Here is a 53,971-nt window from a genome sequence, read left to right on the forward strand (position 1 = left end):
TCTCATTAACATGAGTCCTGTATTGAGATGTATCTCAATCTCATCAACATGAGTCCTACATTGAGATGTATCTCAATCTCCTTAACATGAGTCCAATATTGAGATCTACCTCACTCTCATCAACATGAGTCCAGTATTGAGATGTATCTCAGTCTCATCAACATGAGTCCTGTATTGAGATGTATCTCAATCTCATCAACATGAGTCCTGCATTGAGATGTATCTCAATCTCATCAACATGAATCCTGCATTGAGATGTATCTCAGTCTCATCAACATGAGTCCATTATTGAGATGTACCTCAGTCTCATCAACATGAGTCCTGTATTGAGATGTATCTCAGTCTCATCAACATGAGTCCTGCATTGAGATGTATCTCAGTCTCATCAACATGAGTCCTGTATTGAGATGTATCTCAGTCTCATCAACATGAGTCCTGTATTGAGATGTATCTCAATCTCATCAACATGAGTCCTATATTGAGATGTATCTCAATCTCATCAACATGAGTCCTATATTGAGATGTATCTCAAACTCATCAAATGAGTCCTGTATTGAGATGTATCTCAGTCTCATCAACATGAGTCCTATATTGAGATGTATCTCTATCTCATCAACATGAGTCCTATATTGAGATGTATCTCAATCTCATCAACATGAGTCCTGTATTGAGATGTATCTCAGTCTCATCAACATGAGTCCTGTATTGAGATGTATCTCAGTCTCATCAACATGAGTCCTGTATTGAGATGCATCTCAATCTCATCAACATGAGACCTGTATTGAGATGTATCTGTCTCATCAACATGAGTCCTGCATTGAGATGTATCTCAGTCTCATCAACATGAGTCCTGTATTGAGATGTATCTCAGTCTCATCAACATGAGTCCTACATTGAGATGTATCTCAGTCTCATCAACATGAGTCCGATATTGAGATGTATCTCAATCTCATCAACATGAGTCCTATATTGAGATGTATCTCAATCTCATCAACATGAGTCCTGCATTGAGATGTATCTCAATCTCATCAACATGAGTCCTGTATTGAGATGTATCTCAATCTCATCAACATGAGTCCTGTATTGAGATGTATCTCAATCTCATCAACATGAGTCCTGTATTGAGATGTATCTCAGTCTCATCAACATGAGTCCTATATTGAGATGTATCTCAGTCTCATCAACATGAGTCCTGTATTGAGATGTATCTCAGTCTCATCAACATGAGTCCTGTATTGAGATGCATCTCAATCTCATCAACATGAGACCTGTATTGAGATGTATCTCAGTCTCATCAACATGAGTCCTGCATTGAGATGTATCTCAGTCTCATCAACATGAGTCCTGTATTGAGATGTATCTCAGTCTCATCAACATGAGTCCTACATTGAGATGTATCTCAGTCTCATCAACATGAGTCCTATATTGAGATGTATCTCAATCTCATCAACATGAGTCCTATATTGAGATGTATCTCAATCTCATCAACATGAGTCCTGTATTGAGATGTATCTCAGTCTCATCAACATGAGTCCTACATTGAGATGTATCTCAATCTCATTAACATGAGTCCTATATTGAGATGTATCTCAATCTCATCAACATGAGTCCTATATTGAGATGTATCTCAGTCTCATGAACATGAGTCATGTATTGGGATGTATCTCAGTCTCATCAATATGAGTCCTATATTGAGATGTATCTCAATCTCATCAACATGAGTCCTATATTGAGATGTATCTCAATCTCATTAACATGAGTCCTGTGTTGAGATGTATCTCAATCTCATCAACATGAGTCCTATATTGAGATGTATCTCAATCTCATCAACATGAGTCCTATATTGAGATGTATCTCAAACTCATCAAATGAGTCCTGTATTGAGATGTATCTCAGTCTCATCAACATGAGTCCTGTATTGAGATGTATCTCTATCTCATCAACATGAGTCCTATATTGAGATGTATCTCAATCTCATCAACATGAGTCCTGTATTGAGATGTATCTCAGTCTCATCAACAAGAGTCCTGTATTGAGATGTATCTCAGTCTCATCAACATGAGTCCTGTATTGAGATGCATCTCAATCTCATCAACATGAGACCTGTATTGAGATGTATCTGTCTCATCAACATGAGTCCTGCATTGAGATGTATCTCAGTCTCATCAACATGAGTCCTGTATTGAGATGTATCTCAGTCTCATCAACATGAGTCCTACATTGAGATGTATCTCAGTCTCATCAACATGAGTCCGATATTGAGATGTATCTCAATCTCATCAACATGAGTCCTATATTGAGATGTATCTCAATCTCATCAACATGAGTCCTGTATTGAGATGTATCTCAATCTCATCAACATGAGTCCTGTATTGAGATGTATCTCAATCTCATCAACATGAGTCCTGTATTGAGATGTATCTCAATCTCATCAACATGAGTCCTGTATTGAGATGTATCTCAGTCTCATCAACATGAGTCCTATATTGAGATGTATCTCAGTCTCATCAACATGAGTCCTGTATTGAGATGTATCTCAGTCTCATCAACATGAGTCCTGTATTGAGATGCATCTCAATCTCATCAACATGAGACCTGTATTGAGATGTATCTCAGTCTCATCAACATGAGTCCTGCATTGAGATGTATCTCAGTCTCATCAACATGAGTCCTGTATTGAGATGTATCTCAGTCTCATCAACATGAGTCCTACATTGAGATGTATCTCAGTCTCATCAACATGAGTCCTATATTGAGATGTATCTCAATCTCATCAACATGAGTCCTATATTGAGATGTATCTCAATCTCATCAACATGAGTCCTGTATTGAGATGTATCTCAGTCTCATCAACATGAGTCCTACATTGAGATGTATCTCAATCTCATTAACATGAGTCCTATATTGAGATGTATCTCAATCTCATCAACATGAGTCCTATATTGAGATGTATCTCAATCTCATCAACATGAGTCCCACATTGAGATGTATCTCAGTCTCATGAACATGAGTCCTGTATTGAGATGTATCTCAGTCTCATCAACATGAGTCAGGTATTGAGATGTATCTCAGTCTCATCAATATGAGTCCTATATTGAGATGTATCTCAATCTCATCAACATGAGTCCTATATTGAGATGTATCTCAATCTCATTAACATGAGTCCTGTGTTGAGATGTATCTCAATCTCATCAACATGAGTCCTATATTGAGATGTATCTCAGTCTCATCAATATGAGTCCTATATTGAGATGTATCTCAATCTCATTAACATGAGTCCTGTATTGAGATGTATCTCAATCTCATCAACATGAGTCCTACATTGAGATGTATCTCAATCTCCTTAACATGAGTCCAATATTGAGATCTACCTCACTCTCATCAACATGAGTCCAGTATTGAGATGTATCTCAGTCTCATCAACATGAGTCCTGTATTGAGATGTATCTCAATCTCATCAACATGAGTCCTGCATTGAGATGTATCTCAATCTCATCAACATGAATCCTGCATTGAGATGTATCTCAGTCTCATCAACATGAGTCCATTATTGAGATGTACCTCAGTCTCATCAACATGAGTCCTGTATTGAGATGTATCTCAGTCTCATCAACATGAGTCCTGCATTGAGATGTATCTCAGTCTCATCAACATGAGTCCTGTATTGAGATGTATCTCAGTCTCATCAACATGAGTCCTGTATTGAGATGTATCTCAATCTCATCAACATGAGTCCTATATTGAGATGTATCTCAATCTCATCAACATGAGTCCTATATTGAGATGTATCTCAAACTCATCAAATGAGTCCTGTATTGAGATGTATCTCAGTCTCATCAACATGAGTCCTATATTGAGATGTATCTCTATCTCATCAACATGAGTCCTATATTGAGATGTATCTCAATCTCATCAACATGAGTCCTGTATTGAGATGTATCTCAGTCTCATCAACATGAGTCCTGTATTGAGATGTATCTCAGTCTCATCAACATGAGTCCTGTATTGAGATGCATCTCAATCTCATCAACATGAGACCTGTATTGAGATGTATCTGTCTCATCAACATGAGTCCTGCATTGAGATGTATCTCAGTCTCATCAACATGAGTCCTGTATTGAGATGTATCTCAGTCTCATCAACATGAGTCCTACATTGAGATGTATCTCAGTCTCATCAACATGAGTCCGATATTGAGATGTATCTCAATCTCATCAACATGAGTCCTATATTGAGATGTATCTCAATCTCATCAACATGAGTCCTGCATTGAGATGTATCTCAATCTCATCAACATGAGTCCTGTATTGAGATGTATCTCAATCTCATCAACATGAGTCCTGTATTGAGATGTATCTCAATCTCATCAACATGAGTCCTGTATTGAGATGTATCTCAGTCTCATCAACATGAGTCCTATATTGAGATGTATCTCAGTCTCATCAACATGAGTCCTGTATTGAGATGTATCTCAGTCTCATCAACATGAGTCCTGCATTGAGATGTATCTCAGTCTCATCAACATGAGTCCTGTATTGAGATGTATCTCAGTCTCATCAACATGAGTCCTACATTGAGATGTATCTCAGTCTCATCAACATGAGTCCTATATTGAGATGTATCTCAATCTCATCAACATGAGTCCTATATTGAGATGTATCTCAATCTCATCAACATGAGTCCTGTATTGAGATGTATCTCAGTCTCATCAACATGAGTCCTACATTGAGATGTATCTCAATCTCATTAACATGAGTCCTATATTGAGATGTATCTCAATCTCATCAACATGAGTCCTATATTGAGATGTATCTCAGTCTCATGAACATGAGTCATGTATTGGGATGTATCTCAGTCTCATCAATATGAGTCCTATATTGAGATGTATCTCAATCTCATCAACATGAGTCCTATATTGAGATGTATCTCAATCTCATTAACATGAGTCCTGTGTTGAGATGTATCTCAATCTCATCAACATGAGTCCTATATTGAGATGTATCTCAATCTCATCAACATGAGTCCTATATTGAGATGTATCTCAAACTCATCAAATGAGTCCTGTATTGAGATGTATCTCAGTCTCATCAACATGAGTCCTGTATTGAGATGTATCTCTATCTCATCAACATGAGTCCTATATTGAGATGTATCTCAATCTCATCAACATGAGTCCTGTATTGAGATGTATCTCAGTCTCATCAACAAGAGTCCTGTATTGAGATGTATCTCAGTCTCATCAACATGAGTCCTGTATTGAGATGCATCTCAATCTCATCAACATGAGACCTGTATTGAGATGTATCTGTCTCATCAACATGAGTCCTGCATTGAGATGTATCTCAGTCTCATCAACATGAGTCCTGTATTGAGATGTATCTCAGTCTCATCAACATGAGTCCTACATTGAGATGTATCTCAGTCTCATCAACATGAGTCCGATATTGAGATGTATCTCAATCTCATCAACATGAGTCCTATATTGAGATGTATCTCAATCTCATCAACATGAGTCCTGTATTGAGATGTATCTCAATCTCATCAACATGAGTCCTGTATTGAGATGTATCTCAATCTCATCAACATGAGTCCTGTATTGAGATGTATCTCAATCTCATCAACATGAGTCCTGTATTGAGATGTATCTCAGTCTCATCAACATGAGTCCTATATTGAGATGTATCTCAGTCTCATCAACATGAGTCCTGTATTGAGATGTATCTCAGTCTCATCAACATGAGTCCTGTATTGAGATGCATCTCAATCTCATCAACATGAGACCTGTATTGAGATGTATCTCAGTCTCATCAACATGAGTCCTGCATTGAGATGTATCTCAGTCTCATCAACATGAGTCCTGTATTGAGATGTATCTCAGTCTCATCAACATGAGTCCTACATTGAGATGTATCTCAGTCTCATCAACATGAGTCCTATATTGAGATGTATCTCAATCTCATCAACATGAGTCCTATATTGAGATGTATCTCAATCTCATCAACATGAGTCCTGTATTGAGATGTATCTCAGTCTCATCAACATGAGTCCTACATTGAGATGTATCTCAATCTCATTAACATGAGTCCTATATTGAGATGTATCTCAATCTCATCAACATGAGTCCTATATTGAGATGTATCTCAATCTCATCAACATGAGTCCTATATTGAGATGTATCTCAGTCTCATGAACATGAGTCCTGTATTGAGATGTATCTCAGTCTCATCAACATGAGTCAGGTATTGAGATGTATCTCAGTCTCATCAATATGAGTCCTATATTGAGATGTATCTCAATCTCATCAACATGAGTCCTATATTGAGATGTATCTCAATCTCATTAACATGAGTCCTGTGTTGAGATGTATCTCAATCTCATCAGCATGAGTCCTATATTGAGATGTATCTCAATCTCATCAACATGAGTCCTATATTGAGATGTATCTCAAACTCATCAAATGAGTCCTGTATTGAGATGTATCTCAGTCTCATCAACATGAGTCCTGTATTGAGATGTATCTCTATCTCATCAACATGAGTCCTATATTGAGATGTATCTCAATCTCATCAACATGAGTCCTGTATTGAGATGTATCTCAGTCTCATCAACATGAGTCCTATATTGAGATGTATCTCTCTCTCATCAACATGAGTCCTATATTGAGATGTATCTCAATCTCATCAACATGAGTCCTATATTGAGATGTAGCTCAATCTCATCAACATGAGTCCTATATTGAGATGTATCTCAATCTCATCAACATGAGTCCGATATTGAGATGTGTCTCAATCTCATCAACATGAGTCCTATATTGAGATGTATCTCAATCTCATCAACATGAGTCCGATATTGAGATGTATCTCAGTCTCATGAACATGAGTCCTGTATTGAGATGTATCTCAGTCTCATGAACATGAGTCCTATATTGAGATGTATCTCAGTCTCATCAACATGAGTCCTGTATTGAGATGTATCTCAGTCTCATCAACATGAGTCCCATAAATTTGGTGGGTTTTTTTTGCCTCATTTTCAGTGGAGCGGTCAAATTCATTGTCATGGAAGTGGCCTCAGCTCCTGATAAGGTGGACTAAAATTTCAGGTGAGTAAGGGTGAACAAAAGAGATTTATTAATCTGAGTCTTGAAGAGTTAAGGTTGCTGGAAAAACTGAACAAGGTTTGTGTATAACTTCATTTTCTCTCCGCAACAAAAACAGACATTTGGATCCAAGGAGAGAAAGTTGTTTTCATTGGCCACAACAGTGAGATCATGAAGACATTTTGTAATGCCTTGTCAGCATCGTTTCAAATGTCAAACATCTAGTCATCACCAATACTAGTGCGGGCCCGTACGTGCAACAAAAATGATAATAATAAAAAAACAACAAGTGTGACGTCAATTCTCTCTTCATAGCACCGTGTCCTGTCATTAGTTGGCAAATAAATGGCCGTAACTTGGGAACCACTTGGCCGATTAATATCAATCCTTGAAAAGGCACTTCCACAGGGCCCCAGCAATATACCTGGCAAGTTTCAATTAGATCGGACCAGTGGTTGTCGAGAAACAGCGGTCGCAGACAAACACACAGACCCACAGACCCGTACGTGCGTGCCTGTTCATGTGTGGCCGTACATGCAAAAATAAGAAAATAAAAAAAAATTCAAACAGCTGTTTCCCTTGGGAAAATTTAAACCTTGGGATTAATTCATAACTTGAACAATTAATTCAAACATTGGAAAAAAACAGCTTTCAAACCCTTGGGAAGCAGCTGTTTCCCATGGGAAAATTCAAACCTTGGGATCAATTAATAATTTGAACAACTATTTCAAACGTTGGGAAAAAAACAGCTTCAAACCTTGGGAAACACTTGGGAAGCAGCTGAAATGGATGAAGAACGATATCAAACCTTGAAAAGGCACATACTCAGGTCCCCAGCGTCAATTGTAACGTCATATCAAACAAAGAAGAAGAAGAATTGTGACGCCTCCTCTCTCTCGCCCCCTCTCGCCCCTATCTTACCTCCCTCTCTCCCCCTCCTCTCTCGCCCCTCTCTCTCGCCCCCACTCTCACACCCCCTCTCGCCCCTCCTCGCCACTCCTCTCTCCCCCTCTCTTGAATTGTGATGCCATCCCTCTCTCTACCCCCTCTCTCTCCCCTCCTCTCTCCCCCTTCTCTCTGCAAATGTATTCACAAATGTCTACCAAGCACAACAATTAATTCAAACCTTGGGAAAAAACAGCTTTCAAACCCTTGGGAAACAGCTGTTTCCCTTGGGAAAAATTCAAACCTTGGGATTAATTAATAATTTGAACAATTAATTCAAACCTTGGGAAACACTTGAGAAACAGCTGAAACGGATGAAGAACGATATCAAACCTTGAAAAGGCACACAGTCAGGTCCCCAGTGTCAATTGTGACATCATATCAAACGAAGAAGAAAAGAATTGTGACGTCAATCGTGCAAAAAAATTTTTTGACGTCATTCGTGATGTCATAGCACCGTGTCCTGTCATTGGTTGGCAAATAAATGGCCGTGACTTGGGAACCGCTTGTCCGATTAACATAAAACCTTGAAAAGGCGCATCCTCGGGTCCCCAGCAATAATCCTGGCAAGCTTCAATTACATCGGACCAGTGGTTGTCGGGAAACGGCGGTCGCACACACACACACACACACACACACACACACACACACACACACACACACACACACACACACACACACACACACACACACACACACACACACACACACACACACACATACACACATTACTGGAATTATAGATAGATAACACAGAAACTCTACTGTCAGTTGGTTCTATAGTGTAGTGGTCATCACATCTGATTTACACGCAGAAGGTCCTGGGTTCGATCCCCAGTGGAACCATCTCTTTCGTTTCTTTTCTTTTCTTTTCAATACAATGGCATATGGACGTCGATTGGTAGGGGACATGTCCTCCCCCCCCCCAACTTTTTATCAAGGGGGGGATAACATATCGATTGTCCCACCCACTTTTTTCATTGAACGTAAGATCTCTGTGTGCATGTTTGTCTGTGTGCATGTTTGTCTGTGGGCATGTTTGTCTGTGTGCATGTTTGTCTGTGGCATGTTTGTCTGCGACCGCTGTTTCTCGACAACCACTGGTCCGATCTACTTGAAACTTCCCAGGTATATTGCTGGGACCCGAGGATGTGCGTTTTCAAGGTTTGAAATTAATCGGACAAGTGGTTCCCAAGTTATGGTCTCCGGACTCGCAATCCGTTCGTGTCTGCTTTGGCTTTGGGAGTTGGACCCACCCTCTGGTTGTCGTTAATGCCGCGTGGGCTTCCTGGAAACCGATAAGCCACGCCCCTCGCTCAGTTGCGTTCATTGATGACTCGAATTCAATAAATTATAACAACAGACAAACGTCGAAATGCTGATATTTGAGCTGTGTCGTCATTTTAAACGACAAACACGACGAACCTACATTGATTTGTAAACGGAGGTAGTTTGATCGAGAGGAAGTAACGGGGTGAGAATACCTTCGAGGAATTAAATTTCTGATTTGAGTTGTGATTTTAACAGCTTTTGAGGTTGTTGGAAGATAAAGAAAGAAAAGTAATTCAAATGTTTCTTTGAGGAGATTGCACGAGGAAGTCCGCAACGAGGGAAACTCACGCGAGCTCGGTGATACACTGAATGGAGGGAAGGTGAGAAAGCGGGAAAAGGAAAGAAAACACAACGTTGGGATCGAAAGGAAGTGTCTCCTCCGACGTCCGCGTTTAGGACACATAAGACGTGCAGTCGAGTTACTCGTCCGAGTGGTGAGCAGTCACGACCTTCTTGTCGAAGCTGTTAAAACGCTCCCACCGTTCTGAGATTGAACCTTTCCCCCATTTTTCTGTGAAGATTCGGGAATGATCTACTCCCTCTGAGTTTCTTTTGGAGCGAGATCAGAACACCTTCCTTAAGAACCATGAGGAATCAAAAAGGGATTTTATCCCTCATCCTTCCCGTGGCCTTACCCTTCCCCCATGGAAATAACATCCTGAAGATGGAGTCTCAGCAACATGAGTCCTGCATTGAGATGGATCTCAGTCTCATCAACATGAGTCCTGTATTGAGATGTATCTCAGTCTCATCAACATGAGTCCTGCATTGAGATGGATCTCAATCTCATCAACATGAGTCCTGTATTGAGATGTATCTCAGTCTCATCAACATGAGTCCTGTATTGAGATGTATCTCAGTCTCATCAAAATGAGTCCTATATTGAGATGTATCTCAATCTCATCAACATGAGTCCTGTATTGAGATGTATCTCAGTCTCATCAACATGAGTCCTGTATTGAGATGTATCTCAGTCTCATCAACATGAGTCCTACATTGAGATGTATCTCAGTCTCATCAACATGAGTCCCACATTGAGATGTATCTCAGTCTCATCAACATGAGTCCCACATTGAGATGTATCTCAGTCTCATCAACATGAGTCCTATATTGAGATGTATCTCAATCTCATCAACATGAGTCCTGTATTGAGATGTATCTGAGTCTCATCAACATGAGTCCTACATTGAGATGTATCTCAATCTCATTAACATGAGTCCTATATTGAGATGTATCTCAATCTCATCAACATGAGTCCTGTATTGAGATGTATCTCAATTTCATCAACATGAGTCCTGTATTGAGATGTATCTCAATCTCATCAACATGAGTCCTGTATTGAGATGTATCTCAATCTCATCAACATTAGTCCTGCATTGAGATGTATCTCAATCTCATCAACATTAGTCCTGTATTGAGATGTATCTCAATCTCATCAACATGAGTCCTGTATTGAGATGTATCTCAATCTCATCAACATGAGTCCTGTATTGAGATGTATCTCAGTCTCATCAACATGAGTCCTGTATTGAGATGTATCTCAGTCTCATCAACATGAGTCCTGTATTGAGATGTATCTCAGTCTCATCAACATGAGTCCTGTATTGAGATGTATCTCAGTCTCATCAACATGAGTCCTGTATTGAGATGTATCTCAATCTCATCAACATGAGTCCTGCATTGAGATGTATCTCAGTCTCATCAACATGAGTCCTGTATTGAGATGTATCTCAGTCTCATGAACATGAGTCCTATATTGAGATGAATCTCAATCTCATCAACATGAGTCCTGTATTGAGATGTATCTCAGTCTCATCAACATGAGTCCTATATTGAGATGTATCTCAATCTCATCAACATGAGTCATGTATTGAGATGTATCTCAGTCTCATCAACATGAGTCCTGTATTGAGATGTATCTCAGTCTCATCAACATGAGTCCTGTATTGAGATGTATCTCAATCTCATCAACATGAGTCCTATGTTGAGATGTATCTCAATCTCATCAACATGAGTCCGACATTGAGATGTATCTCAATCTCATCAACATGAGTCCTATATTGAGATGTATCTCAATGTCATCAACATGAGTCCGATATTGAGATGTATCTCAGTCTCATCAACATGAGTCCTGTATTGAGATGTATCTCAGTCTCATCAACATGAGTCCTGTATTGAGATGTATCTCAATCTCATCAACATGAGTCCTGTATTGAGATGTATCTCAATCTCATCAACATGAGTCATGTATTGAGATGTATCTCAGTCTCATCAATATGAGTCCTATATTGAGATGTATCTCAATCTCATCAACATGAGTCCTATATTGAGATGTATCTCAATCTCATTAACATGAGTCCTGTATTGAGATGTATCTCAATCTCATCAACATGAGTCCTACATTGAGATGTATCTCAATCTCATTAACATGAGTCCAATATTGAGATCTACCTCACTCTCATCAACATGAGTCCAGTATTGAGATGTATCTCAGTCTCATCAAAATGAGTCCTATATTGAGATGTATCTCAATCTCATCAACATGAGTCCTGTATTGAGATGTATCTCAGTCTCATCAACATGAGTCCTGTATTGAGATGTATCTCAGTCTCATCAACATGAGTCCTACATTGAGATGTATCTCAGTCTCATCAACATGAGTCCCACATTGAGATGTATCTCAGTCTCATCAACATGAGTCCCACATTGAGATGTATCTCAGTCTCATCAACATGAGTCCTATATTGAGATGTATCTCAATCTCATCAACATGAGTCCTGTATTGAGATGTATCTGAGTCTCATCAACATGAGTCCTACATTGAGATGTATCTCAATCTCATTAACATGAGTCCTATGTTGAGATGTATCTCAATCTCATCAACATGAGTCCTGTATTGAGATGTATCTCAATTTCATCAACATGAGTCCTGTATTGAGATGTATCTCAATCTCATCAACATGAGTCCTGTATTGAGATGTATCTCAATCTCATTAACATTAGTCCTGCATTGAGATGTATCTCAATCTCATCAACATTAGTCCTGTATTGAGATGTATCTCAATCTCATCAACATGAGTCCTGTATTGAGATGTATCTCAATCTCATCAACATGAGTCCTGTATTGAGATGTATCTCAATCTCATCAACATGAGTCCTGTATTGAGATGTATCTCAGTCTCATCAACATGAGTCCTGTATTGAGATGTATCTCAGTCTCATCAACATGAGTCCTGTATTGAGATGTATCTCAGTCTCATCAACATGAGTCCTGTATTGAGATGTATCTCAATCTCATCAACATGAGTCCTGCATTGAGATGTATCTCAGTCTCATCAACATGAGTCCTGTATTGAGATGTATCTCAGTCTCATGAACATGAGTCCTATATTGAGATGAATCTCAATCTCATCAACATGAGTCCTGTATTGAGATGTATCTCAGTCTCATCAACATGAGTCCTATATTGAGATGTATCTCAATCTCATCAACATGAGTCATGTATTGAGATGTATCTCAGTCTCATCAACATGAGTCCTGTATTGAGATGTATCTCAGTCTCATCAACATGAGTCCTGTATTGAGATGTATCTCAATCTCATCAACATGAGTCCTATGTTGAGATGTATCTCAATCTCATCAACATGAGTCCTACATTGAGATGTATCTCAATCTCATCAACATGAGTCCTATATTGAGATGTATCTCAATGTCATCAACATGAGTCCTATATTGAGATGTATCTCAGTCTCATCAACATGAGTCCTGTATTGAGATGTATCTCAGTCTCATCAACATGAGTCCTGTATTGAGATGTATCTCAATCTCATCAACATGAGTCCTGTATTGAGATGTATCTCAATCTCATCAACATGAGTCCTGTATTGAGATGTATCTCAATCTCATCAACATGAGTCCTGTATTGAGATGTATCTCAGTCTCATCAACATGAGTCCTGTATTGAGATGTATCTCAATCTCATCAACATGAGTCCTGTATTGAGATGTATCTCAATCTCATCAACATGAGTCCTGTATTGAGATGTACCTCACTCTCATCAATATCAGTCCAGTATTGAGATGTATCTCAGTCTCATCAACATGAGTCCAATATTGAGATGTACCTCACTCTCATCAACATCAGTCCAGTATTGAGATGTATCTCAATCTCATCAACATGAGTCCTGCATTGAGATGTATCTCAATCTCATCAACATGAGTCCAGTATTGAGATGTATCTCAGTCTCATCAACATGAGTCCAGTATTGAGATGTACCTCAGTCTCATCAACATGAGTCCTGTATTGAGATGTATCTCAGTCTCATCAACATGAGTCCTGTATTGAGATGTATCTCAGTCTCATCAAAATGAGTCCTGTATTGAGATGTATCTCAGTCTCATCAACATGTGTCCTGTATTGAGATGTATCTCAGTCTCATCAACATGAGTCCTGTATTGAGATGTATCTCAATCTCATCAACATGAGTCCTGTATTGAGATGTATCTCAATCTCATCAACATGAGTCCTATATTGAGATGTATCTCAATCTCATCAACATGAGTCCTATATTGAGATGTATCTCAATCTCATCAACATGAGTCCTGTATTGAGATGTATCTCAATCTCATCAACATGAGTCCTGTATTGAGATGTATCTGAGTCTCATCAACATGAGTCCTGTATTGAGATGTACCTGAGTCTCATCAACATGAGTCCTGTATTGAGATGTATCTCAGTCTCATCAACATGAGTTCTGTATTGAGATGGATCTCAGTCTCATCAACATGATTCCCATAAATTTGGTGGGTTTTTTGTTGCCTCATTTTCAGTGGAGCGGTCAAATTCATTGTCATGGAAGTGGCCTCAGCTCCTGATAAGGTGGACTAAAATTTCAGGTGAGTAAGGGTGAAGAAAAGAGATTTATTAATCTGAGTCTTGAAGAGTTAAGGTTGCTGGAAAAACTGAACAAGGTTTGCGTATAACTTCATTTTCTCTCCGCAACAAAAACAGACATTTGGATCCAAGGAGAGAAAGTTGTTTTCATTGGCCACAACAGTGAGATCATGAAGACATTTTGTAATGCCTTGTCAGCATCGTTTCAAATGTCAAACATCAAGTCATCACCAATACTAGTGCGGGCCCGTACGTGCAAAAAAAATGATAATAATAAAAAAACAACAAGTGTGACGTCAATTCTCTCTTCATAGCACCGTGTCCTGTCATTAGTTGGCAAATAAATGGCCGTAACTTGGGAACCACTTGGCCGATTAATATCAATCCTTGAAAAGGCACTTCCACAGGGCCCCAGCAATATACGTGGCAAGTTTCAATTAGATCGGACCAGTGGTTGTCGAGAAACAGCGGTCGCAGACAAACACACAGACCCACAGACCCGTACGTGCGTGCCCTTTCATGTGTGGCCGTACATGCAAAAATAAGAAAATAAAAAAAAATTCAAACAGCTGTTTCCCTTGGGAAAATTTAACCCTTGGGATTAATTCATAACTTGAACAATTAATTCAAACATTGGAAAAAAACAGCTTTCAAACCCTTGGGAAGCAGCTGTTTCCCATGGGAAAATTCAAACCTTGGGATCAATTAATAATTTGAACAACTAATTCAAACGTTGGGAAAAAAACAGCTTCAAACCTTGGGAAACACTTGGGAAGCAGCTGAAATGGATGAAGAACGATATCAAACCTTGAAAAGGCACATACTCAGGTCCCCAGCGTCAATTGTAACGTCATATCAAACAAAGAAGAAGAAGAATTGTGACGCCTCCTCTCTCTCGCCGCCCCTCTCGCTCCCTATCTTACCTCCCTCTCTCCCCCCTCCTCTCTCGCCCCTCTCTCTCGCCCCCACTCTCACCCCCCCTCTCGCCCCTCCTCGCCACTCCTCTCTCCCCCTCTCTTGAATTGTGATGCCCTCCCTCTCTTGCCCCCCTCTCTCTCCCCTCCTCTCTCTCCCCTTCTCTCTGCAAATGTATTCACAAATGTCGACCAAGCACAACAATTAATTCAAACCTTGGGAAAAAACAGCTTTCAAACCCTTGGGAAACAGCTGTTTCCCTTGGGAAAAATTCAAACCTTGGGATTAATTAATAATTTGAACAATTAATTCAAACCTTGGGAAACACTTGAGAAACAGCTGAAACGGATGAAGAACGATATCAAACCTTGAAAAGGCACACAGTCAGGTCCCCAGTGTCAATTGTGACATCATATCAAACGAAGAAGAAAAGAATTGTGACGTCAATCGTGCAAAAAAATTTTTTGACGTCATTCGTGATGTCATAGCACCGTGTCCTGTCATTGGTTGGCAAATAAATGGCCGTGACTTGGGAACCGCTTGTCCGATTAACATAAAACCTTGAAAAGGCACATCCTCGGGTCCCCAGCAATAATCCTGGCAAGTTTCAATTACATCGGACCAGTGGTTGTCGGGAAACGGCGGTCGCACACACACACACACACACACACACACACACACACACACACACACACACACACACACACACACACACACACACACACACACACACACACACACACACACACACACACACACACACACAAACACACAGACACACACACACACACACACACATACACACACATTACTGGAATTATAGATAGATAACACAGAAACTCTACTGTCAGTTGGTTCTATAGTGTAGTGGTTATCACATCTGCTTTACACGCAGAAGGTCCTGGGTTCGATCCCCAGTGGAACCATCTCTTTCGTTTCTTTTCTTTTCTTTTCAATACAATGGCATATGGACGTCGATTGGTGGGGGACATGTCCTCCCCCCCCCCAACTTTTTATCAAGGTCGGGATAACATATCGATTGGCCCACCCACTTTTTCATTGAACGTAAGATCTCTGTGTGCATGTTTGTCTGTGTGCATGTTTGTCTGTGGGCATGTTTGTCTGTGTGCATGTTTGTCTGTGGCATGTTTGTCTGCGACCGCTGTTTCTCGACAACCACTGGTCCGATCTACTTGAAACTTCCCAGGTATATTGCTGGGACCCGAGGATGTGCGTTTTCAAGGTTTGAAATTAATCGGACAAGTGGTTCCCAAGTTATGGTCTCCGGACTCGCAATCCGTTCGTGTCTGCTTTGGCTTTGGGAGTTGGACCCACCCTCTGGTTGTCGTTAATGCCGCGTGGGCTTCCTGGAAACCGATAAGCCACGCCCCTCGCTCAGTTGCGTTCATTGATGACTCGAATTCAATAAATTATAACAACAGACAAACGTCGAAATGCTGATATTTGAGCTGTGTCGTCATTTTAAACGACAAACACGACGAACCTACATTGATTTGTAAACGGAGGTAGTTTGATCGAGAGGAAGTAACGGGGTGAGAATACCTTCGAGGAATTAAATTTCTGATTTGAGTTGTGATTTTAACAGCTTTTGAGGTTGTTGGAAGATAAAGAAAGAAAAGTAATTCAAATGTTTCTTTGAGGAGATTGCACGAGGAAGTCCGCAACGAGGGAAACTCACGCGAGCTCGGTGATACACTGAATGGAGGGAAGGTGAGAAAGCGGGAAAAGGAAAGAAAACACAACGTTGGGATCGAAAGGAAGTGTCTCCTCCGACGTCCGCGTTTAGGACACATAAGACGTGCAGTCGAGTTACTCGTCCGAGTGGTGAGCAGTCACGACCTTCTTGTCGAAGCTGTTAAAACGCTCCCACCGTTCTGAGATTGAACCTTTCCCCCATTTTTCTGTGAAGATTCGGGAATGATCTACTCCCTCTGAGTTTCTTTTGGAGCGAGATCAGAACACCTTCCTTAAGAACCATGAGGAATCAAAAAGGGATTTTATCCCTCATCCTTCCCGTGGCCTTACCCTTCCCCCATGGAAATAACATCCTGAAGATGGAGTCTCAGCAACATGAGTCCTGCATTGAGATGGATCTCAGTCTCATCAACATGAGTCCTGTATTGAGATGTATCTCAGTCTCATCAACATGAGTCCTGCATTGAGATGGATCTCAATCTCATCAACATGAGTCCTGTATTGAGATGTATCTCAGTCTCATCAACATGAGTCCTGTATTGAGATGTATCTCAGTCTCATCAAAATGAGTCCTATATTGAGATGTATCTCAATCTCATCAACATGAGTCCTGTATTGAGATGTATCTCAGTCTCATCAACATGAGTCCTGTATTGAGATGTATCTCAGTCTCATCAACATGAGTCCTACATTGAGATGTATCTCAGTCTCATCAACATGAGTCCCACATTGAGATGTATCTCAGTCTCATCAACATGAGTCCCACATTGAGATGTATCTCAGTCTCATCAACATGAGTCCTATATTGAGATGTATCTCAATCTCATCAACATGAGTCCTGTATTGAGATGTATCTGAGTCTCATCAACATGAGTCCTACATTGAGATGTATCTCAATCTCATTAACATGAGTCCTATATTGAGATGTATCTCAATCTCATCAACATGAGTCCTGTATTGAGATGTATCTCAATTTCATCAACATGAGTCCTGTATTGAGATGTATCTCAATCTCATCAACATGAGTCCTGTATTGAGATGTATCTCAATCTCATCAACATTAGTCCTGCATTGAGATGTATCTCAATCTCATCAACATTAGTCCTGTATTGAGATGTATCTCAATCTCATCAACATGAGTCCTGTATTGAGATGTATCTCAATCTCATCAACATGAGTCCTGTATTGAGATGTATCTCAGTCTCATCAACATGAGTCCTGTATTGAGATGTATCTCAGTCTCATCAACATGAGTCCTGTATTGAGATGTATCTCAGTCTCATCAACATGAGTCCTGTATTGAGATGTATCTCAGTCTCATCAACATGAGTCCTGTATTGAGATGTATCTCAATCTCATCAACATGAGTCCTGCATTGAGATGTATCTCAGTCTCATCAACATGAGTCCTGTATTGAGATGTATCTCAGTCTCATGAACATGAGTCCTATATTGAGATGAATCTCAATCTCATCAACATGAGTCCTGTATTGAGATGTATCTCAGTCTCATCAACATGAGTCCTATATTGAGATGTATCTCAATCTCATCAACATGAGTCATGTATTGAGATGTATCTCAGTCTCATCAACATGAGTCCTGTATTGAGATGTATCTCAGTCTCATCAACATGAGTCCTGTATTGAGATGTATCTCAATCTCATCAACATGAGTCCTATGTTGAGATGTATCTCAATCTCATCAACATGAGTCCGACATTGAGATGTATCTCAATCTCATCAACATGAGTCCTATATTGAGATGTATCTCAATGTCATCAACATGAGTCCGATATTGAGATGTATCTCAGTCTCATCAACATGAGTCCTGTATTGAGATGTATCTCAGTCTCATCAACATGAGTCCTGTATTGAGATGTATCTCAATCTCATCAACATGAGTCCTGTATTGAGATGTATCTCAATCTCATCAACATGAGTCATGTATTGAGATGTATCTCAGTCTCATCAACATGAGTCCTATATTGAGATGTATCTCAATCTCATCAACATGAGTCCTATATTGAGATGTATCTCAGTCTCATGAACATGAGTCCTGTATTGAGATGTATCTCAGTCTCATCAACATGAGTCAGGTATTGAGATGTATCTCAGTCTCATCAATATGAGTCCTATATTGAGATGTATCTCAATCTCATCAACATGAGTCCTATATTGAGATGTATCTCAATCTCATTAACATGAGTCCTGTGTTGAGATGTATCTCAATCTCATCAGCATGAGTCCTATATTGAGATGTATCTCAATCTCATCAACATGAGTCCTATATTGAGATGTATCTCAAACTCATCAAATGAGTCCTGTATTGAGATGTATCTCAGTCTCATCAACATGAGTCCTGTATTGAGATGTATCTCTATCTCATCAACATGAGTCCTATATTGAGATGTATCTCAATCTCATCAACATGAGTCCTGTATTGAGATGTATCTCAGTCTCATCAACATGAGTCCTATATTGAGATGTATCTCTCTCTCATCAACATGAGTCCTATATTGAGATGTATCTCAATCTCATCAACATGAGTCCTATATTGAGATGTAGCTCAATCTCATCAACATGAGTCCTATATTGAGATGTATCTCAATCTCATCAACATGAGTCCGATATTGAGATGTGTCTCAATCTCATCAACATGAGTCCTATATTGAGATGTATCTCAATCTCATCAACATGAGTCCGATATTGAGATGTATCTCAGTCTCATGAACATGAGTCCTGTATTGAGATGTATCTCAGTCTCATGAACATGAGTCCTATATTGAGATGTATCTCAGTCTCATCAACATGAGTCCTGTATTGAGATGTATCTCAGTCTCATCAACATGAGTCCCATAAATTTGGTGGGTTTTTTTGCCTCATTTTCAGTGGAGCGGTCAAATTCATTGTCATGGAAGTGGCCTCAGCTCCTGATAAGGTGGACTAAAATTTCAGGTGAGTAAGGGTGAACAAAAGAGATTTATTAATCTGAGTCTTGAAGAGTTAAGGTTGCTGGAAAAACTGAACAAGGTTTGTGTATAACTTCATTTTCTCTCCGCAACAAAAACAGACATTTGGATCCAAGGAGAGAAAGTTGTTTTCATTGGCCACAACAGTGAGATCATGAAGACATTTTGTAATGCCTTGTCAGCATCGTTTCAAATGTCAAACATCTAGTCATCACCAATACTAGTGCGGGCCCGTACGTGCAACAAAAATGATAATAATAAAAAAACAACAAGTGTGACGTCAATTCTCTCTTCATAGCACCGTGTCCTGTCATTAGTTGGCAAATAAATGGCCGTAACTTGGGAACCACTTGGCCGATTAATATCAATCCTTGAAAAGGCACTTCCACAGGGCCCCAGCAATATACCTGGCAAGTTTCAATTAGATCGGACCAGTGGTTGTCGAGAAACAGCGGTCGCAGACAAACACACAGACCCACAGACCCGTACGTGCGTGCCTGTTCATGTGTGGCCGTACATGCAAAAATAAGAAAATAAAAAAAATTCAAACAGCTGTTTCCCTTGGGAAAATTTAAACCTTGGGATTAATTCATAACTTGAACAATTAATTCAAACATTGGAAAAAAACAGCTTTCAAACCCTTGGGAAGCAGCTGTTTCCCATGGGAAAATTCAAACCTTGGGATCAATTAATAATTTGAACAACTATTTCAAACGTTGGGAAAAAAACAGCTTCAAACCTTGGGAAACACTTGGGAAGCAGCTGAAATGGATGAAGAACGATATCAAACCTTGAAAAGGCACATACTCAGGTCCCCAGCGTCAATTGTAACGTCATATCAAACAAAGAAGAAGAAGAATTGTGACGCCTCCTCTCTCTCGCCCCCCCTCTCGCCCCCTATCTTACCTCCCTCTCTCCCCCCTCCTCTCTCGCCCCTCTCTCTCGCCCCCACTCTCACACCCCCTCTCGCCCCTCCTCGCCACTCCTCTCTCCCCCTCTCTTGAATTGTGATGCCCTCCCTCTCTTGCCCCCCTCTCTCTCCCCTCCTCTCTCCCCCTTCTCTCTGCAAATGTATTCACAAATGTCTACCAAGCACAACAATTAATTCAAACCTTGGGAAAAAACAGCTTTCAAACCCTTGGGAAACAGCTGTTTCCCTTGGGAAAAATTCAAACCTTGGGATTAATTAATAATTTGAACAATTAATTCAAACCTTGGGAAACACTTGAGAAACAGCTGAAACGGATGAAGAACGATATCAAACCTTGAAAAGGCACACAGTCAGGTCCCCAGTGTCAATTGTGACATCATATCAAACGAAGAAGAAAAGAATTGTGACGTCAATCGTGCAAAAAATTTTTTTGACGTCATTCGTGATGTCATAGCACCGTGTCCTGTCATTGGTTGGCAAATAAATGGCCGTGACTTGGGAACCGCTTGTCCGATTAACATAAAACCTTGAAAAGGCGCATCCTCGGGTCCCCAGCAATAATCCTGGCAAGCTTCAATTACATCGGACCAGTGGTTGTCGGGAAACGGCGGTCGCACACACACACACACACACACACACACACACACACACACACACACACACACACACACACACACACACACACACACACACACACATACACACATTACTGGAATTATAGATAGATAACACAGAAACTCTACTGTCAGTTGGTTCTATAGTGTAGTGGTCATCACATCTGATTTACACGCAGAAGGTCCTGGGTTCGATCCCCAGTGGAACCATCTCTTTCGTTTCTTTTCTTTTCTTTTCAATACAATGGCATATGGACGTCGATTGGTAGGGGACATGTCCTCCCCCCCCCCAACTTTTTATCAAGGGGGGGATAACATATCGATTGTCCCACCCACTTTTTTCATTGAACGTAAGATCTCTGTGTGCATGTTTGTCTGTGTGCATGTTTGTCTGTGGGCATGTTTGTCTGTGTGCATGTTTGTCTGTGGCATGTTTGTCTGCGACCGCTGTTTCTCGACAACCACTGGTCCGATCTACTTGAAACTTCCCAGGTATATTGCTGGGACCCGAGGATGTGCGTTTTCAAGGTTTGAAATTAATCGGACAAGTGGTTCCCAAGTTATGGTCTCCGGACTCGCAATCCGTTCGTGTCTGCTTTGGCTTTGGGAGTTGGACCCACCCTCTGGTTGTCGTTAATGCCGCGTGGGCTTCCTGGAAACCGATAAGCCACGCCCCTCGCTCAGTTGCGTTCATTGATGACTCGAATTCAATAAATTATAACAACAGACAAACGTCGAAATGCTGATATTTGAGCTGTGTCGTCATTTTAAACGACAAACACGACGAACCTACATTGATTTGTAAACGGAGGTAGTTTGATCGAGAGGAAGTAACGGGGTGAGAATACCTTCGAGGAATTAAATTTCTGATTTGAGTTGTGATTTTAACAGCTTTTGAGGTTGTTGGAAGATAAAGAAAGAAAAGTAATTCAAATGTTTCTTTGAGGAGATTGCACGAGGAAGTCCGCAACGAGGGAAACTCACGCGAGCTCGGTGATACACTGAATGGAGGGAAGGTGAGAAAGCGGGAAAAGGAAAGAAAACACAACGTTGGGATCGAAAGGAAGTGTCTCCTCCGACGTCCGCGTTTAGGACACATAAGACGTGCAGTCGAGTTACTCGTCCGAGTGGTGAGCAGTCACGACCTTCTTGTCGAAGCTGTTAAAACGCTCCCACCGTTCTGAGATTGAACCTTTCCCCCATTTTTCTGTGAAGATTCGGGAATGATCTACTCCCTCTGAGTTTCTTTTGGAGCGAGATCAGAACACCTTCCTTAAGAACCATGAGGAATCAAAAAGGGATTTTATCCCTCATCCTTCCCGTGGCCTTACCCTTCCCCCATGGAAATAACATCCTGAAGATGGAGTCTCAGCAACATGAGTCCTGCATTGAGATGGATCTCAGTCTCATCAACATGAGTCCTGTATTGAGATGTATCTCAGTCTCATCAACATGAGTCCTGCATTGAGATGGATCTCAATCTCATCAACATGAGTCCTGTATTGAGATGTATCTCAGTCTCATCAACATGAGTCCTGTATTGAGATGTATCTCAGTCTCATCAAAATGAGTCCTATATTGAGATGTATCTCAATCTCATCAACATGAGTCCTGTATTGAGATGTATCTCAGTCTCATCAACATGAGTCCTGTATTGAGATGTATCTCAGTCTCATCAACATGAGTCCTACATTGAGATGTATCTCAGTCTCATCAACATGAGTCCCACATTGAGATGTATCTCAGTCTCATCAACATGAGTCCCACATTGAGATGTATCTCAGTCTCATCAACATGAGTCCTATATTGAGATGTATCTCAATCTCATCAACATGAGTCCTGTATTGAGATGTATCTGAGTCTCATCAACATGAGTCCTACATTGAGATGTATCTCAATCTCATTAACATGAGTCCTATATTGAGATGTATCTCAATCTCATCAACATGAGTCCTGTATTGAGATGTATCTCAATTTCATCAACATGAGTCCTGTATTGAGATGTATCTCAATCTCATCAACATGAGTCCTGTATTGAGATGTATCTCAATCTCATCAACATTAGTCCTGCATTGAGATGTATCTCAATCTCATCAACATTAGTCCTGTATTGAGATGTATCTCAATCTCATCAACATGAGTCCTGTATTGAGATGTATCTCAATCTCATCAACATGAGTCCTGTATTGAGATGTATCTCAGTCTCATCAACATGAGTCCTGTATTGAGATGTATCTCAGTCTCATCAACATGAGTCCTGTATTGAGATGTATCTCAGTCTCATCAACATGAGTCCTGTATTGAGATGTATCTCAGTCTCATCAACATGAGTCCTGTATTGAGATGTATCTCAATCTCATCAACATGAGTCCTGCATTGAGATGTATCTCAGTCTCATCAACATGAGTCCTGTATTGAGATGTATCTCAGTCTCATGAACATGAGTCCTATATTGAGATGAATCTCAATCTCATCAACATGAGTCCTGTATTGAGATGTATCTCAGTCTCATCAACATGAGTCCTATATTGAGATGTATCTCAATCTCATCAACATGAGTCATGTATTGAGATGTATCTCAGTCTCATCAACATGAGTCCTGTATTGAGATGTATCTCAGTCTCATCAACATGAGTCCTGTATTGAGATGTATCTCAATCTCATCAACATGAGTCCTATGTTGAGATGTATCTCAATCTCATTAACATGAGTCCTGTATTGAGATGTATCTCAATCTCATCAACATGAGTCCTACATTGAGATGTATCTCAGTCTCATCAACATGAGTCCTGTATTGAGATGTATCTCAGTCTCATCAACATGAGTCCTGTATTGAGATGTATCTCAATCTCATCAACATGAGTCCTGTATTGAGATGTATCTCAATCTCATCAACATGAGTCATGTATTGAGATGTATCTCAGTCTCATCAATATGAGTCCTATATTGAGATGTATCTCAATCTCATCAACATGAGTCCTATATTGAGATGTATCTCAATCTCATTAACATGAGTCCTGTATTGAGATGTATCTCAATCTCATCAACATGAGTCCTACATTGAGATGTATCTCAATCTCATTAACATGAGTCCAATATTGAGATCTACCTCACTCTCATCAACATGAGTCCAGTATTGAGATGTATCTCAGTCTCATCAAAATGAGTCCTATATTGAGATGTATCTCAATCTCATCAACATGAGTCCTGTATTGAGATGTATCTCAGTCTCATCAACATGAGTCCTGTATTGAGATGTATCTCAGTCTCATCAACATGAGTCCTACATTGAGATGTATCTCAGTCTCATCAACATGAGTCCCACATTGAGATGTATCTCAGTCTCATCAACATGAGTCCCACATTGAGATGTATCTCAGTCTCATCAACATGAGTCCTATATTGAGATGTATCTCAATCTCATCAACATGAGTCCTGTATTGAGATGTATCTGAGTCTCATCAACATGAGTCCTACATTGAGATGTATCTCAATCTCATTAACATGAGTCCTATGTTGAGATGTATCTCAATCTCATCAACATGAGTCCTGTATTGAGATGTATCTCAATTTCATCAACATGAGTCCTGTATTGAGATGTATCTCAATCTCATCAACATGAGTCCTGTATTGAGATGTATCTCAATCTCATTAACATTAGTCCTGCATTGAGATGTATCTCAATCTCATCAACATTAGTCCTGTATTGAGATGTATCTCAATCTCATCAACATGAGTCCTGTATTGAGATGTATCTCAATCTCATCAACATGAGTCCTGTATTGAGATGTATCTCAATCTCATCAACATGAGTCCTGTATTGAGATGTATCTCAGTCTCATCAACATGAGTCCTGTATTGAGATGTATCTCAGTCTCATCAACATGAGTCCTGTATTGAGATGTATCTCAGTCTCATCAACATGAGTCCTGTATTGAGATGTATCTCAATCTCATCAACATGAGTCCTGCATTGAGATGTATCTCAGTCTCATCAACATGAGTCCTGTATTGAGATGTATCTCAGTCTCATGAACATGAGTCCTATATTGAGATGAATCTCAATCTCATCAACATGAGTCCTGTATTGAGATGTATCTCAGTCTCATCAACATGAGTCCTATATTGAGATGTATCTCAATCTCATCAACATGAGTCATGTATTGAGATGTATCTCAGTCTCATCAACATGAGTCCTGTATTGAGATGTATCTCAGTCTCATCAACATGAGTCCTGTATTGAGATGTATCTCAATCTCATCAACATGAGTCCTATGTTGAGATGTATCTCAATCTCATCAACATGAGTCCTACATTGAGATGTATCTCAATCTCATCAACATGAGTCCTATATTGAGATGTATCTCAATGTCATCAACATGAGTCCTATATTGAGATGTATCTCAGTCTCATCAACATGAGTCCTGTATTGAGATGTATCTCAGTCTCATCAACATGAGTCCTGTATTGAGATGTATCTCAATCTCATCAACATGAGTCCTGTATTGAGATGTATCTCAATCTCATCAACATGAGTCCTGTATTGAGATGTATCTCAATCTCATCAACATGAGTCCTGTATTGAGATGTATCTCAGTCTCATCAACATGAGTCCTGTATTGAGATGTATCTCAATCTCATCAACATGAGTCCTGTATTGAGATGTATCTCAATCTCATCAACATGAGTCCTGTATTGAGATGTACCTCACTCTCATCAATATCAGTCCAGTATTGAGATGTATCTCAGTCTCATCAACATGAGTCCAATATTGAGATGTACCTCACTCTCATCAACATCAGTCCAGTATTGAGATGTATCTCAATCTCATCAACATGAGTCCTGCATTGAGATGTATCTCAATCTCATCAACATGAGTCCAGTATTGAGATGTATCTCAGTCTCATCAACATGAGTCCAGTATTGAGATGTACCTCAGTCTCATCAACATGAGTCCTGTATTGAGATGTATCTCAGTCTCATCAACATGAGTCCTGTATTGAGATGTATCTCAGTCTCATCAAAATGAGTCCTGTATTGAGATGTATCTCAGTCTCATCAACATGTGTCCTGTATTGAGATGTATCTCAGTCTCATCAACATGAGTCCTGTATTGAGATGTATCTCAATCTCATCAACATGAGTCCTGTATTGAGATGTATCTCAATCTCATCAACATGAGTCCTATATTGAGATGTATCTCAATCTCATCAACATGAGTCCTATATTGAGATGTATCTCAATCTCATCAACATGAGTCCTGTATTGAGATGTATCTCAATCTCATCAACATGAGTCCTGTATTGAGATGTATCTGAGTCTCATCAACATGAGTCCTGTATTGAGATGTACCTGAGTCTCATCAACATGAGTCCTGTATTGAGATGTATCTCAGTCTCATCAACATGAGTTCTGTATTGAGATGGATCTCAGTCTCATCAACATGATTCCCATAAATTTGGTGGGTTTTTTGTTGCCTCATTTTCAGTGGAGCGGTCAAATTCATTGTCATGGAAGTGGCCTCAGCTCCTGATAAGGTGGACTAAAATTTCAGGTGAGTAAGGGTGAAGAAAAGAGATTTATTAATCTGAGTCTTGAAGAGTTAAGGTTGCTGGAAAAACTGAACAAGGTTTGCGTATAACTTCATTTTCTCTCCGCAACAAAAACAGACATTTGGATCCAAGGAGAGAAAGTTGTTTTCATTGGCCACAACAGTGAGATCATGAAGACATTTTGTAATGCCTTGTCAGCATCGTTTCAAATGTCAAACATCAAGTCATCACCAATACTAGTGCGGGCCCGTACGTGCAAAAAAAATGATAATAATAAAAAAACAACAAGTGTGACGTCAATTCTCTCTTCATAGCACCGTGTCCTGTCATTAGTTGGCAAATAAATGGCCGTAACTTGGGAACCACTTGGCCGATTAATATCAATCCTTGAAAAGGCACTTCCACAGGGCCCCAGCAATATACGTGGCAAGTTTCAATTAGATCGGACCAGTGGTTGTCGAGAAACAGCGGTCGCAGACAAACACACAGACCCACAGACCCGTACGTGCGTGCCCTTTCATGTGTGGCCGTACATGCAAAAATAAGAAAATAAAAAAAAATTCAAACAGCTGTTTCCCTTGGGAAAATTTAACCCTTGGGATTAATTCATAACTTGAACAATTAATTCAAACATTGGAAAAAAACAGCTTTCAAACCCTTGGGAAGCAGCTGTTTCCCATGGGAAAATTCAAACCTTGGGATCAATTAATAATTTGAACAACTAATTCAAACGTTGGGAAAAAAACAGCTTCAAACCTTGGGAAACACTTGGGAAGCAGCTGAAATGGATGAAGAACGATATCAAACCTTGAAAAGGCACATACTCAGGTCCCCAGCGTCAATTGTAACGTCATATCAAACAAAGAAGAAGAAGAATTGTGACGCCTCCTCTCTCTCGCCGCCCCTCTCGCTCCCTATCTTACCTCCCTCTCTCCCCCCTCCTCTCTCGCCCCTCTCTCTCGCCCCCACTCTCACACCCCCTCTCGCCCCTCCTCGCCACTCCTCTCTCCCCCTCTCTTGAATTGTGATGCCCTCCCTCTCTTGCCCCCTCTCTCTCCCCTCCTCTCTCCCCCTTCTCTCTGCAAATGTATTCACAAATGTCGACCAAGCACAACAATTAATTCAAACCTTGGGAAAAAACAGCTTTCAAACCCTTGGGAAACAGCTGTTTCCCTTGGGAAAAATTCAAACCTTGGGATTAATTAATAATTTGAACAATTAATTCAAACCTTGGGAAACACTTGAGAAACAGCTGAAACGGATGAAGAACGATATCAAACCTTGAAAAGGCACACAGTCAGGTCCCCAGTGTCAATTGTGACATCATATCAAACGAAGAAGAAAAGAATTGTGACGTCAATCGTGCAAAAAAATTTTTTGACGTCATTCGTGATGTCATAGCACCGTGTCCTGTCATTGGTTGGCAAATAAATGGCCGTGACTTGGGAACCGCTTGTCCGATTAACATAAAACCTTGAAAAGGCACATCCTCGGGTCCCCAGCAATAATCCTGGCAAGTTTCAATTACATCGGACCAGTGGTTGTCGGGAAACGGCGGTCGCACACACACACACACACACACACACACACACACACACACACACACACACACACACACACACACACACACACACACACACACACACACACACACACAAACACACAGACACACACACACACACACACACATACACACACATTACTGGAATTATAGATAGATAACACAGAAACTCTACTGTCAGTTGGTTCTATAGTGTAGTGGTTATCACATCTGCTTTACACGCAGAAGGTCCTGGGTTCGATCCCCAGTGGAACCATCTCTTTCGTTTCTTTTCTTTTCTTTTCAATACAATGGCATATGGACGTCGATTGGTGGGGGACATGTCCTCCCCCCCCCCCAACTTTTTATCAAGGGGGGGATAACATATCGATTGTCCCACCCACTTTTTTCATTGAACGTAAGATCTCTGTGTGCATGTTTGTCTGTGTGCATGTTTGTCTGTGGGCATGTTTGTCTGTGTGCATGTTTGTCTGTGGCATGTTTGTCTGCGACCGCTGTTTCTCGACAACCACTGGTCCGATCTACTTGAAACTTCCCAGGTATATTGCTGGGACCCGAGGATGTGCGTTTTCAAGGTTTGAAATTAATCGGACAAGTGGTTCCCAAGTTATGGTCTCCGGACTCGCAATCCGTTCGTGTCTGCTTTGGCTTTGGGAGTTGGACCCACCCTCTGGTTGTCGTTAATGCCGCGTGGGCTTCCTGGAAACCGATAAGCCACGCCCCTCGCTCAGTTGCGTTCATTGATGACTCGAATTCAATAAATTATAACAACAGACAAACGTCGAAATGCTGATATTTGAGCTGTGTCGTCATTTTAAACGACAAACACGACGAACCTACATTGATTTGTAAACGGAGGTAGTTTGATCGAGAGGAAGTAACGGGGTGAGAATACCTTCGAGGAATTAAATTTCTGATTTGAGTTGTGATTTTAACAGCTTTTGAGGTTGTTGGAAGATAAAGAAAGAAAAGTAATTCAAATGTTTCTTTGAGGAGATTGCACGAGGAAGTCCGCAACGAGGGAAACTCACGCGAGCTCGGTGATACACTGAATGGAGGGAAGGTGAGAAAGCGGGAAAAGGAAAGAAAACACAACGTTGGGATCGAAAGGAAGTGTCTCCTCCGACGTCCGCGTTTAGGACACATAAGACGTGCAGTCGAGTTACTCGTCCGAGTGGTGAGCAGTCACGACCTTCTTGTCGAAGCTGTTAAAACGCTCCCACCGTTCTGAGATTGAACCTTTCCCCATTTTTCTGTGAAGATTCGGGAATGATCTACTCCCTCTGAGTTTCTTTTGGAGCGAGATCAGAACACCTTCCTTAAGAACCATGAGGAATCAAAAAGGGATTTTATCCCTCATCCTTCCCGTGGCCTTACCCTTCCCCCATGGAAATAACATCCTGAAGATGGAGTCTCAGCAACATGAGTCCTGCATTGAGATGGATCTCAGTCTCATCAACATGAGTCCTGTATTGAGATGTATCTCAGTCTCATCAACATGAGTCCTGCATTGAGATGGATCTCAATCTCATCAACATGAGTCCTGTATTGAGATGTATCTCAGTCTCATCAACATGAGTCCTGTATTGAGATGTATCTCAGTCTCATCAAAATGAGTCCTATATTGAGATGTATCTCAATCTCATCAACATGAGTCCTGTATTGAGATGTATCTCAGTCTCATCAACATGAGTCCTGTATTGAGATGTATCTCAGTCTCATCAACATGAGTCCTACATTGAGATGTATCTCAGTCTCATCAACATGAGTCCCACATTGAGATGTATCTCAGTCTCATCAACATGAGTCCCACATTGAGATGTATCTCAGTCTCATCAACATGAGTCCTATATTGAGATGTATCTCAATCTCATCAACATGAGTCCTGTATTGAGATGTATCTGAGTCTCATCAACATGAGTCCTACATTGAGATGTATCTCAATCTCATTAACATGAGTCCTATATTGAGATGTATCTCAATCTCATCAACATGAGTCCTGTATTGAGATGTATCTCAATTTCATCAACATGAGTCCTGTATTGAGATGTATCTCAATCTCATCAACATGAGTCCTGTATTGAGATGTATCTCAATCTCATCAACATTAGTCCTGCATTGAGATGTATCTCAATCTCATCAACATTAGTCCTGTATTGAGATGTATCTCAATCTCATCAACATGAGTCCTGTATTGAGATGTATCTCAATCTCATCAACATGAGTCCTGTATTGAGATGTATCTCAGTCTCATCAACATGAGTCCTGTATTGAGATGTATCTCAGTCTCATCAACATGAGTCCTGTATTGAGATGTATCTCAGTCTCATCAACATGAGTCCTGTATTGAGATGTATCTCAGTCTCATCAACATGAGTCCTGTATTGAGATGTATCTCAATCTCATCAACATGAGTCCTGCATTGAGATGTATCTCAGTCTCATCAACATGAGTCCTGTATTGAGATGTATCTCAGTCTCATGAACATGAGTCCTATATTGAGATGAATCTCAATCTCATCAACATGAGTCCTGTATTGAGATGTATCTCAGTCTCATCAACATGAGTCCTATATTGAGATGTATCTCAATCTCATCAACATGAGTCATGTATTGAGATGTATCTCAGTCTCATCAACATGAGTCCTGTATTGAGATGTATCTCAGTCTCATCAACATGAGTCCTGTATTGAGATGTATCTCAATCTCATCAACATGAGTCCTATGTTGAGATGTATCTCAATCTCATCAACATGAGTCCGACATTGAGATGTATCTCAATCTCATCAACATGAGTCCTATATTGAGATGTATCTCAATGTCATCAACATGAGTCCGATATTGAGATGTATCTCAGTCTCATCAACATGAGTCCTGTATTGAGATGTATCTCAGTCTCATCAACATGAGTCCTGTATTGAGATGTATCTCAATCTCATCAACATGAGTCCTGTATTGAGATGTATCTCAATCTCATCAACATGAGTCATGTATTGAGATGTATCTCAGTCTCATCAATATGAGTCCTATATTGAGATGTATCTCAATCTCATCAACATGAGTCCTATATTGAGATGTATCTCAATCTCATTAACATGAGTCCTGTATTGAGATGTATCTCAATCTCATCAACATGAGTCCTACATTGAGATGTATCTCAATCTCATTAACATGAGTCCAATATTGAGATCTACCTCACTCTCATCAACATGAGTCCAGTATTGAGATGTATCTCAGTCTCATCAAAATGAGTCCTATATTGAGATGTATCTCAATCTCATCAACATGAGTCCTGTATTGAGATGTATCTCAGTCTCATCAACATGAGTCCTGTATTGAGATGTATCTCAGTCTCATCAACATGAGTCCTACATTGAGATGTATCTCAGTCTCATCAACATGAGTCCCACATTGAGATGTATCTCAGTCTCATCAACATGAGTCCCACATTGAGATGTATCTCAGTCTCATCAACATGAGTCCTATATTGAGATGTATCTCAATCTCATCAACATGAGTCCTGTATTGAGATGTATCTGAGTCTCATCAACATGAGTCCTACATTGAGATGTATCTCAATCTCATTAACATGAGTCCTATGTTGAGATGTATCTCAATCTCATCAACATGAGTCCTGTATTGAGATGTATCTCAATTTCATCAACATGAGTCCTGTATTGAGATGTATCTCAATCTCATCAACATGAGTCCTGTATTGAGATGTATCTCAATCTCATTAACATTAGTCCTGCATTGAGATGTATCTCAATCTCATCAACATTAGTCCTGTATTGAGATGTATCTCAATCTCATCAACATGAGTCCTGTATTGAGATGTATCTCAATCTCATCAACATGAGTCCTGTATTGAGATGTATCTCAATCTCATCAACATGAGTCCTGTATTGAGATGTATCTCAGTCTCATCAACATGAGTCCTGTATTGAGATGTATCTCAGTCTCATCAACATGAGTCCTGTATTGAGATGTATCTCAGTCTCATCAACATGAGTCCTGTATTGAGATGTATCTCAATCTCATCAACATGAGTCCTGCATTGAGATGTATCTCAGTCTCATCAACATGAGTCCTGTATTGAGATGTATCTCAGTCTCATGAACATGAGTCCTATATTGAGATGAATCTCAATCTCATCAACATGAGTCCTGTATTGAGATGTATCTCAGTCTCATCAACATGAGTCCTATATTGAGATGTATCTCAATCTCATCAACATGAGTCATGTATTGAGATGTATCTCAGTCTCATCAACATGAGTCCTGTATTGAGATGTATCTCAGTCTCATCAACATGAGTCCTGTATTGAGATGTATCTCAATCTCATCAACATGAGTCCTATGTTGAGATGTATCTCAATCTCATCAACATGAGTCCTACATTGAGATGTATCTCAATCTCATCAACATGAGTCCTATATTGAGATGTATCTCAATGTCATCAACATGAGTCCTATATTGAGATGTATCTCAGTCTCATCAACATGAGTCCTGTATTGAGATGTATCTCAGTCTCATCAACATGAGTCCTGTATTGAGATGTATCTCAATCTCATCAACATGAGTCCTGTATTGAGATGTATCTCAATCTCATCAACATGAGTCCTGTATTGAGATGTATCTCAATCTCATCAACATGAGTCCTGTATTGAGATGTATCTCAGTCTCATCAACATGAGTCCTGTATTGAGATGTATCTCAATCTCATCAACATGAGTCCTGTATTGAGATGTATCTCAATCTCATCAACATGAGTCCTGTATTGAGATGTACCTCACTCTCATCAATATCAGTCCAGTATTGAGATGTATCTCAGTCTCATCAACATGAGTCCAATATTGAGATGTACCTCACTCTCATCAACATCAGTCCAGTATTGAGATGTATCTCAATCTCATCAACATGAGTCCTGCATTGAGATGTATCTCAATCTCATCAACATGAGTCCAGTATTGAGATGTATCTCAGTCTCATCAACATGAGTCCAGTATTGAGATGTACCTCAGTCTCATCAACATGAGTCCTGTATTGAGATGTATCTCAGTCTCATCAACATGAGTCCTGTATTGAGATGTATCTCAGTCTCATCAAAATGAGTCCTGTATTGAGATGTATCTCAGTCTCATCAACATGAGTCCTGTATTGAGATGTATCTCAGTCTCATCAACATGAGTCCTGTATTGAGATGTATCTCAATCTCATCAACATGAGTCCTGTATTGAGATGTATCTCAATCTCATCAACATGAGTCCTATATTGAGATGTATCTCAATCTCATCAACATGAGTCCTATATTGAGATGTATCTCAATCTCATCAACATGAGTCCTGTATTGAGATGTATCTCAATCTCATCAACATGAGTCCTGTATTGAGATGTATCTGAGTCTCATCAACATGAGTCCTGTATTGAGATGTACCTGAGTCTCATCAACATGAGTCCTGTATTGAGATGTATCTCAGTCTCATCAACATGAGTTCTGTATTGAGATGGATCTCAGTCTCATCAACATGATTCCCATAAATTTGGTGGGTTTTTTGTTGCCTCATTTTCAGTGGAGCGGTCAAATTCATTGTCATGGAAGTGGCCTCAGCTCCTGATAAGGTGGACTAAAATTTCAGGTGAGTAAGGGTGAAGAAAAGAGATTTATTAATCTGAGTCTTGAAGAGTTAAGGTTGCTGGAAAAACTGAACAAGGTTTGCGTATAACTTCATTTTCTCTCCGCAACAAAAACAGACATTTGGATCCAAGGAGAGAAAGTTGTTTTCATTGGCCACAACAGTGAGATCATGAAGACATTTTGTAATGCCTTGTCAGCATCGTTTCAAATGTCAAACATCAAGTCATCACCAATACTAGTGCGGGCCCGTACGTGCAAAAAAAATGATAATAATAAAAACAACAAGTGTGACGTCAATTCTCTCTTCATAGCACCGTGTCCTGTCATTAGTTGGCAAATAAATGGCCGTAACTTGGGAACCACTTGGCCGATTAATATCAATCCTTGAAAAGGCACTTCCACAGGGCCCCAGCAATATACGTGGCAAGTTTCAATTAGATCGGACCAGTGGTTGTCGAGAAACAGCGGTCGCAGACAAACACACAGACCCACAGACCCGTACGTGCGTGCCCTTTCATGTGTGGCCGTACATGCAAAAATAAGAAAATAAAAAAAAATTCAAACAGCTGTTTCCCTTGGGAAAATTTAACCCTTGGGATTAATTCATAACTTGAACAATTAATTCAAACATTGGAAAAAAACAGCTTTCAAACCCTTGGGAAGCAGCTGTTTCCCATGGGAAAATTCAAACCTTGGGATCAATTAATAATTTGAACAACTAATTCAAACGTTGGGAAAAAAACAGCTTCAAACCTTGGGAAACACTTGGGAAGCAGCTGAAATGGATGAAGAACGATATCAAACCTTGAAAAGGCACATACTCAGGTCCCCAGCGTCAATTGTAACGTCATATCAAACAAAGAAGAAGAAGAATTGTGACGCCTCCTCTCTCTCGCCGCCCCTCTCGCTCCCTATCTTACCTCCCTCTCTCCCCCCTCCTCTCTCGCCCCTCTCTCTCGCCCCCACTCTCACACCCCTCTCGCCCCTCCTCGCCACTCCTCTCTCCCCCTCTCTTGAATTGTGATGCCCTCCCTCTCTTGCCCCCCTCTCTCTCCCCTCCTCTCTCCCCCTTCTCTCTGCAAATGTATTCACAAATGTCGACCAAGCACAACAATTAATTCAAACCTTGGGAAAAAACAGCTTTCAAACCCTTGGGAAACAGCTGTTTCCCTTGGGAAAAATTCAAACCTTGGGATTAATTAATAATTTGAACAATTAATTCAAACCTTGGGAAACACTTGAGAAACAGCTGAAACGGATGAAGAACGATATCAAACCTTGAAAAGGCACACAGTCAGGTCCCCAGTGTCAATTGTGACATCATATCAAACGAAGAAGAAAAGAATTGTGACGTCAATCGTGCAAAAAAATTTTTGACGTCATTCGTGATGTCATAGCACCGTGTCCTGTCATTGGTTGGCAAATAAATGGCCGTGACTTGGGAACCGCTTGTCCGATTAACATAAAACCTTGAAAAGGCACATCCTCGGGTCCCCAGCAATAATCCTGGCAAGTTTCAATTACATCGGACCAGTGGTTGTCGGGAAACGGCGGTCGCACACACACACACACACACACACACACACACACACACACACACACACACACACACACACACACACACACACACACACACACACACACACACACACACACACACACACACACACACACACACAAACACACAGACACACACACACACACACACACACATACACACACATTACTGGAATTATAGATAGATAACACAGAAACTCTACTGTCAGTTGGTTCTATAGTGTAGTGGTTATCACATCTGCTTTACACGCAGAAGGTCCTGGGTTCGATCCCCAGTGGAACCATCTCTTTCGTTTCTTTTCTTTTCTTTTCAATACAATGGCATATGGACGTCGATTGGTGGGGGACATGTCCTCCCCCCCCCCCCAACTTTTTATCAAGGGGGGGATAACATATCGATTGTCCCACCCACTTTTTTCATTGAACGTAAGATCTCTGTGTGCATGTTTGTCTGTGTGCATGTTTGTATGTGGGCATGTTTGTCTGTGTGCATGTTTGTCTGTGGCATGTTTGTCTGCGACCGCTGTTTCTCGACAACCACTGGTCCGATCTACTTGAAACTTCCCAGGTATATTGCTGGGGCCCGAGGATGTGCGTTTTCAAGGTTTGAAATTAATCGGACAAGTGGTTCCCAAGTTATGGTCTCCGTACTCGCAATCCGTTCGTGTCTGCTTTGGCTTTGGGAGTTGGACCCACCCTCTGGTTGTCGTCAAGGCCGAGTGGGCTTCCTGGAAACCGATAAGCCACGCCCCTCGCTCAGTTGCGTTCATTGATGACTCGAATTCAATAAATTATAACACCATACAAACGTCGAAATGCTGATATTTGAGCTGTGTCGTCATTTTAAACGACAAACACGACGAACCTACATTGATTTGTAAACGGAGGTAGTTTGATCGAGAGGAAGGAATGGGGTGAGAATACCTTCGAGGAATTAAATTCCTGATTTGAGTTGTGATTTTAACAGCTTTTGAGGTTGTTGGAAGATAAAGAAAGAAAAGTAATTCAAATGTTCGTTTGAGGAGATTGCACGAGGAAGTCCGCAACGAGGGAAACTCACGCGGGCTCGGTGAGACACTGAATGGAGGGAAGGTGAGAAAGCGGGAAAAGGAAAGAAAACACAACGTTGGGATCGAAAGGAAGTGTCTCCTCCGACGTCCGCGTTTAGGACACATACGACGTGCAGTCGAGTTACTCGTCCGAGTGGTGAGCAGTCACGACCTTCTTGTCGAAGCTGTTAAAACGCTCCCACCGTTCTGAGATTGAACCTTTCCCCCATTTTTCTGTGAAGATTCGGGAATGATCGACTCCCTCTGAGTTTCTTTTGGAGCGAGATCAGAACACCTTCCTTAAGAACCATGAGGAATCAAAAAGGGATTTTATCCCTCATCCTTCCCGTGGCCTTACCCTTCCCCCATGGAAATAACATCCTGAAGATGGAGTCTCAGCAACATGAGTCCTGCATTGAGATGGATCTCAGTCTCATCAACATGAGTCCTGCATTGAGATGGATCTCAATCTCATCAACATGAGTCCTGTATTGAGATGTATCTCAGTCTCATCAACATGAGTCCTATATTGAGATGTATCTCAGTCTCATCAACATGAGTCCTGCATTGAGATGGATCTCAATCTCATCAACATGAGTCCTGTATTGAGATGTATCTCAGTCTCATCAACATGAGTCCTGTATTGAGATGTATCTCAGTCTCATCAAAATGAGTCCTATATTGAGATGTATCTCAATCTCATCAACATGAGTCCTGTATTGAGATGTATCTCAGTCTCATCAACATGAGTCCTGTATTGAGATGTATCTCAGTCTCATCAACATGAGTCCTACATTGAGATGTATCTCAGTCTCATCAACATGAGTCCCACATTAAGATGTATCTCAGTCTCATCAACATGAGTCCCACATTGAGATGTATCTCAGTCTCATCAACATGAGTCCTATATTGAGATGTATCTCAATCTCATCAACATGAGTCCTGTATTGAGATGTATCTGAGTCTCATCAACATGAGTCCTACATTGAGATGTATCTCAATCTCATTAACATGAGTCCTATATTGAGATGTATCTCAATCTCATCAACATGAGTCCTGTATTGAGATGTATCTCAATTTCATCAACATGAGTCCTGTATTGAGATGTATCTCAATCTCATCAACATGAGTCCTGTATTGAGATGTATCTCAATCTCATCAACATTAGTCCTGCATTGAGATGTATCTCAATCTCATCAACATTAGTCCTGTATTGAGATGTATCTCAATCTCATCAACATGAGTCCTGTATTGAGATGTATCTCAATCTCATCAACATGAGTCCTGTATTGAGATGTATCTCAGTCTCATCAACATGAATCCTGTATTGAGATGTATCTCAGTCTCATCAACATGAGTCCTGTATTGAGATGTATCTCAGTCTCATCAACATGAGTCCTGTATTGAGATGTATCTCAGTCTCATCAACATGAGTCCTGTATTGAGATGTATCTCAATCTCATCAACATGAGTCCTGCATTGAGATGTATCTCAGTCTCATCAACATGAGTCCTGTATTGAGATGTATCTCAGTCTCATGAACATGAGTCCTATATTGAGATGAATCTCAATCTCATCAACATGAGTCCTGTATTGAGATGTATCTCAGTCTCATCAACATGAGTCCAATATTGAGATGTACCTCACTCCAATCAACATGAGTCCTGTATTGAGATGTATCTCAGTCTCATCAACATGAGTCCTGCATTGAGATGTATCTCAATCTCATCAACATGAGTCCAGTATTGAGATGTATCTCAGTCTCATCAACATGAGTCCAGTATTGAGATGTACCTCAGTCTCATCAACATGAGTCCTGTATTGAGATGTATCTCAGTCTCATCAACATGAGTCCTGTATTGAGATGTATCTCAGTCTCATCAACATGAGTCCTGTATTGAGATGTATCTCAGTCTCATCAACATGAGTCCTGTATTGAGATGTATCTCAATCTCATCAACATGAGTCCTGTATTGAGATGTATCTCAATCTCATCAACATGAGTCCTATATTGAGATGTATCTCAATCTCATCAACATGAGTCCTGTATTGAGATGTATCTCAATCTCATCAACATGAGTCCTGTATTGAGATGTATCTGAGTCTCATCAACATGAGTCCTGTATTGAGATGTATCTCAATCTCATCAACATGAGTCCTGTATTGAGATGTATCTCAATCTCATCAACATGAGTCCTATATTGAGATGTATCTTAATCTCATCAACATGAGTCCTGTATTGAGATGTATCTCAATCTCATCAACATGAGTCCTGTATTGAGATGTATCTGAGTCTCATCAACATGAGTCCTGTATTGAGATGTACCTGAGTCTCATCAACATGAGTCCTGTATTGAGATGTATCTCAGTCTCATCAACATGAGTTCTGTATTGAGATGGATCTCAGTCTCATCAACATGATTCCCATAAATTTGGTGGGTTTTTTGTTGCCTCATTTTCAGTGGAGCGGTCAAATTCATTGTCATGGAAGTGGCCTCAGCTCCTGATAAGGTGGACTAAAATTTCAGGTGAGTAAGGGTGAACAAAAGAGATTTATTAATCTGAGTCTTGAAGAGTTAAGGTTGCTGGAAAAACTGAACAAGGTTTGCGTATAACTTCATTTTCTCTCCGCAACAAAAACAGACATTTGGATCCAAGGAGAGAAAGTTGTTTTCATTGGCCACAACAGTGAGATCATGAAGACATTTTGTAATGCCTTGTCAGCATCGTTTCAAATGTCAAACATCCAGTCATCACCAATACTAGTGCGGGCCCGTACGTGCAAAAAAAATGATAATAATAAAAAAACAACAAGTGTGACGTCAATTCTCTTTTCATAGCACCGTGTCCTGTCATTGGTTTGGTAAATAAATGGCCATAACTTGGGAACCACTTGCCCATAGGTGCGTGCCCGTACGTGCAAAAAAAAATTAAGTGTGACGTCAATAGTGATGTCATAGCACCGTGTCCTGTCATTAGTTGACAAATAAATGGCCGTGACTTGGGAACCACTTGGCCGATTAATATCAATCCTTGAAAAGGCACTTCCACAGGGCCCCAGCAATATACGTGACAAGTTTCAATTAGATCGGACCAGTGGTTGTCGAGAAACAGCGGTCGCAGACAAACACACAGACCCACAGACCCGTACGTGCGTGCCCGTTCATGTGTGGCCGTACATGCAAAAATAAAAAAAAATAAAAAAAATTCAAACAGCTGTTTCCCTTGGGAAAATTTTAACCTTGGGATTAATTAATAATTTGAACAATTAATTCAAACATTGGAAAAAAACAGCTTTCAAACCCTTGGGAAGCAGCTGTTTCCCATGGGAAAATTCAAACCTTGGGATCAATTAATAATTTGAACAACAAATACAAACGTTGGGAAAAAACAGCTTCAAACCTTGGGAAACACTTGGGAAGCAGCTGAAATGGATGAAGAACGATATCAAACCTTGAAAAGGCACATACTCAGGTCCCCAGCGTCAATTGTAACGTCATATCAAACAAAGAAGAATAAGAATTGTGACGCCTCCTCTCTCTCGCCCCCCCTCTCGCCCCCTATCTTACCTCCCTCTCTCCCCCCTCCTCTCTCGCCCCTCTCTCTCGCCCCCACTCTCACACCCCCTCTCCCCCCCCCCGCCCCTCCCCTCTCCCCCTCTCTTGAATTGTGATGCCCTCCCTCTCTTTCCCCCCTCTCTCTCCCCTCCTCTCTCCCCCTTCTCTCTGCAAATGTATTCACAAATGTCTACCAAGCACAACAATTAATTCAAACCATGGGAAAAAACAGCTTTCAAACCCTTGGGAAACAGCTGTTTCCCTTGGGAAAAATTCAAACCTTGGGATTAATTAATAATTTGAACAATTAATTCAAACCTTGGGAAACACTTGAGAAACAGCTGAAACGGATGAAGAACGATATCAAACCTTGAAAAGGCACACAGTCAGGTCCCCAGTGTCAATTGTGACATCATATCAAACGAAGAAGAAAAGAATTGTGACGTCAATCGTGCAAAAAAAATTTTTGACGTCATTCGTGATGTCATAGCACCGTGTCCTGTCATTGGTTGGCAAATAAATGGCCGTGACTTGGGAACCGCTTGTCCGATTAACATAAAACCTTGAAAAGGCACATCCTCGGGTCCCCAGCAATAATCCTGGCAAGTTTCAATTACATCGGACCAGTGGTTGTCGGGAAACGGCGGTCGCACACACACACACACACACACACACACACACACACACACACACACACACACACACACACACACACACACACACACACACACACACACACACACACACACACACACACACACACACACACACACACATTACTGGAATTATAGATAGATAACACAGAAACTCCACTGTCAGTTGGTTCTATAGTGTAGTGGTTATCACATCTGCTTTACACGCAGAAGGTCCTGAGTTCGATCCCCAGTGGAACCATCTCTTTCGTTTCTTTTCTTTTCTTTTCAATACAATGGCATATGGACGTCGATTGGTGGGGGACATGTCCTCCCCCCCCCCCAACTTTTTATCAAGGGGGGGATAACATATCGATTGTCCCACCCACTTTTTTCATTGAACGTAAGATCTCTGTGTGCATGTTTGTCTGTGTGCATGTTTGTCTGTGGGCATGCTTGTCTGTGTGCATGTTTGTCTGTGGCATGTTTGTCTGCGACCGCTGTTTCTCGACAACCACTGGTCCGATCTACTTGAAACTTCCCAGGTATATTGCTGGGACCCGAGGATGTGCGTTTTCAAGGTTTGAAATTAATCGGACAAGTGGTTCCCAAGTTATGGTCTCCGTACTCGCAATCCGTTCGTGTCTGCTTTGGCTTTGGGAGTTGGACCCACCCTCTGGTTGTCGTCAAGGCCACGTGGGCTTCCTGGAAACCGATAAGCCACGCCCCTCGCTCAGTTGCGTTCATTAATGACTCGAACTCAATAAATGAGAACAACATACAAATGTCGAAATGCTGATATTTGAGCTGTGTCGTCATTTTAAACGACAAACACGACGAACCTACATTAATTTGTAAACGGAGGAAGTTTGATCGAGAGGAAGTAACGGGGTGAGAATACCTTCGAGGAATTAAATTTCTGATTTGAGTTGTGATTTTAACAGCTTTTGAGGTTGTTGGAAGATAAATAAAGAAAAGTAATTCAAATGTTTCTTTGAGGAGATTGCACGAGGAAGTCCGCAACGAGGGAAACTCACGCGGGCTCGGTGATACACTGAATGGAGGGAAGGTGAGAAAGCGGGAAAAGGAAAGAAAACACAACGTTGGGATCGAAAGGAAGTGTCTCCTCCGACGTCCGCGTTTAGGACACATAAGACGTGCAGTCGAGTTACTCGTCCGAGTGGTGAGCAGTCACGACCTTCTTGTCGAAGCTGTTAAAACGCTCCCACCGTTCTGAGATTGAACCTTTCCCCCATTTTTCTGTGAAGATTCGGGAATGATCTACTCCCTCTGAGTTTCTTTTGGAGCGAGATCAGAACACCTTCCTTAAGAACCATGAGGAATCAAAAAGGGATTTTATCCCTCATCCTTCCCGTGGCCTTACCCTTCCCCCATGGAAATAACATCCTGAAGATGGAGTCTCAGCAACATGAGTCCTGCATTGAGATGTATCTCAGTCTCATCAACATGAGTCCTATATTGAGATGTATCTCAATCTCATCAACATGAGTCCTGTATTGAGATGTATCTCAGTCTCATCAACATGAGTCCTGTATTGAGATGTATCTCAGTCTCATCAACATGAGTCCTACATTGAGATGTATCTCAATCTCATTAACCTTAGTCCTATATTGTGATGTATCTCAGTCTCATCAACATGAGTCCTACATTGAGATGTATCTCAGTCTCATCAACATGAGTCCTGTATTGAGATGTATCTGAGTCTCATCAACATGAGTCCTACATTGAGATGTATCTCAATCTCATTAACATGAGTCCTATATTGAGATGTATCTCAATCTCAGCAACATGAGTCCTATATTGAGATGTATCTCAGTCTCATCAACATGAGTCCTGCATTGAGATGTATCTCAATCTCATCAACATGAGTCCTGTATTGAGATGTATCTCAGTCTCATCAACATGAGTCCTGTATTGAGATGTATCTCAATCTCATCAACATGAGTCCTGTATTGAGATGTATCTCAATCTCATCAACATGAGTCCTGTATTGAGATGTATCTCAATCTCATCAACATGAGTCCTGCATTGAGATGTATCTCAATCTCATCAACATGAGTCCTGTATTGAGATGTATCTCAGTCTCATCAACATGAGTCCTGTATTGAGATGTATCTCAGTCTCATCAACATGAGTCCTGTATTGAGATGCATCTCAATCTCATCAACATGAGTCCTGTATTGAGATGTATCTCAATCTCATCAACATGAGTCCTGTATTGAGATGTATCTCAATCTCATCACCATGAGTCCTGCATTGAGATGTGTCTCAATCTCATCAACATGAGTCCTACATTGAGATGTATCTCAGTCTCATCAACATGAGTCCTGTATTGAGATGTATCTCAGTCTCATCAACATGAGTCCTGCATTGAGATGTATCTCAATCTCATCAACATGAGTCCTACATTGAGATGTATCTCAATCTCATCAACATGAGTCCTATATTGAGATGTATCTCAATCTCATCAACATGAGTCCTACATTGAGATGTATCTCAATCTCATCAACATGAGTCCTGTATTGAGATGTATCTGAGTCTCATCAACATGAGTCCTGTATTGAGATGTACCTGAGTCTCATCAACATGAGTCCTGTATTGAGATGGATCTCAGTCTCATCAACATGATTCCTATAAATTTGGTGGGTTTTTTGTTGCCTCATTTTCAGTGGAGCGGTCAAATTCATTGTCATGGAAGTGGCCTCAGCTCCTGATAAGGTGGACTAAAATTTCAGGTGAGTAAGGGTGAACAAAAGAGATTTATTAATCTGAGTCTTGAAGAGTTAAGGTTGCTGGAAAAACTGAACAAGGTTTGTGTATAACTTCATTTTCTCTCCGCAACAAAAACAGACATTTGGATCCAAGGAGAGAAAGTTGTTTTCATTGGCCACAACAGTGAGATCATGAAGACATTTTGTAATGCCTTGTCAGCATCGTTTCAAATGTCAAACATCCAGTCCTCACCAATACTAGTGCGGGCCCGTACGTGCAAAAAAAATGATAATAATAAAAAAACAACAAGTGTGACGTCAATTCTCTCTTCATAGCACCGTGTCCTGTCATTGGTTTGGTAAATAAATGGCCATAACTTGGGAACCACTTGCCCATAGGTGCGTGCCCGTACGTGCAAAAAAAAATTAAGTGTGACGTCAATAGTGATGTCATAGCACCGTGTCCTGTCATTAGTTGGCAAATAAATGGCCGTAACTTGGGAACCACTTGTCCGATTAATATCAATCCTTGAAAAGGCACTTCCACAGGGCCCCAGCAATATACGTGGCAAGTTTCAATTAGATCGGACCAGTGGTTGTCGAGAAACAGCGGTCGCAGACAAACACACAGACCCACAGACCCGCACGTGCGTGCCCGTTCATGTGTGGCCGTACATGCAAAAATAAAAAAAAATAAAAATTCAAACAACTGTTTCCCTTGGGAAAATTTAAACCTTGGGATTAATTAATAATTTGAACAATTAATTCAAACATTGCAAAAAAACAGCTTTCAAACCCTTGGGAAGCAGCTGTTTCCCATGGGAAAATTCAAACCTTGGGATCAATTAATAATTTGAACAACAAATTCAAACGTTGGGAAAAAACAGCTTCAAACCTTGGGAAACACTTGGGAAGCAGCTGAAATGGATGAAGAACGATATCAAACCTTGAAAAGGCACATACTCAGGTCCCCAGCGTCAATTGTAACGTCATATCAAACAAAGAAGAATAAGAATTGTGACGCCTCCTCTCTCTCGCCCCCCCTCTCGCCCCCTATCTTACCTCCCTCTCTCCCCCCTCCTCTCTCGCCCCTCTCTCTCGCCCCCACTCTCACACCCCCTCTCGCCCCCCTCGCCACTCCTCTCTCCCCCTCTCTTGAATTGTGATGCCCTCCCTCTCTTGCCCCCCTCTCTCTCCCCTCCTCTCTCCCCTTTCTCTCTGCAAATGTATTCACAAATGTCTACCAAGCACAACAATTAATTCAAACCTTGGGAAAAAACAGCTTTCAAACCCTTGGGAAACAGCTGTTTCCCTTGGGAAAAATTCAAACCTTGGGATTAATTAATAATTTGAACAATTAATTCAAACCTTGGGAAACACTTGAGAAACAGCTGAAACGGATGAAGAACGATATCAAACCTTGAAAAGGCACACAGTCAGGTCCCCTGCGTCAATTGTAACGTCTATCAAACAAAGAAGAAGAAGAATTGTGACGCCCCCTCTCTCTCGCCCCCCCTCTCGCCCCCTATCTTACCTTCCTCTCTCCCCCCTCCTCTCTCGCCCCTCTCTCTCGCCCCCACTCTCACACTCCCTCTCGCCCCCCCTCGCCACTCCTCTCTTCCCTCTCTTGAATTGTGATGCCCTCCCTCTCTTGCCCCCCTCTCTCTCCCCTCCTCTCTCCCCCTTCTCTCTGCAAATGTATTCACAAATGTCTACCAAGCACAACAATTAATTCAAACCTTGGGAAAAAACAGCTTTCAAACCCTTGGGAAACAGCTGTTTCCCTTGGGAAAAATTCAAACCTTGGGATTAATTAATAATTTGAACAATTAATTCAAACCTTGGGAAACACTTGAGAAACAGCTGAAACGGATGAAGAACGATATCAAACCTTGAAAAGGCACACAGTCAGGTCCCCAGTGTCAATTGTGACATCATATCAAACGAAGAAGAAAAGAATTGTGACGTCAATCGTGCAAAAAAAAATTTTTTTTGACGTCATTCGTGATTTCAGAGCACCGTGTCCTGTCATTGGTTGGCAAATAAATGGCCGTGACTTGGGAACCGCTTGTCCGATTAACATAAAACCTTGAAAAGGCGCATCCTCGGGTCCCCAGCAATAATCCTGGCAAGCTTCAATTACATCGGACCAGTGGTTGTCGGGAAACGGCGGTCGCACGCACGCACGCACGCACGCACGCACGCACACACACACACACACACACACACACACACACACACACACACACACACACACACACACACACACACACACACACACACACACATTGCTGGAATTATAGATAGATAACACAGAAACTCTACTGTCAGTTGGTTCTATCGTGTCGTGGTTATCACATCTGCTTTCCATGCAGAAGGGACTGGGTTCGATCCCCAGTGGAACCATCTCTTTCGTTTCTTTTCTTTTCTTTTCAATACAATGGAATATGGATGTCGATTGGTGGGGGACATGTCCTCCCCCCCCCACTTTTTATCAAGGGGGGATAACATATCGATTGTCCCACCCACTTTTTTCATTGAACGTAAGATCTCTGTGTGCATGTTTGTCTGTGGGCATGTTTGTCTGTGTGCATGTTTGTCTGTTGCATGTTTGTCTGCGACCGCTGTTTCTCGACAACCACTGGTCCGATCTACTTGAAACTTCCCAGGTATATTGCTGGGACCCGAGGATGTGCGTTTTCAAGGTTTGAAATTAATCGGACAAGTGGTTCCCAAGTTATGGTCTCCGTACTCGCAAGACGTTCGTGTCTGCTTTGGCTTTGGGAGTTGGACCAAACCATTTCACGTAAATGGAGGGGGTTTCCCAATACAGAGCCTCTCTGGATCTTTACTTTTTGCCAAAAACAACAAAAGAAAAAGAACCGTTAGTTTTATTGGTCTATTATAGTTCTATTAAAGATGATAGGTTAACAATTCAACATTGAGAATCCGTGCTTCCCAAGCCATGGTCTCCCACCGGCCAAACGTCCATAGCGACGTCACTTTTTGATCCTTCGATGTCGGCTCTTCCTATCATTGCGAAGCAGAATTCGCCAAGCGTTGGATTGTTCACCCACTAACACGCAACGTGACCTGGACATTTTGAGGTATGTTGGGATGTTTTCGGACTTTGTATCGTCATTTTATGAGTGTTTAAAGACATCGCGGCTTCATGGCCCGCAGCGCCACGCCTCGGATTGTGTTAGGCCGCAACGGCTCGGGGCCCCTTTAGTGACCAAAATAGTTCATTTCACCTTTCTAACTTGTATCGCCGGATGCCTGATATTATTACCTGCACGATGTGTGTGTGTTTAATTTTTGTGACTTTGCACCGTCGAGTTATAAGCCAATAAAAGATTTCGCGGTCTGGTATGCTGATCGAGATGGTGGAGCTTGTGTAGGATGACGCGGTTCCACTCCACCGGCTCGCACGAACGAACGGAAAGATAGTTTGTCATTCTGTTTTCATATTTCGCAGTCGATAACAGTGGCCTAAATCCCAACGTTGAAAACCGGGTGAAAATCGAAGGAAAGTGGGTATTTTGGCGACTAAATTAGCTTTGAATACTTGGGAAACATAAAATAAAATGCGCTGATTCACTCGCTTTTGCGGCGGTTAATGTAAATATTTTTTTCATCGGTACTTGGACTTAGGGGAGGTATAGACCTACAAAAAGAGAGGTATCATTCGGTCGTCGGACTTATGAGGATTAAATTATAGATTTTAAAAGGTCGCTGTTGAAAAGTATGCAAAATTCACCTCAGCGGTTCGGACAAACGAACGGAAAATTATTTTTGAATTCTGTTCTCGGATTATAGTCCTGCAGCGTCGTCTGATATTTCAGATCAATTGTTCAAATTTGCATAAAAGCACCAAAATTGGTACACATGTGGAATAATGTTTTTTTTTTTGTTTTTTTTCTTTGTTGAGGGTTTAATGGCGCTGTCAGAGGCAGGAGGCTTTATCCATGCTACGCACCAGAATCTGTTCAAACTCGCCTACAGCCATAGCCCTTCAAAGGCAGATACATTTTAAATCGGTCTCCCACATTCCTTCAGGAATTTTAATCCCACCTTCCAGAGTTGAGGGTGCTTCCAGTTCATCCGCGGCAGCATCACCTGCAGGTCCAACACCCTTATCCCCATAACTCTTATACACTGTATGAGACGCTGCCTCGATTCCCCATAGAGAGGGCAATTTAGAAATAAGTGGTTTAAATCTTCAGGTTTTCTGCACGCATCACAGAACCCCGTTGGGTGACATCCAATTCTATGGAGGTGTGCATTTAAGCGACAGTGCCCGAGTCTTATTCTACAAAGCACTACCTGGTCCCTCAGGAAGAGCCTGGGGAGCTTAACAAGCAGAACCACCTCCGACTGCCCCTTTTGAAAAAATCTCCCCTTTGTGCAGGAGTCCCACTGACATTGCCATTTTCCCACAATACGGTCCTTGACCAGACATGATTTCTGAAGGTCCCAAGGGGATTTGGGTGACATTGTCCATTCTGAGGGCCTGCTTTGCTGCAAGGTCACTGGCCTCATTCCCCCCGATGCCCACATGAGCAGGGATCCAGCACAAATCCACCACCAGACCCCTCCAGTTCATGATGTTATACAAGTGCCAAGGTTCGAGGACCAAGTCATACCTGCAGCCACCCTGTAAGGATTCCAGCACCTGTAATGCCAAAAGTGAGTCCGAGAGGATAACTGCACGAAGAGGTTTGAACTCGATTATCCATTCCATAGCTCGGACTATTGCAAATAGTTCCTTCGAGAAAACTGAAAGATGATCGGTTAACCGAAAAGCCCTGACCACACGAACATCGGGGATACATATAGCCGCCGCTGTCCTTCCTCGAGAGGGTTCTTTGAACCCATCCGCATATATATGCAAAGATTGACTCCAACTTTTATTTATAAACTCGATAGCCAGGTTGTGCTTCACCACAGGATTAACTGAATCCATTTTTCTCCAGAGATCCATGCGGAGACGAAGGGGTTCGAGTGTCCAGGGGGGCCAAATGTGGACTTTATGTTGGGGGCTGACTGGGAGGGAGTCCAGCTTCATTTCCTTGGCTAACTTGATACAGGCCAGGCCAAGAGGCAAGGAAGCAGAGTTGTTGTCTAACTTCAGGTATTCCCAACAATTTTCAAATCAGGATTTGCCAGGATGGCTGTCCCCAGAAGAAATGGATCTTGCCCAATATTTCATTCTCAGCATTTCCCAGCGAAGGGACAAGGGCATCTCACCTATTTCTACCAGAAGGCCAGACACTGGAGTGCTAGTAAAAGCACCTAAACATACACGAAGGGCTTTTGACTGTACAGTCTCAAGTTTTTTTTGGTTGCTCTTGGCCATATCACCGAAAGCCAGGCATCCGTAATCCAGGTGGGAATGAATTTTAGCTTTGTATATCATGAGAAGACTGTCACGATGTGCTCCCCACTCTGTTCCAGAGAGACAACGTAATAAATTTATGTCTTTGGAAAATTTACCTATCAGCTCCTTCACCTGCGGGGTTAGTCCAGGTTAGTCCCTTATCGTCCAGGTTAGTCCCTTATCGAAGGTGACTCCTAAGAAAGACACAACTCGAGATGGATGGATGCAAGTGCCATTAATTACCATTTCTATATCATCCGTTTTCTTCTTATGGGAAAATATGATAAACTTGGACTTGTCAGCTGATAGTTTAAAACCCCAGTCTTCGGCCCATTTCTCCACGAGCCAGATATCGCCCTGGAGTTTTTTACTCGAAGTAGCAAGATTTTTACACCGAATCCACATCGCAATGTCGTCAGCAAACAGGAATAACTTGCTATGGAGCTTGCGGATGGAGGTAACATCATTTATCATAATACTAAAGAGTGTTGGGCTAAAGCAGCTTCCCTGGGGAATGCCCTTTTCAGAATGAAACGAAGAGGAGAGGCTCAGGCCAACCCTCAACTGAAATGTTCTATTCGATAAAAAGTCACCAATCCAATCGTGCATTCTGCTATTGACCCCGAGATTACTCAGTTTATAAAGGAGGCCATTTTTCCAGACTGAATCGTATGCCTTTTGGATATCGAGGAACACTTTCAGAAGAACGAAATTCTACAGTTGATGAGTCATGCTATCCTCAGAAATATCTGCAGTAACGTGAATGAAATGTCCACTCAGTTCGGACTCGTAACTGATGGAACGCAAGATATTCAGGGTAATGAGCAGGAGTCGGTGTGTGTGCGCTATGTGACGGATTCCTTTGATGTTCAAGAAGATTTCATCGGCCTCTACCAAGCATCTTCAACAACAGGAGTATCACTTTGTAAGATGCTTCAGGATGTCCTAATTCGGTGTCAACTCCCTATTGAACACCTTAGAGCGCAGACTTACGATGGGGCAAGCAACATGTCCTGAAAATACAAGGGCTGTCAAGCACAGCTAAAAAAACTGCACCCGCTGGCCAATTATGTTCACTGTGGAGCTCATGTCACCCAACTCATTACATCCAAAGCCCTACAAACTGCACCGTTCATAAGAGATGCCCTTGATTATGTCCAGGTACTCAGCAACATCTACAACAACTCTGGAAAATTCAAGTATCTGTACTTGAATATCCACGCTGACGATGCTGACACTCCTTGCCCTACACGCCTGAGGCCAATTTGCCCAACGCGTTGGTTAACTCGTTCTCCTGCCGTGAAATCAAAATTGGCTAACTATGAAGCGGTACTGGATGCCCTTCAACAAGCAAGTGATGACTTTGGTACGAACACGGCATCGCGAGCCGATGGTATTCGAAGCTGTCTTTCATCAGGAAAGTGTGTTCTCGGTCTGTTTGCATCATTGCCCGTTCTCCAATCTCTTGAATACCTCAATAACGCACTTCAGGGTTCACAAGTTACCGTCTCTGGTATGCTTACTGCTGCAAAGGTAACTGCACAGAATCTCCAATCTCTCCGTACCGACCAGAGGTTTAAGGAGGTTTTTGAAGCAGCACAACAGAAGCTCCAGCAGTGCCAACTCGATCCAGTGACCCTCCCTCGTAAGCGCAAGCTTCCGAAGAGACTTGATGGAGGCACGCAGGAATACACTGCCAATTCTGCAGAGGAGGTATACAGAGTTGAATTTTTCAGCCATCAACAGCACATCTTCTTCTTCTTTTTCTTTCGGCTGCTCCCGTTAGGGGTCGCCACAGCGAATCATCCGCATGATCCGCATAGTGATTTGGCACATGTTTTATGCCGGATGCCCTTCCTGACGCAATCCTGGTCGCCTCTTATGACACAGGGATATGGTACACCTATTTTAACTGGGGTATACACCGGCCCAGTACACTGGTACTCATTTCGCCGACCTCAGAAGGATGACAGGCTGAGTCAACCCCCTGGTGTATTAATTCAGTGGTCAGTCATCGACAGCGCATCCGAGAACTTAAACGAGTACTTCACATCAACCGACCTCATGGCGTATAGGGACTTGGGTGAAATGTTCCTGTCTGGGTCATTCAAACCACAAATAATCTGCAAATATCTCGAACTGTCAGATTCCCTCGAGCAAGAACTTGGCTTCTTTCGTAACAAGTTCAGTGGATCATCTGTTGAGGATTACTGTAAGATATTTGTAGACATGGTGCCGGAAGTCCGTCATTTTCCCACAGGTAGATAGTTTGCTTTGGCTTCTCTTGGTTTCCCCAGCAAGTTCATGCGAAGCTGAACGGTCATTCAGCGCACTCAGACGTATGAAGACTTGGTTACGTTCCACAATGACCCAACAACGCCTCACCCATCTCATGATCTGGCATGTTCACCGAGATCGTCTGACTGCACTTGACCCCCAAGACATTGCGACAAAGTTTTTAACTGGATCGGCAGACAAGAGGGTTCATATTTTTGGCAAGTTTAAAGGTAAGTTGACCGTACTCGTGTAATATCAATTTGTATGTCAGTCGAGTTTTCAGTTTATGTTGAGTTAATCAGTTCAAGGGTTGTGAGAAGGAGGCTTGATAAACAATTATTTATATATATCTATATATATATATATATATATATATATATATATATATATATATATATATATATATATATATATATATATATATATATATATATATATATATATATATATATATATATATATATATATATATATATATATATATATATACACACACATACCGGGCGAAGTGGCGTGCGCCTGTAATTTGGCGACTCGGAGGCTTGGGTTGGAGGATCGCTTGAGGACGGGAGCTCTGCGCTGGGCCACACTATTGGAGGGTGCAGGGCAGCCCGGAATCATGGTGAAACCCAATCCTTAACCCTGTGTCGTAAGAGGCGACCAGGGTTGCGTCAGGAAGGGCATCCGGCGTAAAACCAAGGCCAAATCAGTATGCAGATCACAACGGATGATCCGCTGTGGCGACCCCTAACGGGAGCAGCTGAAAGAAGACGACAAAAAAAAAAAAAAAATATATATATATATATATATATATATATATATATATATATATATATATATATATATATATATATATATATTGGATTCGCTATATATGAGATATCCCTGATTGTCGGGTTTTCCGGCTGTGTGTGTGTGTGTGTGTGTGTGTGTGTGTGTGTGTGTGTGTGTGTGTGTGTCTGCAACGCGAGGCTCCACAGCACGAACCAGCAAACCGATTTCGATGAAACTTTGCCAACAGGTGCCATATTGTCTGGGAATGTGCGCGTTTGAATTTCGTTGCCAAGCAACCACCCGTTGCTGTACAGCGGCCGAAAAACCGCGTACAGTATTTTCAATACTTGTCCTTCAGTTTTGAATGTAGAGAAACGAGACTTCGGAATTAAACACTTCGAGATATTTAGAAAATTTTGCTCAAGCCGATTTTTGATTGAGGTTTTATTTTTCAAATGGTCGTCCTTCAAAAATCGGGTGTCTATTTACCGTCATTTAAGGTGTGTATACAGTGTTTTTAAGGAACTACACTGTCGTTCTACCTTCGATCTATCTTCAATCCAAACGTTATTGACCAAAGTGAAAAGGATCCAAAATAAATGGAATCACCGGCATTTCTGTCTTTGTGGATTTCTAATAATATATGTTTATTTATTTACCGAAAACGATTCCACGACCCACACACCACCTTCAATTATTTATTTATTTACCGAAAACAACACCACGACCCACACACCATCTTCAATTATTTATTTATTTTTCGAAAACAATTCCACGATCCACACACCACCTTCAATTATTTATATATTTACCGAAAACGATTCCACGACCCACACACCACCTTCAATTATTTATTTATTTACTGTAAACGATTCCATGACCCACACACCACCTCCAATTATTTATTATTTAAAGTGGGAGTGGTGTAGGAAAGTGGGTGTGGCTCATGAAAAATATTGTGTGGCTCAGGAGGTGTGGCCAAACAAGAGCATTGAGAGAAGTTTATCGGGTTTTCCGTGTGTGTGTGTGTGTGTGTGTGTGTGTGTGTGTGTGTGTGTGTGTGTGTGTGTGTGTGTGTGTGTGTGTGTGTGTGTGTGTGTGTGTGTGTGTGTGTGTGTGTGTGTCTGCAACGCGAGGCTCCACAGCACAAACCAGCAAACCGATTATTTTTCAAATGGTAGTCCTTCAAAAATAGGGTGTCGATTTACCGTCATTTTTTATGAGGAGTGCCAGTTGGCAAAATACGCAATAGGAAAAATCTTGCCAGGCAGAGGAACAATTGTATGTGAACCAATACGTCTTGGCAATGAATCTTCGTCGGTGGATCGGTCAGAATGAAAAGCATCATATCCAGCGCTTCGATCTTAGCGAATCCCTCGTCGCCTTCCGGCTTGTCTGCTTGTTTGTCTGCACAGAACTTTGGTGTTTTCTCCGCAACCACTTGTCGCATTGAGACGAAATTTTCAGCATCGGAGCAACGACTCAAGAAGAATATTTCAATGATTAATATGACGTCATACATTACGTAGTTATGGCACCCATACTTTTTGAACTTTTTGATGACAAATTCTGGCAGCAGTGGGTTCCATGGTGTAGTGGTTATCATGTCTGCTTTACATGCAGAAGGCCCTGGGTCCAAACCCCAGTGGAACCATCACTTTTGTTTCTATTGTTTTAAATGCAATGGAAGTTAAATGTCAAAAGATTTCAATCAACTTTTTCAAGTCAAATCTCTGAAAGAATCTCTGCATGTCATTAAAAAGTTCAACAGCACACAACCGTGAAGCCTTCGCACGGCCATCTGGGAACTCGCAAAAGGAACGGACGCGTTCACCTGGATGGTGCACAGAGGGAAA

General features: G+C 41.3%; 7 non-coding genes across 7 annotated transcripts; all 7 read left to right on the forward strand.

The window, feature by feature from the left end:
- The first annotated feature begins 8,814 nt into the window (after positions 1–8,814).
- Positions 8,815–8,887, forward strand: TRNAV-UAC (transfer RNA valine (anticodon UAC)). Its single transcript has one exon. It is a non-coding gene; the product is annotated as a tRNA-Val (tRNA).
- A 7,147-nt stretch (positions 8,888–16,034) lies between these two features.
- TRNAV-UAC (transfer RNA valine (anticodon UAC)) lies at positions 16,035–16,107 on the forward strand. Its single transcript has one exon. It is a non-coding gene; the product is annotated as a tRNA-Val (tRNA).
- Positions 16,108–21,546: 5,439 nt separating this feature from the next.
- TRNAV-UAC (transfer RNA valine (anticodon UAC)) lies at positions 21,547–21,619 on the forward strand. The gene has a single exon. It is a non-coding gene; the product is annotated as a tRNA-Val (tRNA).
- Positions 21,620–28,704: 7,085 nt separating this feature from the next.
- TRNAV-UAC (transfer RNA valine (anticodon UAC)) lies at positions 28,705–28,777 on the forward strand. Its single transcript has one exon. It is a non-coding gene; the product is annotated as a tRNA-Val (tRNA).
- Positions 28,778–35,925: 7,148 nt separating this feature from the next.
- TRNAV-UAC (transfer RNA valine (anticodon UAC)) lies at positions 35,926–35,998 on the forward strand. The gene has a single exon. It is a non-coding gene; the product is annotated as a tRNA-Val (tRNA).
- Positions 35,999–41,141: 5,143 nt separating this feature from the next.
- Positions 41,142–41,214, forward strand: TRNAV-UAC (transfer RNA valine (anticodon UAC)). The gene has a single exon. It is a non-coding gene; the product is annotated as a tRNA-Val (tRNA).
- Positions 41,215–53,696: 12,482 nt separating this feature from the next.
- Positions 53,697–53,769, forward strand: TRNAV-UAC (transfer RNA valine (anticodon UAC)). Its single transcript has one exon. It is a non-coding gene; the product is annotated as a tRNA-Val (tRNA).
- The last annotated feature ends 202 nt before the right edge of the window (positions 53,770–53,971 follow it).

Source organism: Eptatretus burgeri, chromosome 10 (assembly GCF_056783735.1).
Source record: "Eptatretus burgeri isolate ZD-2024b chromosome 10, Ebu_testis_v1, whole genome shotgun sequence".
NCBI classification, from domain to species: domain Eukaryota; kingdom Metazoa; phylum Chordata; class Myxini; order Myxiniformes; family Myxinidae; genus Eptatretus; species Eptatretus burgeri.